This window comes from the organism of the source record quoted next, unplaced genomic scaffold (assembly GCF_019419815.1).
Source record: "Pyrus x bretschneideri cultivar Hongxiangsu unplaced genomic scaffold, Pyrus_bretschneideri_v1 Contig2, whole genome shotgun sequence".
Classification (NCBI taxonomy): Eukaryota; Viridiplantae; Streptophyta; class Magnoliopsida; order Rosales; family Rosaceae; genus Pyrus; species Pyrus x bretschneideri.
Genome location: NW_025999501.1, coordinates 3944404 through 4004647, shown reverse-complemented (window position 1 = coordinate 4004647; position 60244 = coordinate 3944404). Strand labels below are relative to the sequence as shown.

General features: G+C 37.3%; 5 protein-coding genes across 9 annotated transcripts; all 5 read right to left on the bottom strand.

Moving 5' to 3' along the window:
- Positions 1-2636: 2636 nt before the first annotated feature.
- LOC125476710 (disease resistance protein RML1A-like) lies at positions 2637-4402 on the bottom strand. Its single transcript, XM_048583109.1, has 3 exons — positions 4143-4402; positions 3770-4060; positions 2637-3634 (listed from the first exon to the last, which is right to left on the bottom strand). The coding sequence occupies exons 1-3, from the start codon at positions 4239-4241 to the stop codon at positions 2654-2656; spliced, it is 1371 nt and encodes a 456-aa protein (XP_048439066.1). The 5' UTR covers positions 4242-4402; the 3' UTR covers positions 2637-2653.
- LOC125476691 (disease resistance protein RPV1-like) lies at positions 4303-10127 on the bottom strand. Its single transcript, XM_048583028.1, has 4 exons — positions 9869-10127; positions 5395-5908; positions 4415-5250; positions 4303-4325 (listed from the first exon to the last, which is right to left on the bottom strand). Exons 2-4 carry the CDS (start codon positions 5883-5885, stop codon positions 4303-4305), a joined length of 1350 nt encoding a protein of 449 aa, XP_048438985.1. The 5' UTR covers positions 5886-5908; positions 9869-10127.
- Positions 10128-15916: 5789 nt separating this feature from the next.
- On the bottom strand, positions 15917-22319 carry LOC125476708 (disease resistance protein RPV1-like). 2 transcript variants are annotated; one of them, XM_048583107.1, is made up of 7 exons: positions 22016-22319; positions 20059-20469; positions 18769-19873; positions 18387-18683; positions 17374-18270; positions 16481-17259; positions 15917-16354 (listed from the first exon to the last, which is right to left on the bottom strand). In XM_048583107.1, exons 2-6 carry the CDS (start codon positions 20253-20255, stop codon positions 16618-16620), a joined length of 3138 nt encoding a protein of 1045 aa, XP_048439064.1. In that variant the 5' UTR covers positions 20256-20469; positions 22016-22319; the 3' UTR covers positions 15917-16354; positions 16481-16617. The 2 variants fall into 2 exon arrangements, with proteins under 2 accessions (XP_048439064.1, XP_048439063.1); XM_048583106.1 differs by having other exon boundaries at positions 15919-16354; positions 20059-20561.
- A 10942-nt stretch (positions 22320-33261) lies between these two features.
- Positions 33262-33743, bottom strand: LOC125476690 (TMV resistance protein N-like). Its single transcript, XM_048583027.1, has 2 exons — positions 33704-33743; positions 33262-33605 (listed from the first exon to the last, which is right to left on the bottom strand). The coding sequence occupies exons 1-2, from the start codon at positions 33741-33743 to the stop codon at positions 33262-33264; spliced, it is 384 nt and encodes a 127-aa protein (XP_048438984.1).
- Positions 33744-37083: 3340 nt separating this feature from the next.
- LOC103962254 (disease resistance protein RPV1) lies at positions 37084-42725 on the bottom strand. Of its 4 annotated transcripts, none has more exons than XM_048583102.1 (6): positions 42377-42725; positions 40763-41276; positions 39471-40572; positions 39104-39385; positions 38081-38977; positions 37084-37966 (listed from the first exon to the last, which is right to left on the bottom strand). In XM_048583102.1, the coding sequence occupies exons 2-6, from the start codon at positions 41251-41253 to the stop codon at positions 37262-37264; spliced, it is 3477 nt and encodes a 1158-aa protein (XP_048439059.1). In that variant the 5' UTR covers positions 41254-41276; positions 42377-42725; the 3' UTR covers positions 37084-37261. The 4 variants fall into 4 exon arrangements, with proteins under 4 accessions (XP_048439059.1, XP_048439060.1, XP_048439062.1 ...); XM_048583103.1 differs by having other exon boundaries at positions 42388-42725; XM_048583105.1 differs by having other exon boundaries at positions 39104-39382; positions 42377-42724.
- Between the last annotated feature and the right edge of the window lie 17519 nt (positions 42726-60244).

The window sequence follows — 60244 nt, the reverse complement described above, 5'->3', positions numbered from 1 at the left end:
CCAAGACTGAACCGTTAATCTCAGTCACTCACATGGCCTTATAACAACCCCCAACTTTTCAGAAGTCCCAAACCATGAGCAATTGATTCTCAAAGATTGCTTCAATTGGTCGAGGTTCATGACTCCAAGTAACTTTCAATGGGATTGGCTTGCCCGAAGGCATGTCACTTGAATAGCTTGAGTGTTTCATATTCACTCAGTTTTTTAATCTCAAATACTGGATAAATATCATGAACCTTTTATGTCTTGTTGTTACGGTAACTTTACTTCCCGGGTGAAAACACTATCGCATTCCAAGAATTGCATTGAATTGATCCAAATGGTTCACATCATCAAGAACTATAAGAACTCTATTGCAACCTACAGCATGCTTGATCTTGATTAGTCCTTCATGTTTGCTTATTTTCTTTACTTTCACCCTTTGGATATCGGAAAAAAGATTTATTCGCAAGCAAACCAAACCATGAGGTTGTTCTGAAGTTGCTGAATATCTGCAAGAAAGCTGCCGTTTCCTTAAAATTTTGCAAGGTTCGTCTTATTAGCAGCTTTGGCAATGGTGGTTTTACCAATTCCACCCATCCCATAGATAACCGCTGCAACAACATCACCCGAATCATTTTCTAACCATCTGTTTATTCCGTGCACACAATTATCGATTCCAACAGCACAGGGAGCAACATTTACTGCCACGCGATCCAGCTTACTTCCAACCTCTTGAACAATATCTTAGATAAACTGCCACTCATACCTACAACATATGGTCATTAGACATCAAATCATATGAAGACTACGTAATTTTTATCTAAAGAAAAGAGTAATCGATGATTGACATGAGTGAGAAACGTAATTGATGATTGACATGAGTAAGAAACCTCATAATGCAGGTAGATTATATACAAGACATTGAAAAATTGAGTCTTCTAAAAAATATTGCTGCAAAGGTACACGAAAGATAGTATAAAGTTATAAACCCAAAATCCGTCAACTCCATATGGCTTTACTATCATCAACCTAATAAACAAGTATTGTTTTTTGTCAACAAACTATATTATCTATTCTAAAGGAAAGAGGGGTGGCCTTAGCCTCCAATGAGCTAACAATAATGTGCCTAATAAACGAGTTATAAAAGGTCATATATAGATAATACTTTCTAATTAAAGAAAATGTTCTGCGAAATTACCGATCTTCTAGAACCATCCCTCCCAGATTTGCAACATCAGCAAGCGCTCTTCTCCACCTTGTCCATCTCGTCCTTGAAGCCTAGATTGCACGGACACTCCCAAACCTCGAAGTGTCTGACACTCTGACATGCCGACACGCCCTGCACACGGTTTGAACACGGTCAACAGTTTTGACACTGTAAAGACGGCCGATGCTTTTTTGTGAATATAAAAGACATAGTTAGACAGCACACTGATGGCTAGGGAATAAATGGACCCAGACTGACACATAGTTAACGCGCAGAGGTCCCTCGCACCAGCTGTAAGTCGTGAAAAAATTAAGAAAAGCATGCCTTTGCTGGGAGTCAAACCTGAGCTGCTCCCAACATTTTAAAAGTTCAGGGGCATGCTAAATTTTCCCTTTTTTCAAGTTAAACAGCTTTTTGGTTCACATGCATATCTCAAATGAGTGATCTAGACCACCAGACATACTACAGACACCAAATTATATCACGTTAAGTGGGAATTAAAGTTAGGATTATTGTCTGAAAGGGTAGTACTGAGTACTACATGCATCAACTACACGAGTTCGTAGAGCTTTCCCCTCCTTTTCTTTAATATATTCATTCAATTAACAAATCAAAGCAATAAACAAAGAGCAACAAATCCAACAAAGCCATGAGTTTATATTCAGAAGGATATAACAAGAAAGAACAAAAAGACGACACTCACCAAGATAATTGATGTTGGAAAAAGAACCAAGGAGGTTTCTCTTCATTTTCTCCAAAATAGGTGAGTAGAAGTAGATGGGGGAATCTGATGGACATGCTCTAAGTTTCAAATTATTTTCAATGCTCCTTGGGCCTTATATAAGTATGAAGATGATGCTCTGGCTCAAACGAAAATTCAATATGTGCTGGATTCTCCTGTCTCTTTCGGAATTGAGTCTGATGAGTACGGTGCCTATGATTACTGAGAAAGTATTTTCCTGTCCACATTTGCTACTCTGATGCTGACATTGACACATCTCCAGCAACAACATTATTCTGGCTAGAAGGAGGTCTTTCCTGCTCGTACACAAGCTGGATTCCGAACTCCTTTATCCAAAAATCATGCATCTCCACCGAAACACGTATTTGGTCCCCATACTCCAATTCATTGTTTCCAATTTGAAAATGGCTTAGCCATAACATATCTTCCTTCTCAGTTGGAAAACCTACTGTGACTGGGGAATAGGTCCACATAAGACCCTTGGTCTGATTACTGACTTTAATCAAATGTTGAGCATTAACAAGATAGTCATCAACTGCCAAGCCCGGTTCTATTGCATATAAAACACATACATTCAAGCCTTGGATTTTGAGATTAGGATGTGAAGATGCAATAGCCGACAACGCTGATCCATATATTGTGGTGAAGCCAAATCCATCTGGAATCTTGCTTCCAGGAAGGAAAATGCTATATACGCCACATTCATATCCCACAATTCAAATTTAATTATTCAAACAGTTAGACCCAACTAGTTCATAGATATAATAATTAGAACAACTATACACGAGAGAGGAGACAGAGAGAAAGACCTGGACAGGAACCTTCCTGGCCGTACTGGTCAAGTAGTTGATCATTTCAACATCAGTGCTTGTTATGGATTTCAAATTGAACGGGCCCATATATCTTCTCATTTCTATGTCAGCGCTTCTCGACGGTTTTATATTCAACAAGCTTTCAACTTCAACTAATTGCTCGCAACCCCAAAACAGTGATTCTAATGATCTGAACAACGGTAAATTTGTTAATCTTTTCAATGATGTACAATATTTTGCTTCCAACCTCTTCAACCTTGGGGGCAGCTCTGGAAGCATTTCGAGGTTTATGGATTTATCTAACAAAAGAGTCTCGAGCATAATGAGACTCTTCATGTTTTGTGGTAGGCACAAAATTGAGTTACCAATTAGATTCAAATATTTCAAGGAATATAGTGTACATAAATCATTGGGAACCTCTGACACGTTGCAGTAAGACAGACTTAAGCTTCCCAAACAACGTGGTAAACTTGCCAGTGAGAAACTGGTTGATTGAAGAGTCTTTCTTGGCCATGCCCACATCCACCAAGACCAGATTGGTGTCCATGATATAGTTGACAACAGTCTAAATTTATTCATATCCCTTGATGTAGTGTGTATGTAAATAACCATGGCACTGTCATGAAGCACAAGCTTTGAGCAACCAGTAAGAATAAGTTCCTCAAGAGACCTCATCATGTTCATTCTTTTTGGAAGCTGCATAAGACTTTTGCAGTCTTTTAGATTCAAGAAAACAAGTTTCCCCAAGTTTGCAATGGATTCATCAACATCAACCAAATTAATGCAGTCCTTAAGAATTAGTTTCTCAAGGTTAGGGAGTCCGGACAAGTCAAATGTTGTCCAAAGGCCATGTGAATGACTGAGATTAAGAATTTTCAATCTTGTAAGAAACTGTATCAAAGAGATGTCATTAGTTGCTATGAATACAGAGTCTAATTTGACTGAAATTTATTTTTATTTGTGTGTATTGAGTGAGAGAGAGAGAGAAAGAGAGAAAGAGAGAGAGCGAGAGAGATTAGAACATACCCTGGTTCCTTTCCAAACACGTTGCAGACTGCTCTTCCGTAAGTCAAGAGCAACTAGATTTTCCAAACAAAAATTTGCAGGTATTGATTTTAAAGACAATCCTTTCCAAGACAACCATATTAATTTTTTTGGAAAATTTTCATAGCTTCCACTCAACTTTACATTATCAAGCAGAAGTAGTTCAAGATTGAGCATCTCTGTGAATGCCCTTGTTTCGAAACCTACCTCATTTACCGAAGATGAATCTGTTGGGAGAAAGTGGAGCATGAGGCCCTTGATGGTTCTCGTACCCTGCTAACAAATAAGAAGATTTGATAAGTTACCATGCTGAACACCATTGCAAATATATACACATAAAATTCATGTTTCTTACCATTAATTTTGTCAAAACGTTAAATGCATCTTTTTGCCACAGTCTAGTGCGTTTTCCAGGGTCCTCAGGTGATTCTTCATGAATTATTGCCCTTCCCATGTCTTGAAGTAATTGATGCACGATTAACTTGTTGTGGACATTAATTTCCACAAGGCATCTATCAACCAGATGTTGAAGTCCAACCTCTGTGGCAAAATCACATTCGTCAAGGATTGTAGTTGTAAAATCCTTGTCCTTCCCTACGAAGAAACAGGCTATGTGGAGGAACAAACGTTTATCATGATCTTGTAAGGAATGAAAACTTACGCCAAGAATCTTTTGAATTTTTCCCTCAGTAATCACGTCTAGGTTGTGTAATGCATTTTTCCATACATCTACTATTTTTCCAAATAGAGAAGATCCCAGAACTTGAAGAGCTAATGGAACCCCTCCACAATGTTCTACTACAGGTCTTGAAAGCTCCATGTAACCTTCTTGAGGATGGGCTTGTCCAAAGGCATACCAACTGAAAAGCTTAAGTGATTGATGCTCAGGTAATCCTTCAACCTTAAACCTTACACAAACTTCAGCCCTTAACAAATGTTCATGTCTAGCTGTTATGATAATTTTACTTCCAGGATGGAGCCAGTCCCGCATTCCAAGAATCACATTGAACTGTTCCAAGTTCTCAACATCATCAAGAACAATAAGAACTCTTTTGCAACGTACAACCCGTTTGATCTTTACTATACCTTCATCATGGCTGTATATGTTGTTCATTTTCCTCTTTTGGATATCTGAAAGAAGGTTCCTTTGCAAGTGAACAAAACCATTGGCTTGTTTGGAAGTTTCCCTAATATCTGAAAGAAAACTGCTAGATTGAAATTTAGAGAAGTTCTGGTTATAAGCAATTTTAGCAATGGTGGTCTTGCCTATTCCACCCATTCCATGGATGACAGCTACTCCAACATCATTTGAGCCATCTTCAAGCCAGGTGTTCAGGCTTTCGACATAATAATCTCTTCCAATTACATAGGGATCAACTCTTAATCTCCTATTCCACATGTTCATGTAGTCCAGTTTATTTCCAACAGCTTCAACAATATCTTGGATAAACTGCGATTCGTACCTATATGTTATTGATATAAAAATATATCAGACGAAAAGAAAACAAACGAGCAAGTTATTTATTTAATTTTTTTTATTTAAAAAAAAGAAAAGCTAAAACTTTCACAAGCTTGACACTAGCATCTGATCTACTTGACTGAATTACCGTTCTCCTAAAACCATCCCTCCCAGGTCTGTTACTTCTCTAAGAGCTCGTCTCCACTCCTCCACCTTGTCTATATTGTCCTTGAAGCGCTCTTCATGTCTGGTAAATGAGTCTGCAAAACTGCCTGTCTGTTTCCTGACATCTGATGGTTCCACATCATAGAAAACCGGCACAACCTTGTGTCCATCTGTTTTTGTACGTTCCATGATGATAGCAAGTTCATTCAGGCACCACGTGGAAGAGGCGTAGTCCGTGGAGAAAACAATGACTGATACTCGTGACTCTTGTATTGCTGTCTGTAGCTCCTGTTCGATGTTTGCTCCTCCCTCAATTTCATCATCATCTCTAAAAGTGTGGATTCCTGCCAACTCCAAAGCCCTGTAGAGGTGATCTGCAAAACCCGTGCGTGTATCTGCACCTCTGAAACTTAAGAATGCATCATATGTGCACCGGTAAGAGGACGAAGAAGCATTCTGCTGCTCGGTGCTCATCGTAGCTATTGAATAGAGTCCATCTGTTGCAGTGAATGCATGAACAAGAGTTATTATATACAAATTGGAATGCAAATTGAGAATATATTCTCCAGCTACCAAACACATCTGATTTAACACTGAGATGCAAATCATATTACGTGTCTAATTTTGGAAGTATGTAAGAAATGATAAACAGAATAATAGTGCAAGAGACACCAGTTATTGGTTAACAAGTCACAATGCAAATTCTTATTTGTTGTAAAATGTGAACAGAAAACACGTTGAAACATTGCCACAAAATTTGGGATTTAAAAAATTGATGCAAAAACTAATAAGTTGATGTCTCTAGTAATACCCAGGAAAACAAAAAAAATTGGTGTTTCTAGTAAGTATGCTAACTTGTATTAAGAATGAAAGTCTGATTGGAGATGGAATTTTTCATATTACTATAGTCTAAATTGGGGAAGAATTGGCACTATACTTTTGCTGCATTTCATTTTATTTACGAAACTGCCACTCTTCTGAAAACAATTAAAGTGGCAGGGTTTATGGATTTGGACTGGTAGTGGGCTGTGGCTTAAGTTTGAAGGCGTTGGTACGTAAAAAGCTAATGACACGTTATGTGTAACCCTAAAAGAAATTCATATCAAAACTTTATACAAAACTATATTTTATCAATTTTTAATAAATTAATTATTAAAATAATGACTCATATTTATTTTAAGAAGAAAAAAAGAAAAGGACTGGATCTTTTTTCATGAATGGATTTAGTTCACGTTTCTTAAAAAAAAAAAAAAAAAATATAGTCTTACAAAACAATTTCAATGAATTTAGAGACCCATATTTATATTCTTTAAATTTATATAACATATTGAGTTAAAAATTAAGAAAAGATCACAGATAAAGTTAAAGCGTTTAATCAAAATTCAGAGAACTTGAATAAAAAACTAAAACCTGACTAATGTTTAATTATAAAATGTAGCGCTTGAATCTAATTATGTCAATAAGGGATTAATAACTGATATAACAAAAATATAGTTAGAGGGGTATTATTGTAATTGGAATATATGGCTATATAAGGGATTGTATAGCTAGTATTTCATTAAGTTCATTTGTATACATTTTATCCATTTAATCAATACAATCTCTCTAGTTTTCTCTTTATTATCTTCCTCTTTCTCTGTACCAACTTTATCTTTTGCAATGTAGTTAACATGGTATCAGAGCCACCAGCTCACGCCATGGATTCTGGTGGTTTCTCTTCTTCGTAGTAGTTTACAATTTTCTTTTCCCCTAGTTTAGTTTCTCTTCAAATTTCTATTAGATTTTCGGTGCTTCCGCAATTGTTCTTGAGTTGTTTTTTGTCCGATTGTTGGGATCGCGATTGTTGCCAAGTCTTGAAATAATTCTCTCTTCTTGGAGAGTTCAATGAGCGCGTTTTCACGAAGTTGGGGGTTGCTGAGTTCGAGTACCAACTGCTCCGCCGACGCCATGTTTGGGCTGGGATCCGTTGGCACTGGGGTTAGAACCGATCAGGCCTCCAAACGGTGCTCTCATCTCCACAAACTAGCAGAGACTCACCATTTCACAACAGGAAGTTGTCAAAGCTCTCAGCTTTTTGTAATTGCTTTCTCACAGTTCGCTCTCAGTTTTTTTGTAAAGAGAGAGGAGAGAGAGAGAGGGATAGTGAAGAAGACAAGTAAGTTGCCATTGGAGACAACAAAGATGAAATCTTGAAGAATGGAAGTGGGTCAAGATTGAAGTTCTTATCAGGTTCTTGATTTCTGGTTTTCACAATGCATATAAACTGTTTGATTAAATGTTTCAGTAAGAGAATGTTCACTATGTTGTTCATCTTTCTTGTGAATCTTCTCTGGGATCAGTATTTGTGATATTTGGGGTATTTGGATTCAAGAATATTGGTCATTGCTGGATTGTGCAATGTGTATGGTGTCCAGTTCTTTCTCTCTCACTGATATGCTGCAATTTTATTGGATTTGATTTTTCTGCAAATCTTGATATGTTTGGTGAAATGGGCGGTGACACATTGTTAGTAGAATGCTGGCCATTGACTTCATCATGAAACTTAGGTGGTGACTGAAGGCTAGTAGAACACTGGAATTTAGCGTCATCATGAAACTCATAAGTTGCAGTTTTTTTTTTATTTTTTATAGAATGCTGCATGTTGACTTCATCATAAAACTGGGGTGAAGGGTCAGAAGGTGGTCTAGGACTGGTAACTGCAGCATCGCTTGGGGTTCGTGCGAGTAGGATTGCTGGTGGTATCTTTAGGGTGTTCATTGTAGAATTACTCAACAAATTTTGCAGTATCCAATTCTTGTCTCTCTACTTCACTAATTTTCTGCAACTCTATTAGGAGTTTTGTGCAGTAATTTTCCCTTATCTCAGCCTATAATGTCGAGTCTAACCAGCTCAGTTGTTAGCATGAATCTACAGTAAGTCCGGTTATTCGATGAAGTTAGAAGAAGTTGTTAACGGTAAATCCCATGAAAGGTAATCTCGTGTTTTGAGTAGGTAAATCCCACAAAGGGTAATCCTACATGGATGTTGATTTTCAGTTGTTGAAATTGTGAAGGCCGATGCCATTGTTCAAAGGTGTTTTTTTTTTTGGTAAAATCCACAAAGGGCGATCCCGTGGTGCTATAGTTAAGGCCGATGCCACACTATAGTTTGTTAATTTTCTGTTTTTTGTAAATATTAAAGGCCGAAGCCAAGTTGAATGAGATTGTTGACGGTAAATCCCACGAAGGGTAAACCCGCAAGAAATTGTTATAACCGGCATGAGGGTGTGCTACAACTCCTTAAAGAAGGAAATTCTTTGTGAAGATCCTGTGAGAGGCAGAGGAATATTGGTTTTTTGGATGGAGAGATTGTATCTGCATAATGTTTGTTTGAAAGGATGATACAGGGTTCAGTTTGGCACCATTTGGTTATGTACATTTTTGTGGTTTAAAATGCCTTCAAGCTAGCTGTGCAAATTTCTATTTGGTTTGCAGTAGCTACAAAGTTGTAGAAATTAGTTTGAGCGGATGAAACTCTTTGGGAAGATTTGGTGATATGGTTCGAGTATTTGGCGTTGTAGTTGAAAAAAGGGGTTAAACCAGATGATAAGCTATGTGGGTGATTACTCTATGTCATATCGTTGTGTGAAGAAACTGGGGATGAAGACAAGGTGCTTTCTTGTTTGCAGCATGCTAATCCAAAAGTTAGTAACTCTAGTCAAAGTGCCACATATGCAATGGACATGCGTTTGGATTTAGTAACTCTAGTCAAAGTGTCATTCTCCTTGGTAGATTTAGTTTCTTGGAGTGCCATTCTCCAAGTATTCAGTGAGTTCTTGGTTGCATTCATGGGAAATTCAAGATGCACGTCACCAGTTTGCAGCAAATCAAAGGTTCCAAAAAGGGTCCAGTCACAGTGCCTTAGTGTCAATAACTCCAGATCAGTCTCAAATACCTGGCTAGCTCAAACTTCACTTGGATACTCCAAGTTTAGTTTGAGGGGGGAGTAATAACTGATATAACAGAAATATAGTTAGAGGGGTATTATTGTAATTGGAATATAGCGGGATTGTATAGCTAGTATTTCATTAAGTTCATTTGTATACATTTTATCCATTTAATCAATACATTCTCTCTAGTTTTCTCTTTATTATCTTCCTCTTCCTCTGTACCAACTTTATCTTTTGCAATGTAGTTAACAGGGATGATATGTGGTGGTTATTGGATAAGTTTATGATTTTTTTCATAAACAAAAGAGAATGACCCACTGCCTAAGAGGAATTTTTCAGTGTAACGTGCTTTAATTGTGAGCTAGAGACTCAAAACAAATTTCATAAGACAATATTAAAAAGAAAAATAAAGATAATAAAGCAAGAGGATCCAAAGCCAATGCATTGACTCATCGGCCATGAAGATTTCAATTGAAAGCAAATAATACAAGCAGAGGTATGATTTCACAAGAGGGGAGCTTGGAGGTACCTCGCAGACACCAGAGTTGTGTATTGTAAGATGCCGAAAGCTGTTGGATGAAAGTCCCAACTAGTTTCTTCAAAAAGACACTTTGAAATGGACGATTTCACAAATCGAATTTCGCTAACTCGCAAACTCAAGTTGATAAGTATGGTTCCTCTCCACCATGCTTAAACTTCCAAGGATCTGAATGGGCTTCGGTCTTAAGAGTTGATGAAGAAGAAGATGTGGGAGATGATCATGCTACCAGAGAAGCTCAAGAAGGACTAGTCTTTTGCTTTCTCTTTTTACTTTTTTTGGGGTAAACGAGGGTCGGGAAGCCCAAACAAACCAACATTTACATGAGATATTTACTGATAAAAGTCAGCAGACAATTATACATGGCTTTTCCAAAAAGTAGGTAAGGTACATGTATAATTCGCGTTTTCCACGAAAATTGAGTAATCATTTTTTCATTCACAAAAGAGTCACTATAGAGCGACTATAATGCAAAATCTAAAGATTCAATCATAAATTTCTCTAGCCCTACGGTGTAATAATATCTTCTCCATTTATAGAAAAGAATGTTTTAGATTTGATTTTCCGTATCAAATTATAGCATGTGACTTAGCTCAAATCCTACTCTTACAATATCATTTAAAAAGATAATTAATAAAGGGAAGTATTATTGATACTCTAAAAATCACATTCTACATTCTTTACAAGTATATTTTTCTTTCTAAATATAGAAAGTTTCAAATGTAAAATGAGAAATTTAGAATACCAATAACAATTCCCTTAAAAAAAGATAAATTAGTTATTATAATAATTAAATTAAAAGACAATTCATTTATTAATTTTCAATGGACTTGTAAAGAGTTCATCCGACACCACGTCTCTATGGTGTCACATCCCGGCCCAGGCCCCCACTACATCCCGGGCCTGCTCCACCACCGTAGCACGATATTGTCTGCTTTGGGCCCCGACCACACCCTCACGGTTTTGTTTCTATAAACTATTCGAGTTTTTCAGCGTGGGGTTACTACCTTTGATAATGGAAATGATTTTGAAAATCTTTGTTTTGACCACTCACACTTTCTATTTTTTCACCCCTCCAGGTTCTACTAATATGGCTCCGTATCGACGAGAACATGTGGCACTCCCAGTTATGGTGGCATATATTGATGGTATAATTATTATCTTTGTTCACTGTACTTGTTTTATGCTCTGTATCATGTGTGAAATGGGTCCATACCCACTCACCGCGTAGTTGTGTATATAGGCACTTTTAGGTTTAAATTTATTCGCACTTTACACATCATCACATTCTATGGCTTCGTCACCTTCCGGATGTCGCCCAGCACAGCTCGATTTAGAATCCTAGTGGACTTTCCGAGACGGGTGTAGAGCGGGCCCGAGATGTGGTGGGGACCCGGACCAGGATGTGACATATGGCCTTTCTTCCTTAAGGAGACAAATCAATTATTAATTTTCAATGAACTTGTAACTCAAAGTTGATAAAAGCCTGCGGAGGCCCCCTCTCCGACACCAATTGTTTAAAAAAGAAATGATTCAGTTCAGATTTGAACACAGGCAAATTCAAAACAAGTAGTAAGATTGAAAAATCCTCTTCGTTAATAAGAATTAGCAAAATTGTCTTGTTGGGGGCAACAATTATAGGGATCGGTAAAAAAGAAAAAGAAAAAGAGGGAAAAAGGAAAAGAGAAAGGAGAAAAAGTGGCGGTATGTTTGAGGCCCACACGGAAAAGAAAAAATTGGAATTTGGTTGAGCTTTCGGCCCACACCGGGAAAGGGCAAAAAGAAATGGGCTGTTTGATTTTGTTTGAAGTCCTTGAGGCCCACACGAGTTGGCCTGTATAGGAATTTTGCGACTGTTACGTAAGTATTGGGACTTGTGACCATTTGAGTGATAATATTCTTTTTGTCCGTCCGTTACTGCAATTGGAATATGAAAATTTCGTTCGTTTAGTGATGGGGAGCATTCATATGCTTTCTTTCCATACCCTCATGCATGTTTGAAACAAAATCAGTTTGCCAATTCGCAAGTCAAGTCAAGTTCAGCCTAGCCAAGCTTGCTTGCTTGTCCACGTAGCGAAGCCTGCATCGACATTTTCTTGTTGGCAAACTCAAGTCGTGTACCACCATGAGTTTGACGGGGGTTTTGGAAAATTAGTTATTTAATTATTTGAGTTTGCTTGTTAATTTAAGATTTGGGCTTAGCTCATTCAAATTAGGGTTTCTTAGGTTTTGTTCTCTATAAATATAGCTTATAATTCAGTATGATAATAAGTTGATTAAAATGTAGTCTTTAAGTGTAGCCGTCTTGGCAATCCTATTTCTTTGTTTTTTCGTTAATCAAATAATATTCGTAATTTATAATCTGTTTGTTCGTATGTTTGTTATGCGTACCTGATATTCTATTGTGGTGAGCATCACCATCATTTGAGGGTGGTGAGCAAAATTGCCCAAACTTAACCCTAGTGTATGCTACCAACACAAATTCAGCTTGACACGTGTCCTCTCACATAACTCTAATTAACTTTCATTATTAATATTTTTATGTCATAGCAATTCCAAAATCTAACCATCCCATTCCATCTCGCTCTTCCTCACTCCTCTCTCTCTCTCCAGTCTCCTCTCTGTTATTTGAAAAATATTGCTAATCCAAGATTCCAGATCATCTAAATTGGGGTGGATGCACAGATGTGAAGGGGTGAATGAATAGATGAGAAGCGACCCCAACCCACCTCACCCAACCCAAATTATCTAACATTTGGACAAATCTCACACCGGGGTGAGGAAGTTGACGACCGTTGGATTTCTATTTAATTTTTTATTATTTAATTTTAGTGTTTTAATTAATTAATTAATTTATTTTTTCAACAGACGATATTATCTATATTAAGAAGGTTAAGTGACGAGAATCGAGCATAAGACATCTTTCATTTATAAGTAAAGATGAATATCACTAAACCCTAGTATTAAGTAGCTTTTAATTTATTTTTAAGAAATAAAAAAATAGTATTTAATCAGAAAGTAGCTACGGTCATGTGATAAAGAAAGATTGGAGCAAAAACATAAGAAAAAAATAAAGAAAGATTGGAGCAAAAACAAAAAATTAAGAAGAAACGGGAAAATAAACAACGGGAAGATCTGCCCGTCTGATTGTTAACAGTTAAGTTGGATTAAACTCCTTTATTCACCGACCACATTGTTTATCCGCTGAAGGAGCTCAGATAGGAACCAATATGGAGCTCAGATATGAAATCCACATCAAGTATTTGAAGAAGATCGAGTTAAGAGGATTCAATTATTCAAACAAAATACGTATATAGTATATACTATACAAAGAGAAACAGAAAATAAGACTCACAAAAGAAAACAAACCATGATCTTTTCTTCAACGCTCGATGATCTGCACCGCAAATGGATAGTGCCCAAATCTACACTTCTTTCGAATAGACGCAATCAATAATCATCGCCTTCTTTATCTTTTTTTTTTTCTCTTGTAAAATCTTACCCTTTCGGATGGCAAAACACAAGTTACACAACAATATTCATCGTCCTCCTGAGGAAACTCTATGTGCTTAAGTAAGTAATGATTATTAAAAAAGCAGCCCTCTGGATGGTATGAAAAATCAAGATGAGCCGGGTTCTTCCGGTTCTTTCTGAAATATGAACTGAGGATGATGAGTATGGTCTAGACTGTGATTACACACAAAGCATTTGCCTTTCCATATTTGATACATTGATGCTGACACATCTCCAGCACTCACATTTTGCAGTCGTAGATTCAGGAAAACAAGTTTCTCAAGGTATCCAATGGAGTCATCTACCTCGACCTAATTTAAGCAATATTTGAGAATCGATTGTTCAAGGTTAGGGACTTCTGACAAGTTAGGGGTTGTCATCAGGCCATGTGAGTGACTGAGATTAAGGATTTTCTGTCTTGGAAGACACCGTTTCAAGGAGAAGTAATTAGTTCCTGGCGTTTCTAACGAAAATCGAATGCTCTTGTGAATAATCTTAAAGGATAAGTAAAAAAGCTATATATTGAGAATCATTACTCTCTTCTAGTTGTCTGCTATGTCATTCGCTATTGGTAGAAAACGATTGTGTATACGACGATTCTTCTCTGTTATTGTTTGCTTAGAGAGCCTTGTGCTTTTGTTTCCCCTCTGTGCAATACCTGCCACATAGCTCTGAAATGTTTTACACCTTATTGTCTTGTAGTTTCAAAAAAGTCATGTGCCCGAGTGGTCTGTGATGCCATGGAGGTTGCTGGGGTAGATATTTCTTCCCGCTGCACTCCTTTTTACATTGTCCCAAGATTAGAATTAGGAATGTATAGCGCGCGCAGGTTAGGCTTATACAAATTTTGTAAGAGAAGAGGTTGACATTAAGGAAGGGTAAACTAGGTAAGGGCGGCGTAAAATTGTTTGCCCTTGATTTGTTTAACTAGAAATTACAGGATGATCTCTTCCAATTTTGTCTCTACTAATTGGTCAAACACAGAGCAGCTAAAAGCTGCAAGATTTAGGGCTGGTTTGGTATTGCTGTGCTTTGAAAAAAAGTTGTTGTGAGAATAAATAACAAATTTTTACAAGAGAAGCTTACCTGGAGAAACCTGGAGAACGAGAAAACAAGTTCGCTAGTTTTTGGAACGAGAGAACGAGAGAGATTGCTCTGGTTCGGGTTATGCGAGAGAGCTCTGAAAGGTGAAGTGCGTGCGAGAGAGCTCTGGAAAGGTGAGAGCGTAGGTGAAGGGAAAGGAGGGCAGTTTTGGGTTATTCATATTTCATTAAACGTGTACACTGTTCACCCGTGTGTGGGTGAAAATAAGCTGCTTTTGGAAGCTGCTATTTGCAGCTTCTTGTCATCTCCTGGTTTGGGCTTTTTTTCACCCTCAACTTTGAAACAAAGCTGCTTTTCAAAGTTTACCAAACATCAAAAATTTTCATAGCTTTTTTTCATAGTAGCTTTTTTTTTAATCACCTCAATCCCAAACAGGCCCTCAGAGTGTTGGAAATTTGTTTTAGAATAGGATCTCACAAAGATTATCATTCCATTTTTGTTCCCTGTCTTTGCTACTTGTAACTTAAAACAATATGAAATCAAATGCAATTAACAAATTACTATAGCTTGTATTGTGACATTTAAAATTTTTGTTCATTAGTCCTTGCGTGGCCCAATTACATACCGACACACGTGATTAGGTGGATCACTTTCTCATTTTTAAATTTCTTTTCTTAGAGTTTCATTTCTTAGAGTTTCATTTCACATGTAAATTCCTTGGTGAACAAATGTTTAGAGGAGAAAAACTTCCTTACATTAAAGATGACATTCTGGCAGTATCTCAAGTCAATCATGCATGCCATGCGGAGACATTTCTGTAGTTTATCCAAGCATGGTGGTGCATGATTGATTTGGGATACCATGGTTAGTGCATTCCCATTGTATGAAGGGGAGATGCTCAAAACCTCAAAACACAATAATGGTGGAAATTCATATCATTTCTACGTTGAATGTTGAGAACTTGACTCAACAGGGAAAGGAAAATCTGACTGTGGCATGTAACTAGATTATGGCAGAAGTGAGACTTAAAGCAACCATATCAGACTCTTTAAAGGGAAACCTACCTAGTCTCCTCTATCTAAATCCATTAGACCTCTATAAATTAATAGCCTTGAGACCACAATTTTTTTTTAATTAATTTAGCAAAATATTAAATAATTGATAAATTAATAAGTTATTAATTTAGTTTCTCATTTTACGAACTAACAATTTTATTGTTTAACCAAGTAAAATTTTGAATCTACTTATTTTCTAAGATTGTACATGGTTCTACTATGGAGCCCGTTTCCCGAAAAGAAGTTCTCAAAGCGGTGATGACATTGAATAATTTTTTGTTGCAATATGAAAAAAACCACATCAGAACTTCTTGTCATGTTAAGAAAAAGATAAGATCCAAGGTATCAATTTCAAGAAAAAAAACAAACAATCATTGAGTCATATTTTAAGAAGGCCTCATTGTCGAATCATAAGCACAATGTATCAGGAAATTATTAATTCACATATTATTCAGGATCTATATGAATTTTCTATAATGTATTATCTTATGAATTTAGCGAATTATTAATTTTATATAATGTATCAGGAAATACACGTTTTCAATATCTTATTGATCGCGCGCTTTCTAATCCGAATGCATAATAATAGAATAAGAAAAGTTTGCTCATATAAATGTGTCCAAATAGAAGTTACCCCAAATACTACGTCGCAGGAACTCAAGATTCGTTTGTAAGGAGTAGGCTTTGGAGGGAAACTAATTGCAGGATTTTCAGAAATACATGTTGTCCCACTGCTGTTACGCTGAAGTTGGTTTTGCTCTATAGGGGTTTTCAAACATCATCTGCTAACTCATGAGGACTGTTCCGGTTGTTTCCTTGATTGGTCTTATGACCTTGTTGTTCTGAGTTCGTAGAGCTTTCCCTCCTTTTGTTTAATATATTCATTCAATTAACAAATCAAAGACAATAAGCAAAGAGCAACAAATCCAACAAAGCCATGAGTATATATTCAGAAATAGATAACAAGAAAGAATAAAGGGACGATACTCACCAAGAAAACTGATGCTGATGTTTCTTTCCAACCATAAATGAATGATGCTGGATAAAGAACTGAGGAGGTTTCTCTTTATTTTAGCCAAAATGGGTGAGGAGAAGCAGATGCGGAATCTGCTGGATATGCTCTAAGTTTCACAACAGTTTCGAATGGTCCTCGGGCCTTGAATAATTTATGAAATAGACGCTCTGGCCCAAATGAAAATTCAATATGTTCTGGATTCTCCTGTCTCTTTCGGAATTGAGCTTGATGAGTACGGTGCCCATGATTACTGAGAAAGTATTTTCCTGTCCACATTTGGTACTCTGATGCTGATAGTGACACATCTCCAGCAACAACATTATTCTGGCTAGAAGAGGTCTTTCCGGCTCGTACACAAGCTGGATTCCGAATTCCTTTACCCGGACAAAATCATGCATCTCCACTGAAACACGTAATTCGTCCCCATACTCCAATTCGTTGTTTCCAAATCGAAAATGGCTTAGCCATAACATATCTTCCTTCTCAGTAGGCAAACCTACTGTGAGTGGGGAATAGGTCCACATAAGACCCTTGGTCTGATTACTGACTTTAATCAAATGCTGAACAGTAAGACGATATTCCAAGCCTGGTTCTTGTGCATATAACACACATGAATTCAAGCCTCGGATTTTGAGAATAGGATGTGAAGGTACAATAACTGACAGCACAGATCTATATATTATTGTGAAGCCAAATCCATCTGGAATCTTGCTTCCATGAAAGAAAATGCTATATATGCCACATTCATAGAGTACCTGTTTCATCAAGAATCTACAATTCAAATTTAACTATTCAAACAGTTAGGCCGAACTAGTTCATAGATATAATAATTAGAACAACCATACATGAGAGAGGAGACAGAGAAAGACCTGGACAGGAGCCTTCCTGGTTGTACTGGTCAAGTAGTTGATCATTTCGACATCAGTGCTTGCTATGGATTTCAAATTGAACAGGCCCATATATCTTGTCATTTCTATGTCAGCGCTTCTCACCGGTTTTATATTCAACAAGCTTTCAACTTCAACTAAATGCTCACAACCCCAAAAAAGTGATTCCAATGATCTGAACAAGTTTGGTAAATTTGTTAATCTTTTCAATGAAGTACAATATTTTGCTTCTAACCTCTTCAACCTTGGTGGGAGCTCTGGAAGAATTTCAAGGTTTGTGCAATTATCTAACAAAAGAGTCTCGAGCATAATAAGACTCTTCATTTTTTGTGGTAGGCACAAAATTGGATTACCAATTAGATTCAAATACTTCAATGAAGATAGTGTACACAGATCATTGGGAACCTCTGACACGTTGCAGTAAGACAGACTTAAGCTTCCCAAACAACGTGGTAAACTTGCCAGTGAGAAATTGGTTGATTGAAGAGTCTTTCTTGGCCATGCCCACATCCACCAAGACCAGATTGGTGTCCATGATATAGTTGACAACAGTCTAAATTTATTCATATCCCTTGATGTAGTGTGTATGTAAATAACCATGGCACTGTCATGAAGCACAAGCTTTGAGCAACCAGTAAGAATAAGTTTCTCAAGAGACCTCATCATGTTCATGCTTTTTGGAAGCTTCACAAGACTTTTGCAGCCTTTTAGATTCAAGAAAACAAGTTTCCCCAAGTTTCCAATGGATTCATCAACATCAACCAAATTAATGCAGTCCTTAAGAATTAGTTTCTCAAGGTTAAGGAGTCCAGACAAGTCAGATGTTGTCCTAAGGCCATGTGAATGACTGAGATTAAGAATTTTCAATCTTGTAAGAAGCTGTATCAAATATAAGTCATTAGTTGCTATGAATGCACAGTTTAGTTTCACTGATTTTTTTTTTTTGTTTGTTTGTGTGTGTAATGAGAGAGAGAGCAAGAGAGATTAGAATATACCTTGGTTCCGTTCCAAACATGTTGCAGACTGCTCTTCCGTAAGTCAAGAACAACTAGATTTTCCATACAAAAATTGGCTGGTATTGATTTTAAAGAGAATCCTCGCCAAGACAGCCATATTAAATTTTTTGGAAAATCTTCATAGCTTCCACTTAACTTTACATTATCAAGCAGAAGTAGTTCAAGATTGAGCATCTCTGTAAATGCCTTTGTCTCGAAACCTACCTCATTTAATACCGGAGATGACTCTATTGAGGGAAAGTTGAGCATGAGGCCCTTGATAGTTCTCGTACCCTGCTAACAAATAAGAGCATTGGATAAGTTACTAGTCACATGCAGAACACCATTGCAAATACATGCAAATAAAGATCATGTTTCTTACAGTTAATTTTCTCAAAACGTTAATTGCATCTTTATCCCACAATATAGTGCGTTCTCCAGGATCCTCAGGTGATTTGTCACGAATTATTGCCCTTCCCATGTCTTGAAGCAATTGATGCATGGTTAACTTGCTGTGGGCATCAATTTCCACAAGGCATCTATCAACTAGATGTTGAAGTCCAACCTCTGTTACAAAATCACATTTGTCAAGGATTGTAGTTGCGAAATCCTTATCCTTTCCTACGAAGAAACAGGCTATATGGAGGAATAAACGTCTATCATGATCTTGTAAAGATTCAAAACTTTTGCAAAGAATCTTTTTAATTTTTCCCTCAGTAATCACGTCTAAAACATCTAAGTTGCGTACTGCATTTTCCCATACATTTGCTGTTTTTTCAAATAGAGAAGATCCCAGAACTTGAAGAGCTAATGGAACCCCTCCACAATGTTTTACTAAGGTTCTTGAATGCTCCATGTAACCTTCCTGAGGATGGGGTTGTCCGAAGGCATGCCAACTGAAAAGCATAAGAGATTGATGCGCATGTAATCCTTCAACCTTAAACCTTACACAAACTTCATGAGCCTTTAACAAATGTTCATGTCTAGTTGTTATGATAATTTTACTTCCAGGATGGAACCAGTCTTGCATTCCAAGAATTGCATTGAACTGTTCCGAGTTCTCTACATCATCAAGAACAATAAGAACTCTTTTGCAATGTACAGCCCGTTTGATACCTTCATCAAGGCTGTATATTTTTTCCATTTTCCCCTTTTGGATATCTGAAAGAAGCTTCCTTTGCAAGTGAACAAAACCATTGGCTTGTTTGGAAGTTTCCCAAATATCTGAAAGAAAGCTGCTAGCTTGAAATTTATAGGAGTTCTGGTTATAAACAGTTTTAGCAATGGTGGTCTTGCCTATTCCACCCATTCCATAGATGACAGATACTCCAACATCATTTGATCCATCTTCCAGCCACATGTTTAGTCTTTTCACATGATAATCTCTTCCAATCACATTGGGCTCAACTCTTAATCTCCTATTCGTCATGTAGTCCAGCTTATTTCCAATCTCTTCAACAATATCTTGGATAAACTGCGACTCGTACCTATATGTTATTGATATCAAAATATACAAGGCACGATAAGTTCTTTCTTTTCAGACCAAAAGAAAAAAAACACGAGCATGTTAATTATTTACAAAAAAAATTAAAAAAAAAAGATAAAACTTTCACAAGCTTGATACTAGATTCTGATCTACTTGACTGAATAAAAGAGGGGAATGAAAAATTACTGTTCTCCATAAACCATCCCTCCCAAGTCTGCAACATCTCTAAGAGCTCGCTTCCACTCCTCCACCTTGTCCTTGAAGCGCTCTTCATGTTTAGTAAACGATTCTGCAAAACTGCCCATCTGCTTCCTGACATCTGATGGTTCCACATCATAGAAAACTGGGATAACCATGTGTCCATCTGTTCTTTTACGTTCCATGATGATAGCAAGTTCATTCAGGCACCACCTGGAAGAGGCGTAGTCCTTGGAGAAAACAATGATTGATACTCGTGACTCTTGTATTGCTGTCCGTAGCTCCTGTTCAATGTTTTCTCCTCTCTCAATTTCATTATCGTCCCTAAAAGTGTGGATTCCTGCCCACTCCAAAGCACTGTAGAGGTGATCTGTAAAGCCCTTGCGTGTATCTGTGCCTCTGAAACTCAAGAATGCATCATATGTGCACCGGTAAGAGGACGAAGAAGCATTCTGCTGCTCGGTGCGCATTGCAGATATTTAATAGTCTATCTGTAGCAGTGAATGCATGAAGAAGAGTTATTATATACAAATTGGAATGCAAATTGAGAATATATTCTCCAGCTACCAAACATATCTGATTTTACACTGAGATGCAAATGATATTACAGGTCTAATTTGGGAAATATGTAGGAAATGATAAACCTAATAATAGTACAAGAGACACCAGTTATTGATTACCAAGTCACAAGGCAAATTCTTATTAGTTGTAAAATGTGAATAGAAAACGCATTGAAACATTGGCACGCATTTGGGATCTCAAAAAGTTGATGCAAAAACTTATAAGTTGGTGTATCAACTCTCAAGTAGTACTCAGAAGAAAGGAAAAAAAAAAAAACAAATTGGTGTCTAGTAAGAATAAATTCGTCATATTGTCATGCAAGAATATTACTGGTTATTTTATTTCTTTTTTTTTTTTTTTTTTTTTGTGTGGTAGAAATGGACTATACTTTTGTTAGACATGTACATGTAACTTGACTCTAGTATGCTTACTTGTATTAGGAATGAAGGTTTGATACGAGATGGAACTTTTCAAATCCCCTCTAAGTCTTAGGGAGGAGCTCATTTAGGACTCTTAACCACCAAGTAATTTAGGAGGTGTTTTGATCTAGATGCTCGGTTTTTTAATTTCTTAGACCAAATATCTAAGTTTTTATTTCAATATATTGTTAATTTATATCTTTTTATTTGAATATATTTTAAAAGAATAAAAAACAATAAAAGTTCTATAAAAACAAAAAAAGTTGAATTGTTTAACAAAAAAAAAAAAAGTTAAACTGTGGGTGCAAAAAAAAGGAAAAAAAAAAAAATCAAACGTGATATTTTAAAAGTACCAACGTACTTTAAAATTCTAAACGATATTACATATAGATATATATCAATGCTTTTATTTACTAAATGTAATGTGTCATAATTTGGTACTTTATTGGTATGCTATGTAATTCAAATTTGTGTACAAATTAGTTTTGGTACGTTATGTAATTTTTATTTAAATACAAAGAAAACTATAGGTACATTTATATTATCATAAATTTGATATGTAAAAAGCTAACAACACATTATGGGTAATCCCAAAAGAAATTCATATTAAAACTTTATACAAAAATATATATTCTATCAATTTTTAATAAATTAATTATTAATATAATGACTCATATTTATTTTAAGAAGAAAAAAACGAAAAGGACTAGATCTTTTTTCATGAAATGGATTTAGTTCACGTTTCTGAAAAGAAAAAAAAAATTTGAAGTCTTACAAAATAATTTCCATGAATTTAAAGACTTTAGATCTTAGTTTTAATAGGAAAATATTAAAAAGAAAAATAAAGATAAGAAAGCAAGAGGATCCAAAGTCAATGCATTTGATTCATCGGCCATGAAGATTTCAATTGAAAGCTAATAATACAAGCAGATCTATGTTTTCACAAGAGGGGAGCTTGGAGGTACCTCGCACACACCAGAGTTGTGTATTGTAAAATGCCGAAAAACGTTGGATGAAAGTCCCAACTAGTTTCTTCAAAAAGACAATGTGAAATGGACGATTTGACAAATCAAATTTTGCTCACTCACAACCTTAAGTTGATAACTATAGTTCCTCTCCACCATGCTTAAATTTTCAAGGATCTGAATGGGCGTTGGTCTTAAGAGTTGATGAAGAAGAGGAGGTGGGAGATGCTACCAGAGCAGCTGAAGAAGAAGGACGAATCTTTTGTTTTCTCTTTTCTTTTTCTTTTTGGTAAACGAGGGTGAGGAAAAGATGGGGAAAAAGAAAAGGAAAAAAGATAGAAAAAGAAAAAGAAAAAGAAGAAAAAGTGGTGGTATGTTTGTGGTCCACACGGAAATTAAACATTGGAAATTGGTCAAGGTTTTGGCCCACACGGGCAAAAGGCCAAAAGAAATGGGCGGTTTGTGTTATATGAGAGCAACTCGACTTCTAAAATAATGCGTCAGCATCCAACTTATTTAATCCACTCGATGAATATTAATAGATCGAATGCATTTTCACCACTACAAAATGCATTGGTATCCAGCTCATTTAAAATATTATTAAGTTTTTTATAAAATAATAAATAAAAAAATTGTTTTAATTTCGGATAGGAATTTTAACTAATCACGTCATGTCACGTGTTATTATTATAATAAAATTACATAAACTCATCAAATAAGCTTAAAAAAAACACACTAAATAAAATTACATAAACTCATCAAATAAACTTAAAAAAACAGACTAAATAAACTAAGAAATTTATTGTTCCACCACAAGATCCTTTTAATTATCTTAACCTTGTTGCAATCCTCATTGGTGCTAAATCAAGTCACTTTAACAGGTACAGTGCTAGTATGGCTCTTGCAATGAAGTGTACCGCTCAGCGATCAATTGATTGTAACGTCTATCCCGTTCCAATGGCTCGTGTTGCATGGGATCTTCGGTGCCGTCATGAGCACAATAGATACGTGTTCTTGAGTTGTTCATTGTATCCGGCTCGTATTCGTTGACGGCATTATAATCATACTCATCTTCCACAGTCATGTTATGGAGAATGATACACGTCATCATGATGGATCGAAGTGTCTCGACATCAAACATTCCTGCAGCTGACTTGACAATCGCCCAACAAGCTTGCAAGATACCAAAACAACATTCCACATCCTTCCTACACCTCTCTTGACATGTTGCAAAGTGTTTTTCTTTTTCACTTTGTGGATGTGGGACTGTTTTGACAAACATTGTCTACCTTGGGTAAATGTCGTCTACAAGGTAGTATAGTTGTTTGTATGTATGGCCATTGACTGAATATGTGACTCTGGGTGCTTGTCCTTGTAGCAATTCATCGAACACCGGAGATTGGGCAATGACATTTATGTCATTCTGAGCTCCTGGTGCACCAAAAAATGCATGCCAAATCCATGTATCAAATGAAGTCACCGCTTCCAGCTCTTTTTCTATTGCCATACGCTCATTGCCACACACTTAGACAGTTTTTCCAAGTCCAGTGCATGCAGTCGATGCTTCCAATCATACGAGGGAAGCCTCGCATCTCACCCTTCCTCAGTCGCCTTCGTAGATTCATAGGCATCGATTTCTGGAGGTACTCGTTCGTATAGATGGCTTCGATTGCAGAGCAAAACCGCATCAGGGACTCCAAAATAGTTGATTTTCCCATCCTCGTTATCTCATCTACTTGATCTGCAAATGCTCCATATGCAAGCATCCGTAATGCAACAGTAATTTTTTGCTCAGGAAGAAAACCTAGAACATGAAAAGCATCCTTTTTTTGCACAATGTATTGATCATGGTTGCAAATAACACTCATGATTTTGTCGAACAAACTTCGTTGCATTCTAAAATGACATCTAAAAACATGATCAGGGAATACACAGTTGGGGATAAAATGACATCCAACAAACTTCGTGCTTGTTTCAAGCCGTGGTCTTAGTTTCTAAGGGAGTATGTTTGTATAAAAAGCATCATTTCTGGGGAGTTCATTTATATCACATACATCCTTTGTGGGGAGTTGGTTCACTTACTTGTGCTTATTTGTTGCTACACTTTGCTTGGGTGTACTCATTTGATGTATTACTATTTGTTATCCATTCTGCTTTTGACCATCCTTGCATTGTGTATTTGCTGCAAAATTGGATATTTTCAATCTGGTACCGCCACTTAGTTTGTAGACTTCTAAGTTTATGAGGAAGTTTGGATCTAGGAGAGTGCTAATTATGGGGGTGTTCAACTTTTTTATAGGCAAACTTGACCTATTTTGGCTTTGTTGTATTTGAATTTCTCTGCTATTGAACTTTGTTTGTGCTAATCTCGGGTCAGTTTTGGGTTGGGTGACTATATCTCTAACAAGAAGTTCTATTATGAGGAGTTATAGCTTATAGGGGAGCGTAGTTTGTGAGTGTAGGTTTTTAGGAGAGCACATTTTAGGAGGGAGTTTAATTTCTTTTGCTACATTATATATTGAGAATCATTACTCTCTTCTAGTTGTCTGCTATGTCATTCGCTATTGGTAGAAAACAATTATGTATACGACGATTCTTCTCTGTTATTGTTTGCTTAGAGAGCCTTGTGCTTTTGTTTCCCCTCTGTGCAATAACTGCCACATAGCTCTGAAATGTTTTACATCTTATTGTCTTGTAGTTTCAAAAAAGTCATGTGCCCGAGTGTTCTGTGATGCCATGGAGGTTGCTGGGATAGATATTTCTTCCCGCTGCACTCCTTTTACATTGTCCCAAGATTAGAATTAGGAATTTATAGCGCGCGCAGGTTAGGCTTATACAAATTTTGTAAGACAAGAGGTTGACATTAAGGAAGGGTAAACTAGGTAAGGGCGGCGTAAAATTGTTTGCCCTTGATTTGTTTAACTAGAAATTACAGGATGATCTCTTCCAATTTTGTCTCTACTAATTGGTCATACACAGAGCAGCTAAAAGCTGCAAGATTCAGAGTGTTGGAAATTTGTTTTAGAATAGGATCTGACAAAGGTTATCATTCCATTTTTGTTCCCCGAGTTCACTGCTTGTAACTTAAAACAATATGAAATCAAATGCAGTTAACAAATTACAGTAGCTTGTATTGTGACATTTAAAATTTTTGTTCATTGGCATACCGACACACGTGATTAGGTGGATCACTTTCTCATTTTTAAATTTCTTTTCTTAGAGTTTCATTTCCCATGTAAATTCCTTGGTGAACAAATGTTTAGAGGAGAAAAACTTACCTACAACAAAGATGACATTCTGACAGTATCTCAAGTCAATCATGCATGCCATGCAGGGACATTTCTGTAATTTAACCAAGCATAGTAGTGCATGATTGATTTGGGATATCATAGTAAATGCATTCCCATTGTATGAAAGGGAGATGCTCAAAACCTCAAAACACAATAATGGTGGAAATTCATATCATTTCTACGTTGAATGTTGAGGACTTGACTCAACAGGGAAAGGAAAATCTGACTGTGGCATGTAAAGGGGGGGGGGGGGGGGGGAGGGGGGAGTGGGGGGAGGATTCCAGGACCCCAAAAAATTGGATATTTTCGGATGTGCATTTTAAAAAAAAAAACTAAAGCTCCTCATTATAAAAATGGGTAATTTAGACATTTCATCTTACCAATATGCTTTATATATTGTTGTTCGTGTCTATATTTCCATTTCGGCCAAGCACTTTTGAAATTATAGGATAATGGCCAATTTCCCAAAAAACTATGAAGGATATACCCTTTCATCTCAAGTTACAACCCTTAGCATCTCCTCAATATTATTTCCTAAAACTGATACGTTGGTTTAGAATCACCTTATAGGCTTATACTGACCCTCTACAATTAGACCTTTATAAATTAACAGCCTTGAGACCGCAAAAAATTTATTAATTTAGCAAAATATTAAATAATTGATAAATTAATATGTTAATAATTTAGTTTCTCATTTTATGAACTAACAATTTTATTGTTAAACCAAGTAATCCACTTATTTTTTTGAAAAATAGATTGTACATAGTTCTACTATGGAGCCCATTTTCCGAAAAGAAGTTCTCAAATCGGTGATTGATAAGATCCAAGGTATCAATCTCAAGAAAAATCAAACAATGATTGAGTCAAATTTTAGGAAGGTCTCATTGTCGAATCATAAGCATAATCTATCAGGAAATTATTAATTTACATATTATGTGGGATCCATATGAGTTTTCTATAACGTATTTTCTTATGAATTTAGCTAATTATTAATTTTATATAATGTATTAGGAAGTACACGTTTTCAATATCTTATTGATCGTGCGCTTTCTGTCACATTCCGACCCAGTGAGGATAACTTCTTGGACCCGCTCCACTCCATAGCACGATAATGTCCGCTTTGGGCTTACCATTCCCTCACGGTTTTGTTTTTGGGAACTCACGAGCAACTTCCCAGTGGGTCACCCATCATGGGATTGCTCTAGCCTTCTTTTCGCTTAACTTGTCGAAGCCAGTGAGCTCCCAAAAAGCCTCGTGTTAGGTAGGGATGAGAATATACATATAAGGATCACTCCCCTGGGTGATGTGGGATGTCACAATCCACCTCCCTTAGGGGCCCGACGTCCTCGTCGGCACACATGCGACCAGGGTTAGGTTCTGATACCAAATTGTCACATCCCGGCCCGGGGCGGATCACTTTCAGGACCCGCTCCACTACCATAGCACGATTTTGTCAGCTTTGGGCTTACCATTCCCTCACGGTTTTGTTTTTGAGAACTCACGAGCAACTTCCCAGTGGGTCACCCATCATGGGATTGTTCTAGCCCCCTTCTCGCTTAACTTTGAAGTTCCTACGGAACACGAAGCCAGTGAGCTCCCAAAAAGCCTCGTGCTTGGTAGGGATGGGAATATACATATAAGGATCACTCCCCTGGGCGATGTGAGATGTCACACTTTCTAATCCAAATGCATAATATTAGAAAAGTTTGCTAATATAAATGTGTCCAAATAGAAGTTAGCCCAAATACTACGTTGCAGGAACTCAAGATTCGTTTGTAAGGAGTAGGCTTTGGAGGGAAACAAAGAGTGTATTCAATTAGGATGTTGAGAGAATTTAATTATTTTAATGAATTTAGGAGTATTCAATCAGAATTTTCAATGATTCTCTAAAATTCAAGGTGTATTCAATTAGAATTTTAAATAGTTTATTAAAATCCTTGAAAATCCAGGTGTATTCAATTAGGATTTTAAAGAAGTTTATAATATTCCAAATGTATTCAATTAGAAATTGATTTTAAAGAATTTGAGAAAGTTGAGGAATTAGAGGGAATTGGAGAGATTTCGTAGTGTATTTTAAGCATTCACAAATCTCACATCTTCCCATGAGATTTTGAGGGAATTGAATCAAAATTTTAAATGGAATCTCTACAAATCAATTAAACTCCATAAAAATCTATGAATTTATAAATTCATTAGAGTCTCTCAAATTCTCAATTGAATTGTAGGATATTCAAATGCTCCTAGTCGTTACAAAGCAGTTGCGTTGGTTCAAAAATTGGGAATGAAAAAAGAGTTCTTGAAAATGACACCAGAAAAACGCTCAGAATGGATAAAATACAATATGGAGTGAATGCGGTTATTTTAGATTTGTTTACATCTTGGAGTATTTACTTTTGTTTGATAACATGTTGACTTTGGTTTGGTTATTTCAAATTTGATCCTGGAGTATCTAATTTGTTTGATAATACGTTGACTTTGGTTTAAATGATAGAAGAAGTAGTTTGTTTATTTGCCTAAGGTATTTCCCATTCCATTGGTCTTCTTAACATGGAATATTAATGTCATGGTTTGTATAAAGTTTCCGTTATTTCCTGAGTTCTTATTTTTCTGTATTTCGAAATAGTACGAAGAGTTTCATAGCTGTAAAACTTGCACTTGATATTGCAAGGTGTGGTACTAGTTTGAATTGGCTTTGATTTTCTCGTTATGTATTTCCTTGGCTAACAAATAAAGAGAGACTATACTAAATGAATGCTCAACCATTAAAAGCTACGATGTTGAACTGTTGGTTGCTTGATTTGTGTTGTGAAAGCAAAATCATGTATTGTACTTTGATATTTCCCCACTACTTATCTTTTGATATCTTGCAGAGGAATGAGTTATTTGCATGAGAAGTAGTTTGTTTCTTTACCTTTCTCTCTATTATGTTCTAATGGATATAGTTTTGTTTTTTTAGGTGATTCTTTATATAATGTTTGAAAACATGTCTGAAGAGGAAATGGAAAGAAAAGATGAAGAATATCATAAAGCCATTAAGTTACTATTGATGGCAGTACAAGCAATAGTTCAAGTGCTAAATGCGTTAATGGTTATTATACATGATGATCATATTGAACGTCCATTGACTCGACGACCTATTAGTAGAACTGGATACAATTATATTAACACCTGGGGAGCAGCGATATAACCTCGAACTTCACATGACGTAAGTTGCTTAATGTGTGTATGAAATTACATGGCACGATGACAACTAATGTGGAAGTAGGGCCAAATTGGGTCAAGGTTGTATATCTGTATAGACTTGTTGTCGGTCTGTTATTCTTCATGCATTGTTGCATTTGTTTCCAATCAACTTAAGCTTTTAAGGACAATTGGATATCAACATGGTTGAACGCTGGATAAATCTTTTTGCTTTGAGTAGTTATGTTTATATAAAATTGTTGGGCTTTTTTTCAAAAACTTTGATAGTTAGTTTATTTTGACATTAATCGATTGGGTTTCTTTTTCACTTTGATAGCTAGTTGAAAACATTGCATGTGAACTTGGTATTGTGATTTGTATTAGTAGGATGAAAATTTTGGCTCATAATGAGAAGGAAATTGTTGATCAAATTCTCTGCAATTCTCTAACCCCATATATAGAATTCTTTCACAATTCATGTGAATTCTCTGGAAGTTATAATTAATTCACTCAAAATCTCTGAGAATTCATTTTTTTTTTCTCTCAAACTATCTCAAATTCTATAGATTTAAATTCCTTGAAACTCTCTAAGAATCCTAATTGAATACACCCCCGAAGTCCCACTGCTGTTACGCTCAAGTTGGTTTTGCTCTATAGGGTTTTTCAAACCTCTTCTGCTAACTCATGAGGACTGTTCCGGTTTTGTTTCCTTGATTGGTCTTATGACCTTGTTGTTCTGAGTTCATAGAGCTTTCCCCTCTTTTTGTTTAATATATTCCATTCAATTAACAAATCAAACACAATAAGCAAAGAGCAACAAATCCAACAAAGCCACGAGTATACATTGAGAAAGAGATAACAAGAAAGAATAAAGGGACGATACTCACCAAGAAAACTGATGCTGATCCTTCCTTCCAACCATAAATGAATGATGCTGAATAAAGAACCGAGGAGGTTTCTCTTTATTTTAGCCAAAATGGGTGAGGAAAAGCAGATAGGGAATCTGCTGGAGGTGCTCTAAGTTTCACAATAGTTTCCAATGGTTCTCGGACCTTAAATAATTTATGAAATAGACGCTCTGGCCCAAATGAAAATTCAATGTGTGCTGGATTCTCCTGTCTCTTTCGGAATTGAGCTTGATGAGTACGGTGCCCATGATTACTGAGAAAGTATTTTCCTGTCCACATTTGGTACTCTGATGCTGACAGTGACACATCTCCAGCAACAACATTATTCTGGCTAGAAGGTCTTTCCGGCTCGTACACAAGCTGGATTCCGAATTCCTTTATCCGGACAAAATTATGCATCTCCACTGAAACACGTAATATGTCCCCATACTCCAATTCGTTGTTTCCAAATCCAAAATGGCTTAAGCCATAACATATCTTCCTTCTCAGTAGGCAAACCTACTGTGAATGGGGAATAGGTCCACATAAGACCCTTGGTCTGATTACTGACTTTAATCAAATGCTGAACAGTAAGACGATATTCCAAGCCTGGTTCTCTTGCATATAACACACATGAATTCAAGCCTCGGATTTTGAGAATAGGATGTGAAGGTACAATAACAGATAACACATATCTATATATTGTTGTGAAGCAAAATCCATCTGGAATCTTGCTTTCATGAAAGAAAATGCTGTATATGCCACATTCACAGAGTACCTGTTTCATCAAGAATCTAAAATTCAAAATTAACTATTCAAACAGTTAGGCCCAACTAGTTCATAGATATAATAATTACAACAACCATACATGCGAGAGGAGACAGAGAAAGACTTGGACAGGAGCCTTCCTGGTTGTACCGGTCAAGTAGTTGATCATTTCGACATCAGTGCTTGCTATGGATTTCAATTGAACAGGCCCATATATCTTGTCATTTCTATGTCAGCGCTTCTTAGCGGTTTTATATTCAACAAGCTTTCAACTTCAACTAAATGCTCACAACCCCAAAAAAGTGATTCCAAGGATCTGAACAAGTTTCGTAAATTTGTTAATTTTTTCAACGATGTACAATATTTTGCTTCTAACCTCTTCAACCTTGGTGGGAGCTCTGGAAGCATTTCGAGGTTTGTGCAATTATCTAACAAAAGAGTCTCGAGCATAATAAGACTCTTCATTTTTTGTGGTAGGCACAAAATTGGGTTAGCAATTAGATTCAAATACTTCAACGAAGATAGTGTACATAGATCATTCATGTAACATCCCACATCGTCCAGGGAAGTGATCCTTAAATGTATATTCCCATCCCTACTTAGCACATGGCCTTTTGGGAGCTCACTGGTTTCGGGTTCCATGGGAACTCCGAAGTTAAGCGAGTAGCGCGCGAGAGCATTTCCAGGATGCGTGACCCATCGGGAAATTCTTGTGTGAGTTCCCAGAAACAAAACTGTGAGGGCGTGGTCGGGGCCCAAAGCGGACAATATCGTGCTTCGGTGGTGGAGCGGGCCCGGGAAGTGGTCCCACCCGAACCGGGATGTGACAATTCAGAACCTCTGACACGTTGCAGTAAGACAAAGTTAAGCTTCCCAAAAAACGTGGTAAACTTGCCAGTGAGAAACTGGTTGATTGAAGAGTCTTTCTCGGCCATGCCCACATCCACCAATACCTGATAGGTGTCGATGATAAAGTTGATAACAGTCTAAGTTTATTCATATCCCTAGATGTAGCGTGTAAATCAATAACCGTGGCACTGTCATGAGGACCAAGCTTTGAGTAACCAGTAAGAATAAGTTCCTCAAGAGACCTCAACATGTTCATTCTTTTTGGAAGCTTCATAAAACTTTTGCAGTCTTTTAGATTCAAGAAAAAGAGTTTCCCCAAGTTTCCAATGGATTCATCAACATCAACCAAATTAATGCAATCCTTAAGAATTAGTTTCTCAAGGTTAGGGAGTCCGGACAAGTCAGATGTTGTCCTAAGGTCGTGTGAATGACTGAGATTAAGAATTTCAATCTTGTACGAATCTGTATAAAATAGAAGTCATTAGTTGCTATGAATACACTGTTTAATTTCACTCAAATTTATATTTGTTTGCATGTTTTGAGAGAGAGAGAGAGAGAGAGAGAGATTAGATGATACCTTGGTTCCGTTCCAAACATGTTGCAGGCTGCTGTTCCGTAAGTCAAGAACAACTAGATTTTCCATACAAAAATTAGCTGGTATTGATTTTAAAGAGAATCCTCGCCAATACAACCATATTAATTTTTTTGGAAAATCTTCATAGCTTCCACTTAACTTTACATTATCAAGCAGAAGTAGTTCAAGATTGAGCATCTTTGTAAATGACTTTGTTTCAAATGTTGAGGGACAGTGGAGCATGAGGCCCTTAATACTTCTCGTACCCTGCCACCAACTAAGAGCATTGGATAAGTTACTAGTCACATGTAGAACACCAATGCAAATAAATACAGTTAAAGATCATGTTTCTTACCGTTAAATTTCTCAAAACGTCGCTTGCTTCTTTTTTATGCCACAGTCTAGTGCGTTTTCCAGGGTCCTCAGGTGATTCGTCACGAATTATTGCCCTTTCCATGTTTTCAAGCAACTGATGCATGGTTAACTTGTTGCGGGCATTAATTTCCTCAAGGCATCTATCAACTAGCTGTTGAAGTCCAACTTCTGTTGCAAAATCCTTGTGTTTTCCTATGAAGAAACAGGCTATATGGAGGAATAAACGTTTATCATGATCTTGTAAAGAATCAAAACTTATGCATAGAATCTTTTGAATTTTACGTCTAAGGTGGGTACTGCATTTTCCTTTAACTTGCGTACTACATTTTCCCGTACATTTGCTGTTTTTCCAAATAGAGAAGATCCCAGAACTTGAAGAGCTAATGGAACCCCTCCACAACATTTTACTAGGTGTCTTGAATGCTCCATGTAACCTTCTTGAGGATGGGGTTGTTTGAAGGCATGCAAACTGAAAAGCTTAAGTGATTGATGCACAAGCAATCCTTCAACCTTAAACCTTACACAAACTTCATGAGCCTTTAACAAATGTTGATGTCTAGTTGTTATGATAATTTTACTTCCAGGATGGAACCGGTCTCGCATTCCAAGAATTTCATTGAACTGTTCTGAGTTCTCCACATCATCAAGAACAATAAGAACTCTTTTGCAACATACAACCCGTTCGATCTTTTTTATTCCTTCATCAAGGCTGTATATTTTTTCCATTTTCCTCTTTTGGATATCTGAAAGAAGGTTCCTTTGCAAGTGAACAAAACCATTGGCTTGTTTGGAAGTTTCCCTAATATCTGAAAGAAAGCTGCTAGCTTGAAATTTAGAGAAGTTTTGGTTATAAGCAATTTTAGCAATGGTGGTCTTGCCTATTCCACCCATTCCATGGATGACAGCTACTCCAATATCATTTGATCCATCTTCCAGCCACATGTTTAGGCTTTCCACATAATAACCTCTTCCAATCAAATAGGGATCAACTCTTAATCTCCTATTCCTCATGTAGTCCAGTTTATTTCCAATCGCTTCGACAATATCTTGGATAAACTGTGACTTGTACCTATATGTTATTGATATAAAAAAATATGAGGCACAATAAGTTATTTCTTTTCAGACCAAAAGAAAAAACATGAGCAAGTTATTTATTTTTTATTTTTATTTTTTAAAGAAAAGCTAAAACTTTCACAAGCTTGGGACTAGCATCTGATTTACTTGACTGAATATAGGAGGGAATGAAAAATTACCGTTCTCCTAAAACCATCCCTCCCAGGTCTGCAACATTTCTAAGAGCTCGTCTCCACTCCTCCACCTTGTCTATCTCGTCCTTGAAGCGCTCTTCATGTCTAGTAAATGATTCTGCAAAACTGCCTTCCTGACATCTGATGGTTCCACATCATAGAAAACCGGGATAACCATGTGTCCATCTCTTCTTTTACGTTCCATGATGATAGCAAGTTCATTCAGGCACCACCTGGAAGAGGCGTAGTCCTTGGAGAAAACTATGACTGATACTCGTGACTCTTGTATTGCTGTCTGTAGCCCCCATTCAATGTTTGTTCCTCTCTCAATTTCATCATCATCATCTCTAAAAGTGTGGATTCCTGCCAACTCCAAAGCACTGTAGAGGTGATCTGTAAAGCCCTTGCGTGTATCTGCGCCTCTGAAACTCAAGAATGCATCATATGTGCACCGGTAAGAGGACGAAGAAGCTTATTCTAAGGCTGCTGCCGTTTCAATATGATTCATTAAGACTTACCATCGTCAACAATTTGTCTCTTTCTCTCAAAATGATTCATGTCTACCCTACAATTAAATGGACATTAGAATAACCAATGTGTGTGAACTGCATGTTGATGCTGTTTCTTATGGAAATAGAGCTTTTTTTTTTTTTTTTTTGGCAACCACATCTTTTGTAAACAAGAACATTCAGCTTCATTCTGTTAATTGTACAATGTCTTTTCATATCAGCCTTGTTGAAAGTATATAAAAACCAAGTTGTTTATCTTACCGACCCCATTCACTCATCTATCCCTTTGTTCATTCAGGTTAAATGTGTCTTATTCATGTAGTTAAGGCTGATGCATTCAAGTCTCGCAGCAAAAGGCAGGCATATTTTCTAGTTTATACTACTACGAAAAAAAATTGCAAATTTTGTAAGGTGCTTATAACTCAAGTAATGTTAATTAAAAGCGTTTAACCTACACGAATCAAGAAAAAGAAAATTGTAAACTCCATTGTTGGAAAAATTTCTCCTTGAACTTTAATTTTAGTTGATTTATCCTGGACTTTTATAAATAGCCAATTTTCCCCGGGAGTTGGATTTTGAAAATCTTCATCCAATTTTTCAACCATTTTGGTCATGCAGACAACACATGGCAACTGCATAAGGGCAAAAAGATAATTTTGTTTTGTTAAATTGGATGTAAAGCTATTACTTTGCAGCTGCTAATTGGACGACCATGACTGGTTTAAAAGAAAAGTGCACAAATTGAGCATGAAATGAACATTACCTTGAGTCATATTCTCTCATCCTTTCTTGTTTGTTGTCACAGTGAATATAACTTAAAATTTGAGAATGAAAGGAACATTTGTTTGAGTCCTTGTCACGCCTGGACCCGAACTCGGTGGAAAAAATAATCCGTGCCCGATACACAAGTAAAATTAAATAAAACAAAAATAAATGAAATGGGGTGAAAAATAAATCTCTCTTTTTTGATAATAAATTCTTAGGATCTCACAATTCATCATTCTTAAAATAAGTCTCATCCTCGAGATTTACTTTAAACACTGAATTACTTGACAAGTCCAGATTCTTCACCTTTGATCAGACTCTAATTTCCAAGTCAATTCATGGTTGTATGTAGAGTTAGGATTCATGTAATTTGACAAGTTGATTTCGAAATCTTAAGCGGCTGATTACGTGTGTTCATATCTAGTACTTAGTCGAACACACATAAACTCCCAAGAAAATTGTGGGTATCTTTGTACAAGTTTATTAGCATACTATCTTGTACTTCTTATTCCATAAATCAATCAACATTCCACTAAAATACAAAGTTCTAAGTAGCCAGGCTCTGGTTCCTTTAAAGCTAATATTCAAATGACACCACAGGTTGTCCAAGGTTGTCTAATACATATGTTTTGACACCATTTTGTTACGTCCTGGATTTCGAGTCGGTGCAAAAATTAACTTTGACATCCCACATCGCTCAGGGGAGTGATCCTTAAATGTATATTCTCATATCTACTTAGCACGAGGCCTTTTGGGAGCTCACTGGCTTCGGGTTCCGTAGGAACTCCGAAGTTAAGCGAGAAGGGGGCTAGAGCAATCCCATGATGTGTGACCCAATGGGAAGTTGCTCGTGAGTTCCCAAAAACAAAACCGTGAGGGAATGGTAAGCCCAAAGCTGACAATATCGTGCTACGGTGGTGGAGCGGGTACGGGAAGTGATTCGTCTTGGGCCGGGATGTGACAATTTGGTATCAGAGCCTAACCCTGGCCGCGTGTGTGCCGACAAGGACGTCGGGCCCCTAAGGGGGGTGGATTGTGACATCCCACTTCGGGCAGGGGAGTGATCCTTAAATGTATATTAAATGTATATTCTCATCCCTACCTAGCACGAGGCATTTTGGGAGCTCACTGGCTTCGGGTTCTGTAGGAACTCCGATGTCAAGCGAGAAGAGGGGCTAGAGCAATCCCATGATGGGTGACCCACTGGGAAGTTGCTCATGAGTTCCCACAAACAAAACCGTGAGGGAATGGTAAACCCAAAGCGGACAATATCGTGCTACGGTGGTGGAGTGGGCCTAGAAAATGATCCGTCCCGGACCGGGATGTGACATTAACCCTGCATACGATGCTCAAGTAAAATTACATAAAAACAAAAATAAATGAAACGGAGTGGAAAATAAATTTTCTTCTTTGACAATAAATTCTTAAGATCTCACACTGTCCTCTACTCTCCTTCTTTTTTATTTTGGCCACGGTAAAATAATAAGTTTTTTGTGGTGAACAAATCTTTTACAGATTCGCTGATTGTTTCTACGGGCTATTATCACTTGAATGCGATCGGTTCTGTCATGACACAACTTCAATTCACGGTGGCAGTCATGATTTAGGCTTATGGATTAATTTAGGATTTTAGTTATTTCAGTTTATTCTAGATTTTGTCATTTTGAAGTTATTTGTGCGTTTTTTGTCTGTTTTAGTTTTTTCGAATCTGATTGCTTTTGCAATCCTTATGAAATTAGTGTCATGTACACGTTTTTAATAATTTGTTGATTGCGGGATTTCAAAACTGAAGGCATAAAAGAATAAGAAAAGGTTGCTAATATGAATGGATTTGGGTTGTAAGAAAAGTTTACAGTAATACATTATGACTTACAAAATTAACATTTTCTGGTACTCGGTAAGGGTTCTTGAATACCTCAGGTCCCTCGTTAGGTCGTGCCCATAGTTAACGCGCACTAAATGGACCCAGACTGGCACATGGTTAATGCGCAGAGGTCCCTCGCACCAGCTGTAAGTGGTGCAAAAATTAAGAAAGCATGATCTAGACCACCAGACATACTACAGGCACCAACTATCTATACGGTAGTTGTTTGTTCGTTGTAGATCAATGAGGTTTCTAGTGAGCATAAACATAAAAAAACCAATTATAGCACCTTAATTGGGATTTAAAGTTGGAATATATAATTTTGGGCCACTAGGATTATTGTCTGAAGGAGTAGTACTATAGTAGAAAAGGGCAGAAAAAGAACTATAGGATTTAAGTTTTGCAGACATTCCCTGAAAATATAGAAAAAGGGAGTTTGTGCACCAATACCAGCTATAAAAGGACCAAGCCATAACAGATGAGAAATACGACTCAAGTCCAGCATAATTATTCTAACATAGCTGGCTCTTTTTAGGTACTTGAATATTTCTCAACTGTTACAGTCCGTTTACGGTTATTGCTTCTGTCAACATGGTAGCTAAAACAATAGTTTAGGCAATGCAGGTACCAAGATTCGTTTGTAAGGAGTAGGCTTTGGGGGGGAACTAACTGTTATATTTTCAGAAACATGTGTTGCCCCTCTGCTGTTACGCTCAGATTGGTTTTGCTCTATAGGGGTTTTAAAACTTCATCTGCAAACTCATGAGGAATGTTCCGGTTTTGTTTCCTTGATTGGTCTTTATGACAATAAGCAAAAAGCAACAAATCCAACAAAGCCACGAGTATATATTCAGAACGAGAGAACAACAACATACAAAAAGACGGTACTCACCAAGGAAAATGACTGATGTTGGACAAAGAATTGAGAATGTTTCTCTTCATTTTCGCCAAAACAGGTGGCGAGAAGCAGATAGGGAATCTGCTAGACATCCTCTCACAATATTTTCTAATGGTCCTTGGGCCTTGAATAAGTTATGAACCTGATGCTCTGGCCCAAATGAAAATTCATTATGTGCTGGATTCTCCTGTCTCATTCGGAATTGAGCCTGATGAGTACGGTGCCTATGATTACTGAGAAAGTATTTTCCTGTCCACATTTGGTACTCTGATGTTGACATTGACACATCTCCAGCAACAACATTATTCTGGCTACAAGGAGACCTTTCCTGCTCGTACACAAGCTGGATTCCGAACTCCTTTATCTGAAAATCATGCATCTCCACCGAAACACGTATTTCGTCCCCATACTCCAATTCATTGTTTCCAAATCGAAAATGGCTTAGCCATAGCATATCTTCTTTCTCAGTTGGAAAACCTACTGTGACTGGAGAATACGTCCACATAAGACCCTTGGTCTGATTACTGACCTTAATCAAATGCATAGCACTAACAAGATAGTCATCAATAACCAAGCCTGGTTCTCTTGCATATAAAACACATGAATTCAAGCCTCGGATTTTTGGATTAGGATGTGAAGGTGCAATAACTGACAGCACAGATCTGTATCTTGTTGTGAAGCTAAATCCATCTGGAGTCTTGCTTCCATGAAAGAAAATGCTATATATGCCACATTCATAGAGTACCTGTTTCATCAAGAATGTACGATTCAAATTCAAGTATTCAAACAGTTAGGCCCAACTAGTTCATAGATATAATAATTAGAACAACCATACATGAGAGAGGAGATAGAGAAAGACCTGGACAGGAGCCATCCTGGTTGTACCGGTCAAATAGTTGATCATTTCGACATCAGTGCTTGCTATGGATTTCAAATTGAACAGGCCCATATATCTTGTCATTTCTATGTCAGCGCTTCTCAGCGGTTTTATATTCAACAAGCTTTCAACTTCAACTAAATGCTCACAACCCCAAAAAAGTGATTCCAATGATCTGAATAAGTTTGGTAAATTTGTTAATCTTTTCAACGATGTACAATATTTTGCTTCTAACCTCTTCAACCTTGGTGGGAGCTCTGGAAGAATTTCGAGGTTTGTGCAATTATCTAACAAAAGAGTCTCGAGCACAATAAGACTCTTTATTTGTTGTGGTAGGCACAAAATTGGATTACCAATTAGATTCAAATGCTTCAACGAAGATAGTGTACACAGATCATTGGGCACCTCTGACACGTTGCAGTAAGACAAACTTAAGCTTCCCAAAAAACGGGGTAAACTTGCCAGAGAGAAACTCGTTAATTGAAGAGTCTTTCCCGGCCATGCCGACATCCACCAATACCTGATTGGTGTCCATGATATAATTGATAATAGTCTAAGTTTATTCATATCCCTAGATGTAGAATGTAAATGATCCACCATGGCACCGTCATGAAGAACAAGCTTTGAGCAACCAGTAAGAATAAGTTCCTCAAGAGAGCTCAACATGTTCATTCTTTTTGGAAGCTTCTTAAGACTTTTGCAGTCTTTTAGATTCAAGAAAATAAGCTTCCCCAAGTTTCCAATGGATTCATCAACATCAATCAAATTAATGCAATCCTTAAGAATTAGTTTCTCAAGGTTAGGGAGTCCGGACAAGTCAGATGTTGTCCTAAGGCCATGCGAATGACTGAGATTAAGAATTTTCAATCTTGTAAGAAACTGTGTCAAAGAGAAGTCATTAGTTGCAATGAATACACAGTTAAATTTCACTAGAAAATTATTTTTAATTGTGTGTATTTTGAGAGAGAGAGAGAGAGAGAGAGAGAGAGAGAGATTAGAACATACCCTGGTTCCTTTCCAAATATGTTGCAGACTGCTCTTCCGTAAGTCAAGAACAACTAGATTTTCCAAACAAAAATTGGCTGGTATTGATTTTAAAGAGAATCCTAGCCAAGATAGCCATATTAAATTTTTTGGAAAATCTTCATAGCTTCCACTCAACTTTACATTATCAAGCAGAAGTAGTTCAAGATTGAGCATCTCTGCAAATGCCTTCGTTTTTAATACCGGAGATGACTCTGTTAAGGGAAAGTTGAGCATGAGGCCCTTGATAGTTCTCGTACCCTGCTAACAAATAAGAGCATTGGATAAGTTACTAGTCACATGCAGAATACCATTGCAAATATATACAGATAAAGATCATGTTTCCTACCGTTAATTTTGTCAAAACGTTAAATGCATCTTTATGCCACAGTCTACTGCGTCTTCCAGGGTCCTCAGGTGATTCTTCACGAATTATTGCCCTTCCCATGTCTTGAAGTAATTGATGCATCATTAACTTGTTGTGGACATTAATTTCCACAAGACATCTGTCAACCAGATGTTGAAGTCCAACCTCTGTGGAAAAATCACATTCGTCAAGGATTGTAGTTGTAAAATCCTTGTCCTTTCCCACGAAGAAACAAGCTATATGTAGGAATAAACGTTTATCATGATCTTGTAAAGAATCAAAACTTATGCCAAGAATCTTTCGAATTTTCCCCTCAGAAATCAAGTCTAAGTTGTGTAATGCATTTTTCCAAAAATCAATTGTTTTTCCATATAGAGAAGATCCCAGAACTTGAAGAGCTAATGGAACCCCTCCACAATGTTCTACTATGGGTCTTGAAAGCTCCATGTAACCTTCTTGAGGATGGGGTTGTCCAAAGGCATGCCAACTGAAAATCTTAAGTGATTCATACTCATGCAATCCTTCAACCTTAAACCTTACAACTTCATGAGCCTTTAACAAATGTTCATGCCTAGTTGTTATTATAATTTTACTTCCAGGATGGAACCAGTCTCGCATTCCAAGAATTGCATTGAACTGTTCCAAGTTCTCCACATCATCAAGAACAATAAGAACTCTTTTGCAACATACAACCCGTTTGATCTTTACTATACCTTCATCAAGGCTGTATATTTTTTCCATTTTCCTCTTTTGGATATCTGAAAGAAGGTTCCTTTGCAAGTGAACAAAACCATTGGCTTGTTTGGAAGTTTCCCTAATATCTGAAAGAAAGCTGCTAGCTTGAAATTTAGAGAAGTTCTGGTTATAAGCAATTTTAGCAATGGTGGTCTTGCCTATTCCACCCATTCCATGGATGACAGCTACTCCAACGTCATTTGATCCATCTTCCAGCCACATGTTTAGGCTTTCCACATAGTAACCTCGTCCAATCACATGGGGATCAACTCTTAATCTCCTATTCGTCATGTAGTCCAGTTTATTTCCAATCATTTCAACAATATCTTGGATAAACTGCGACTCGTACCTATATGTTATTGATATCAAAATATATGAGGCACAATACGTTCTTTCTTTTCAGACCAAAAGAAAAAACACAAGCAAGTTATTTTTTATTTATTTATTTTTTTTCAAAAAAACAAAAAGCTAAAATTTTCACAAGCTTGAGACTAGCATCTGATCTACTTGACTGAATATAGGAGAGAATGAAAAATTACCGGTCTCTTAAAACCATCCCTCCCAAGTCTGCAACATCTCTAAGAGCTTGCCTCCACTCTTCCACCTTGTCCATCTCGTCCTTGAATCGCTTTTCATGTCTAGTAAATGATTCTGCAAAACTGCCCATCTGCTTCCTGACATCTGATGGTTCCACATCATAGAAAACTGGCACAATCATGTGTCCATCTGTTCTTTTACGTTCCATGATGATAGCAAGTTCATTCAGGCACCACCTGGAAGAGGCGTAGTCCTTGGAGAAAACAATGACTGAAACTCGTGACTCTTGTATTGCTGTCTGTAGCTCCTGTTCAATGTTGGCTCCTCTCTCAATTTCATCATCGTCTCTAAAAGTGTGGATTCCTGCCAACTCCAAAGTCTTGTAGAGGTGATCTGTAAAGCCCTTGCGTGTATCTGTGCCTCTGAAACTCAAGAAAGCATCATATGTGCATCGGTAAGAGGACGAAGAAGCATTCTGTTGCTCGGTGCTCATTGCAACTATTTAATAGAGTCTATCTGCAGGAGTGAATGCATGAAGAAGAGTTATTATATACAAATTGGAATGCAAATTGAGAATATATTTTCCAGGTACCAAACATATCTGATTTTACACTGAGATGCAAATGATATTACAGGTCTAATTTTGGAAATATGTAGGAAATGATAAACATAATAATAGTCTAATTTTGGTCTAACTTGGCTCTAGTATGCTTACTTGTATTAGGAATGAAGGTCTGATTCGAGATGTAATTTTTCAAATCCTCTCTAAGTTTTGGGGAGGAGCTCATTTAGGACTCTGAACCACCAAATAATTTAGGAGGTATTTTGATCTAGATGCTCGGTTTTTTAATTTCTTAGCCTAAATATCTAAGGTTTTTTTTTTTTTTTTTTTTTTTTTTTTGAAAAAATTATATCATCTACACTAGGGAGTGGATAAGCCTTATAATGGGCTAGCAATAATGTGATTCAAATTCGAATTTGGTGAAAATCGAATTTAAGACATCTCACGTACAAACTATATCATCTACACTAGGGAGTGGGATAAGCTTCACAATGGGCTAGCAATAATGTGATTCAAATTCGAATTTAAGACATCTCACGTACAAATGAAGAAGAATACCATTAGATCATAATACTAGTAATTAATTTTAATACGGTACAGTCTTTTTCCCTTCCTTCGGTACAGTCTTTTTACCTGACAAAATTTTTATTGAGGTGGTACAGTCTTTTTCCCTTGGTACGGTACGGTACAGTCTTTTTTCCTGACAAAATTTTTATTGAGGTGGTACAGTCTTTTTCCCTTGGTACGGTACGGTACAGTCTTTTTCCTGACAAAATTTTTATTGAGACCCGGCATCTTTTTGTACATATTTCAATCTTTAATGAATATTATACTAAAAAAAAAAAAAATATGAAAAAAAGACTTCAGATCTTAGTTTTAATCGGAATATATTAAAAAGAAAATTAAAGATAAGAAAGCAAGAGGATCTCCGCCATGAAGATTTCAATTCAAAACGAATAACACAAGCAGTTGACCAAAAGGGGAAAAAGGAAAAGAAAAAAAGAAGGTTATACAAGCAGATCTATGTTTTCACAACAGGAGAGCTTGAAGGTACCTTGCACACACCAGAGTTGTGTATTGTAAGATGTCGAAAGCCGTGAGTTTTCTTCCTGCCGGCAAGCTGGTTGAGGGAAGTCCCAACTAGTTTCTTCAAAAAGACACTGTGAAATGGACGATTTCACAAATCGAATTTTGCTAACTCGCAACCTCAAGTTGATAATTATAGTTCCTCTCCACCATGCTCAAATTTCTAAGGATCTGAATGCGCGACAGTCTTAAGAGTTGATGACGAAGAGGAGGTAGGAGATGATCATGCTACCAGAGAAGCTCAAGAAGGACAAGAGCTTTCTGTTTTCTCTTTTCCCTTTTTTGGGTAAATGAGGGTGGGTACGCCCAAACAAACCAATAAAATTCAGCCGACAATAATACATAGCTTTTTCAAAAATATGTAAATTCGTGTTTTACTCGAAAATCATTTTTTTTTTTTTTATACTCATAGCCTCATAGGTCATACACGAAAATTCAGTAATCATTTTTTTTATACTTATTAGGTCACACACGAAAATTCAGTAATCATTTTTCTATACTCATAGGTCACACATGAATATTCAGTAATCATTTGTTTTTTTTATATACTCATGGGTCATACTCACAAAATTGTGACTATAATGCAACGCTAATGATTCAATTATAAATTTCTCTAGCCTTATAGTTTAATAATATTTTTCTATACTTGTAAGTAGAAGGATTTAAATTCGATTCTAGTTTGATGCCAAATTATGGTGTGTGACGTAGCCCAGATCCCATGCCTGCAATATCATTGTATAAAAAAAATAATTAAAAAAAGAAGACAATTCAATTTCTAAATTTTAAGGGGAAGAGGATCCGGTCTGGATCTCTCCCATCAAAGACCTAGGATTAAGTGATACGGGCTGTTGAAATTTAATCCAACAGCTACAAACAAGAGGACCTCTAAAAATTATAATAAATATAGCCGTTGGATCAAATTTCAATGGTCCAAATCACTTGATCATGGACCTTTGATGGGAGAGATTTGACCAAATCCTCTTCCATTTTAAAGGACTTGTAAAGAGTTCAGCAGTATCCTTGCTCTGCCCGACAGTACGTCTCTATGGCATTTCTTCCTTAGAGAGACAATTCAATTATTGATTTTCAAGGGACATGTAACTCAAAGTTGGTAAAAGCATGCTGATCCCCCTCTCCCGACATCAATTGTTTAAAATAGAAATGATTCAACTTAGATTTGAATACAGGCAAATTAATCTGCATGAAACAAAGTAAAACTGGAAAATCCTCTTCACTAATAAGAATTAACAAAATTGACATTTTGGGGGCAACAGTTACTGTGATAGCTTGTCCTGAAATTTATTTCGATAGCGTGAGATGACGATTTTGCCCTTGAACGTTGTGTGGTTGTGTGTGTAAATGGGCTAAGCTTTTGGACCAATCTATTTTTCTTCCTAACTTTTTGGACTTAATTGGAAGTAAGATTTTGTTGATTTTGTTGGGTTGCCAACTGGACCACACTCACACACACACACCCCCTTAACCCATGTACTTTCTCTCTCCTCCCTTTCGAATTTTCTGCAAATTCCGTACAGTTGTACGGACAAACCTTGAACCAATCATTTCATACATGGATCAAAGCTTTGAAGGTTGGTTTTGGACTCCTAGCAAGCCCAGGAACTCATCCATACCCTTGGTTGGACGTGAAGCCTTCAAAAACCCGAGAACCAAGAATTCCCGATTTGGTGCATTGTTCATGCAAACATGATCATGAAGTTTTTCAGGGAGTTTTAAGGTTCCAGGAAGTTTTAGGACATCTTCACGAAGCTCGGAGAAGAATTTTGAAGTGTTTTGGACGTCGAGAAGCTCGAGTTCATCGAGTTGCAGAGTTTGTCGAAGTGTTCGAGGTTTTCTCGATGAGATTCTGTTTGTTTTCGGGCTCCAAAGTGGTAAGATCATGTTCTCCTAGTTGAAAGCTTCATTTTGTGAAAAGTTCAAGAATTTTGGTGTTGAAATGAGTGAGTTATCAAGCTTTGAAGTTTTTCAAGTTTCCGGTGACACAGACGGCGGCCAGCGGCGGAGTCCGGTGATCCACCAGAGAAGAAATAAGAATATTCCGTCAACTTTAACGGAATATTCCTAACGGCGATTAACGGCGTCAGGTATGTTTAACAGAATATTCCTAACGACATTTAAGTTTCCGTTAGAGTTGGCCGCGCGTGGGGGCGCATCTGGCAGTGCCCTTACCAGCGTGTGGGTGGTCCAAAAATTATTTTAAAATATGGCGATGTTTGTAGTGTTAAGTAGATCACGTTGGTATATTCAAACACCCCATTTGAGCAATGTATGAGAAGTTATTAGCTAGTTTCTTTTATGTGCTTTAAATTAACGTTTATATAGTTGTTTTGCATATAGGTGAGACCTATCCTCAGGACGAGCGCAGTCAATCGAGGCTTGGGGGCTACGACCTTTCCACATACCAGTGAGTGGGCTTTTGGTTTCTGTAGATACCTATATACTTGAGATTTTTCCCATAAAATCGATTTAAATGAAATTATGTTTGAAATGCCATGCCTATTGATTTATGCTTAGACTATGAATTTGTATGATATATGCATATTGTGTTTTGACATGGTGGACGCTCAGGTAAGTACCAGGTGAGTCATAGATTGTTTATGTGAATTGATGATTATGTGAGATGTGTTGAAAGCTCATAAACCTGCACCCCAGCGTTAGTGCTCCCACCCGTGGTTAGGGCACAGTTCTTCACGTGATGTTCACCTCCCGCACCATATGCTCATCTTGGATCCAAGTTAGGTGCACAGTCCTATCGTACAAACCATTATAGGTGGTTCCGACTCGTAGGTGACCCGTGATTATTTGCATAGTCTTCACGTGATTGTAGGTCTTAAGCGTATTTATTTACACCCAGTCCTGTCGTACAGACCACTTTAGGTGGTTCCAACTCGTGTGCAGGTATATTTGTTGAGATGTGGATTTGAGCCATACAGGTCACGTTAGGTGACTCCGGCTAGATGGATGAGCTCTAGATTTAGTCGTACAGGTCACGTTAGGTGACTCTGGCTGACATATCATTTGCATTGATTTATATCACCTGGCTTACATATTTTTATGCTGAGATATTCAACATGGCATATTTGTGAATTTTGTTATTCTAAGTATGGTTGTGGTCTAGATATGTATTCTATTTTCTAGGAAATTATACAGGTTTTACGGCGAGGGGTTACTATCTTTGGTAATTGAAATGGTTTTGAAAATCTTTGTTTTTGCCCATTTACACTTTCTGTTTTGCGCCTCTCCAGGTTCTAGTTAGGAGTGCTTTTGGTGGCTTGCGAGGAATCCACGGCAGCTCTGATAGATTATCACCATTATAGGATTACCTTTGGTGTTGTATAATTAGTATTCGTCATTTTGGACTGCACTTAGGCAACTTATGCTCTGGTTGTGAATTCACACTTATTTCATCTTGCACCTTATCTTATCTAGTGCTCTATTTAGTTTGGTTTTTATTTATTGGCATTTCTTATATTATTATTGCTTCTGCACTGTGCACATGGCTACGTCACCCTCACATGACGGCCAGCACACCTTGATTTCGGTCGGGGTGTGTCAATTTGGTATCAAAGCCTAGGTTTGGCAGTCCTGCATATTTTGTGAATATTCGAATTATTTTGGTGTCTTCTATCAGAACTTTGCCGCCTCGTAGAGAGCCACGTCGTTTAGCTGAGCCTAGTTTCCCCGACATAGCTCAGTTGGGGGAAGCTATATCTCATGCGATTCAGTCTTCGCTTCGCCCTCTTCAGAGGACTCCCCTGGAGACTATGTATAACTTAAAGTTTGATAAGTTTAAGGGTCATGAAGGACATAAAGGGGCAGAGCGGTGGCTCAAGCATCTTGAAAAGACTTTCCGAGTGATGCAAAGTCAAGGGAATCTTCCTTCTGAAAGGTGGGTCGAAGTGACTACATGGTTCTTAGGTCAAGAACCGGCATCCTGGTGGGAACATGAGGTTTATCAGTTGACCCTAGAGGAAATTACGGACTGGGAAATGTTTAAATGGTTGTTTCAGAAAAGGTTTATTCCCCCTGAGTATATTGATCGCAAGAAGCAATAATGTACTCAATTGAGATAGGGGAAGATGATGGCGAATGAGTATTATAGGAGATTCATTGACTTGTCTCATTATCATCCGGATGTTGCTGCTAATCCGGTTGAGAATGCTCCGTCGTTTCATATTAGGTACTAAGAAGAAGTGGCGCTTTATGGTGACCACTACTCCTTGTGCATCTTACCAGGAGTTCTATGAGATTTTGTTGAGGATTGAAGATTCAGAGAATATGACGGCAATCAGAAGAAAGATGATAAAGATAAAGGTCAATCATCTTAAGAACCTCCCAAAACTCAGAGCTTTAAGCGAAGTTGAGCTAGTTCCAGTTCCTCTAGCGGGGGTTTTAGTGCCACTGGTCAAGGAAGAGGTGGTGGATTTTCTAGGGGTCCTAGATTCCGGAGACAAGGGGATACTAGTAGAGGAAGGGCTCCGCTGTGTCGCAGATGTAACAATAGGCATTTTGAAGAGTGTAGGCGAGGCAGCAATGGATGTTTTACTTGGGGGCAGATGGGACATAGAGCTATAAATTATCCTCAGAACTAGTAGAGGCCCCAGTAGCCTTCCTTGCCACCACCAACACCGATCCAGCAAGTTCCAGGTCTGGTAGTTATGGTCAGATGGGTCGTGATGGTGCTTACCATTATCAAGGTGACACTGTTCCTTATGTTTCAGGGTAGTATCAGTATTCCCATGATCCTTATTATCAAAGTGGGTATCCTTAGTATTTTAGAGGTTATACGCCGTATCCTCTCATTCCAACTGGGGGATCTCAGTAGTACCAGGGAAGACAGCCCTAGCAAGAAGAGATTGCTTCCAGTAGTGCAGGATCTTCGAGGCAATCTGGTCAACTAAGTCAAGGCCGTGGTGTGCAGGGGTGAAATAATCAAGCTAGTAGAGGTCGTGAGGGATGACAACAAGCACATGGACGTGTTAACAATATATCTCTACAAGATGCTCAGAATCATCCAGACTTGATCATGGGTACGTTAAACATTCTTGGTCACTTTGTTAGAGTTTTAATTGATTGTGGTGCCATGCATTCTGTCATTTCTCATACATTTGCTCAAGTGACGCGACTTCATCCTACACCTCTAGGGTATCATTTAGAGTTTGTTATGCCTAGAGGGGAGAGATGTTATTTTGATTGTGTATATCCAGGATGTCCAGTGATGGTGGAGGATATAGTTATGCCAGCTAACCTTATCCCGTTAGATATTGTTGATTTTGATGTGATTTTGGGCATATATTGGTTGGATTATAATCGTGCCAATATAGATTGCTACGGAAAAACAGTTCCTTTCCATCATCCTAGATTACCTGTGGTTACTTTTATGGGTGAGCAGAGTGGGGTGAAGCATGGCGTTATTTATGTTATGAGAGCAAAAAGGTTATTATCAAAAGGTTGCCAAGGATATTTAGCTCATGTGGTGTTAAATGATGTTCCTCCTAGTAGTGTGGAGGATGTAAAAGTAGTCAGGCATTTTCCTGATGTATTCCCTGATTATTTACCTAGATTGCCGCCAGACCGAGATGTGAAGTTCACTATTGATTTGCTTCCAGGTACGGATCCTATATCTTTGACTCCTTATCGAATGGTTCATGCTGAATTGAGGGAATTGAAAATTCAGTTGTAGGAATTAGTTGATAAAGGTTTTATTCGGCCTAGTACTTCACCCTGAGGGGCTCCAATGTTATTTGTGAGGAAGAAAGACGAGACTTTGAGGCTATGCATTAATTATAGGCAATTGAATCGGGTAACAATTAAAAACCGTTATCCATTGCCGTGTATAGATGATTTATTTGATCAGTTTCGAGCCGCCTGCATATTTTCTAAGATTGATTTGAGGTCTGGTTACTATCAGTTGAAGATTAAAAGTGAGGATGTTCCTAAGATAGCTTTTAGGAGTCGATATGGTCATTATGAGTTTCTTGTGATGCCATTCGGATTAACTAATGTACCTGCAACTTTTATGGATTTGATGAATCGAGTATTTCAGCCATATTTAGATAGGTTTGTCATTGTCTTTATTGACGATATTCTGGTATACTCTAAGTCTAAATCAGAGCATGTTCGACATCTCACTTTGGTGTTGAAGAGATTGAGATAACACCAATTGTATGCTAAATTTAGCAAATGCCAAGTTTGGTTAGATCAAGTGGCATTTTTGGGACATGTTATATCCGCCCAAGGTATTCTGGTGGATCTTCAAAAAGTAGCAGCCGTTGAGAATTAGGAGCAGCCACGAACTGTCACGGAGGTACGGAGTTTCCTTGGTTTAGTAGGTTATTATCGATGGTTTGTTAAAGTTTTTCAGTTATTGCTTTACCACTAACGAGGTTGACAAGGAAAGATGTTAAATTTGAGTGGGATGATATTTGTGAGCGGAGCTTCTAGCAGTTGAAGTATTGTCTCACTCATACACCTGTTTCGGCGCTCCCAGATGGTAGCGGTAATTTCGAGATCTATAGTGATGCTTCTTTGAATGGTTTGGGATGTGTGTTGATGCAACATGGTAAGGTGATTGCTTATGCTTCCCGACAATTAAAACCTCATGAGATGAATTACCCTACTTATGATTTGGAATTAGCAGTCATTATCTTTGCTTTGAAGATTTGGAGACATTATCTTTGTGTTGAAAAATGTAAGATTTAAACGGATCATAAAAGTCTTCAATATCTTTTTACATAGAAGGATCTTAATCTTTAGCAGTGGAGGTGGATTGAGTTGCTAAGTGATTATGATTGCACGATTGAGTATCACCCTGGTCGTGCAAATGTGGTGGCTGATGCACTTAGTAGGAAGACCCCAGTTAGACTTAATGCTTTATACGCTAGTTATATCCCTCTTCTTGCAGATTTGAGGTCCACTGAAGTGAGTTTAGGGGTAGAAGATCGAGAAGAAGCTTTACTTATTAATTTCCAAGTTAGACCAATTTTAATTGATCATGTAATGATGAAGAAATCCAAGAGTTAATTGAAGCAAGAAGTCAGAGGAAAAAGAAAGATCTCAGAATTCGGGAGACTGATGTCATGCTTATGCAGGAGAACAGAATGTACGTGCCGAATAATGCAGAATTAAAGAAGGAAATCTTGGATGAAGTGCACTGTTCAGCTTATGTGATGCATCTTGGAGGTACTAAAATGTATCATACCATTTGACCATTTTATTATTAGCCGGGTATGAAAAGAGAAATTGCTGAGTATGTGAGTAGGTGTGCCATTTGTTATGATGAAAGGTATAAGCCTTTTAGGTTGATGTAGTCGCTTCCTGTTCCACAGTGGAAATGGGAAAATATTACTATGGATTTTGTGTACAAGCTTCCTCGTACACATAATGGTTATGATGGCATTTGGGTGATAGTTAATCGGCTTATTAAGTCAGCATATTTTATTCCAGTGAGGGAGAAGTATTTTTTAAGTCCGATTAGCTGAATTATTTATATCGAAGATTATGAAGTATCAAGGAATTCTAGTTAGTATTGTCTTGGATTGTGATCCTAGAATTACTTCTAAGTTCTGGGTAGCATTCCAGGAAGCTCTTGGTTCGAGATTACTTTATAGTACAACATATCATCCTTAGACAAATGGATAATCAGAGAGACTATTCAGATATTAGAGGATATGTTGAGATCTTCAATTTTACAGTTTGGTGACGCTTGGCATAAGACATTAGATTTGATGGAATTTACCTATAACAATAGTTTTCATTCAAGTATTGGTATGACACCATTTGAGGCACTTTATGGCATGTCTTGTCGTACACCTTTGTGTTGGTCTGAGGTTGGCGAGAGGGTTTTGGAGGTCCCTGAGATAGTGGAGGAGACTACTCAGAATATTCAGGTGATTAAGTCTAACCTGAAAGCGACCCAGGATCGACAGAAGAGCTTAGCAGATGAACATGACACTGACAGGGTGTATAAAGTGGGTGATTGGGTATTTTTAAAGCTTTCACCATGGAGAAATGTGGTACATCGGACCATATATGATCACTGAGAGAGTTGGTGAAGTTGCTTACAGGCTTGGGTTGCCTCCAAAGTTGCCTAAAGTGCAAGATGTGTTCCATGTTTCCATGCTTCGTCATTATGTTTCATATCCGTCGCATGTGATACCTCCTATCAAGATTTTTCTTATGATGAGGAGCCAGTGACTATTCTGGATTGGAAAGATAAGGTTCCGAGAAATAAGAAATCACTCGGTGGAAAAGGCTACTTGAAAGATAAAGGAGCGTATGAAAAAGATGTATCCACAATTGTTTTATGATTACTAATGGTTTGTATTTGTTGTGTGAATTTCGGGATGAAATTTTCTTAAGGGGGTAGGTTGTGACAGCCTGTCTAGAAATTTATTTCAATAGTGTGAGATGACGATTTTGCCCTTGAACATTGTGTGGTTGTGTGTGTAAATGGGCTAAGCCTTTGGACCAATCTATTTTTCTTCCTAACGTTTTGGACTTAATTGGAAGTAAGATTCTGTTGATTTTGTTTGGTTGCCAACTGGACCACACTCACACACATACACCCTCAACCCGTGTACCTTCTCTCTCATCCCTTTCGAATTTTCTGCAAATTACGTACAGCTGTACGGACAAACCTTGGACCAATCATTTCATGCACGGATCGAAGCTTTGAAGGTTGATTTTGGACTCCTAGCAAGCCCAGGAACTCATCCATACCCTTGGTTGGACATGAAGCCTTAAAAAACCCGAGAACCAAGAATTCCCGATTTGGTGCACTGTTCATGCAAACACTATCGTGAAGTTTTTCAGGGAGTTTCAAGGTTCTAGGAAGCTTTAGGACATCTTCACGAAGCTCGAAGAAGAATTTTGAAGTGTTTTGGACGTCGAGAAGCTCGAGTTCATCGAGTTGCAGAGGTTGTCGAAGTGTTCGAGGTTTTCCCAGCGAGATTCTATTTTGTTTTCAGGCTCCAAAGTGGTAAGATCATGTTCTCCTAGTTGAGAGCTTTATTTTGGTGAAAAGTTCATGAATTTTGGTGTTGCAATGAGTGAGTTATCAAGCTTTGAAATTGTTCCAGTTTCCGATGACACAGACGGCGGCCGGCGGCGAAGTGCGGCGATCCACCAGAGAAGAAATAAGAATATTCTGTCAACTTTAATGGAATATTCCTAACGGCGATTAACGGCAGTCATGGTATGTTTAATGGAATATTCCTAACAGCATTAAGTTTCCGTCAGGGTTGGCCGCGCATAGGGGCGCGTCTAGCCGTGCCCTTATTGGCGCGTAGGTGGTCCAAAAATTATTTTAAAAATATGGGGATGTTTGTCGTGTTGAGTAGATCACGTTGATATATTCAAACACCTCATTTGAGTAATGTATGAGAAGTTATTAGCTAGTTTCGTTTATGTGCATTAAATTAATGTTTACATAGTTATTTCGTATATAGGTGAGACCTATCCTCAGGATGAGCGCAGTCAATCGAGGTTTGGGGGCTACGACCCTTCCACATACCAGTGAGTGGGCTTTTGGTTTTCTATATATACCTATATACTTGAGATTTTTCCCAGAAAATCAATTTAAATGAAATTATGTTTGAAATGCCATGCCTATTGATTTATGCTTAGACTATGAATTTTTATGATATATGCATCATGTGTTTTGACTGTGGTGGACACTCAGGTAAGTACCAGGTGAGTTGTAGATTGTTTATGTGAATTGATGATTATGTGAGATGTGTTGAGAGCTCATAAACCTGCACGCCGGTGTTAGTGCTCCCGCCTGTGGTTAGGGCACAATCCTTCATGTGATGTTTAACTCCCGCACCATACGCTCATCTTGGATCCAGGTGCACAGTCCTATCATACAGACTACTATAGGTGGTTTCGACTCGTAGGTGACCTGCTATTATTCGCAGAGTCTTCACGTGATTATAGCACTTGAACGTATTTATTTACGCCTAGTCATGTCGTACAGACCACTTTAGGTGGTTTTGACTCGTGTGCAGGTATATTTGTTGAGATGTGGATTTGAGCTATACAGGTCACGTTAGGTGACTCCGGCTAGATGGACGATCTCTAGATTCAGCTGTACAGGTCACGTTAGGTGACTTCGGCTGACATATCATTTGCATTGATTTATATCACCTAGCTTACATATTTTTATGCTGAGATATTTGACATGTCAGATTTGTGAATTTTGTTATTCTGAGCATGGTTGTGGTATAGATATGTATTCTATTTTATGGGAAATTATACAGGTTTTACAGCTAGGGGTTATTATCTTTGGTAATTCAAATGGTTTTGAAAAACTTTGTTTTTGCCCACTCACACTTTCCATTTTGCGCCCATCTAGGTTTTAGTTAGGAGTGCTTTTGGTGGCTTGCGAGGAATCCACAGTAGCTCTGACAGATTATCATTATTGTAGGATTACCTTTAGTGTTGCATAATTAGTATTCGTCCTACTGGGCTGCACTTAGGCCACTTATGCTCTGGTTGTGAATTCACACTTATTTCATCTTGCAACTTATCTTATCTAGTGCTCTATTTAGTTTGGTTTTTATTTATTTGCATTTCTTATATTATTATTGCTTCCGCATTGTGCACATGGCTACGTCACCCTAAGTGACGGCCAACACGCCTTGATTTCGGTCGGGATGTGTCAGTTACAGAAGATGAGCATTTTTTTTCTTGGGAGTATTTTTGCTCATCATCCTTAAGTGATGATGATGATTCTCACTCTATTTATTATCGTTAGATGAGTTTAAATTTTGAGATATATATAGTTGATGTTGGAAAATTAGTTATTTAATTATCTGGTTTGCTTATTAGTTTATGTTTTGGGTCTAGCCCATCCGTATTAGGGTTTCTTAAGTTTTGCTCTCTATAAATACAACTTATAGTTTAGTATGAATAATAAGTCAGTCACAATGTAGTGTTACTGTCTCGCCAATATTGTTTCTTTGATTTTTAATTCATCAAATAATATTCGTAGTTTGTAATATGTTTGTTCATTGTTTGTTATGCGCAAGTTTGATCCTTCAGGATTTAATTTGCTCTTGTCCCGTATCAGTTTGTTGTCGTATTCCATAGTTTTATTGTTCAAGTTTGTCAAAATTGTTGTTATTCGTTGTAGTCCCCCCCCCCCCAACCAAAAAAAAGCAGCATTGTTCATTCTTGTTCCAAACTCCGGCATCTAACTTGCATGTGACCCACATGCCGCATCATTTCCGCATCTGCATCCATCTGCACCATCATGACCACTATTCTAAAAATCCCCGTCTAGCGTTGTCTAGGCCCTGCCTAGGCGCTAGGCAGCTGGCCACTACCCCAATTAATGCCTAGGCGTTTGAAAATTAAGAAAGGGTGCCTAAACTTGCTGAGGCACCCACCTATCCCGTCCAGACCACCCGTTTAGGTTGCGACTCACTTCGACAAAATATATAACTTTCATTTTGTATTTTATTTTTTCAATAAATTGTAAGAGACTTGCTGAATAGTTAAATGAACACATTATATGCTTGTTTTCCATGTTTTCATTATGTTCCAGTACTTCATAATATATATGTTATTCTATTTTATAGTTTATGATGAAATTATATATATTTTAAGTATAAATAGATACTTATTTACATGAAATACAATAGATTTAGGGCTCGTTTGGATGTGTTTTTAAATGACCGCTTTTAGAGAAAATGTTTTTGAATTCCAAAAACACTTTAAGTGTTTTCTACAAGAAACACCAGTTATGTGCTTCTTCCAGGAAGCACTTTAAGCGATTTTCCAGGATTTATTAGTATTTTTACTAAGGATTGTTTCTAACAATATTTTCACCAAAAGCGCTTACAATCATTTTAAAAGCACATCCAAACGCGCTCTTACTTAAATCCGCATAGTCCGCCTAGGTGCCCGCCTAGACCCCGCTTAGTTGCCTAGGCACTAAGCCATAGCTCGTCGCCAGACTAGCACCTAGCGTCTTTTAGAACCTCGGTCATGACCAATGGTGAAGCCATAAATTATTTAAGAGATGGTCGAATTTTAAAAGGGTAAAAGGTCTCGGAAAAATATAGATAACCATTTGAGGTCTAAGTCCATGGTCTGCAGTAAGATTAGATAATACTTATTCAACTAAGTGACCTCACTTGAGAACTATCCAAAATATTCGAATGAGGATTTTTATTAACTGGAATATTCGAATGAGGATTTTGACTACTCGAAATATTCAAATGAGTATTTGGACTAACCGGAATATTATAAGGAGGATTTAACTGTGTCTTATAGTATAGTTCCATTACGTAATTGTATAGTGGGCAGAGTTTTAAAAGACGCCATGTGCTAGCTGGATGGTGTGATGTGCCCTAATGCCTAGTGCCTAAGAAGAGCCTAGGTAAACTGAACGAATTTAAGTAATTTATTATATATCATATAACTAAATGTTATTTATTATATAACATAAATTATATAAAATATTAATTATATGTAAAATATATTAAAATTGATAGATTTTCCTTAATATTTTGGTCAATTATAGTATGAGATAAAAGTTCAAGTGACTTCATAATGAATTTTAAGGGATAACTCTGTCAAACATGTGGCCTAAAAAATATTGGCAAAGGAGAACACAATAAAAGAACGCAACTTAATTGGACAATAACTAAAAGTGCAAGTTAACTTGAATAAACAACAATTGAAAACAAAAACAAAATGGTGAAAGTTAAGAGGTCTGGGAATAGGAGAAAGAGAAACTCTCTCCTCTTCTTTCTGATGTCTTCTTAGTTGAAGCCAAATCTGCACATATTACAGATTCAGTATTCTCGGTTTCAAAAACAAAAACAAAACTTTGATTTGGAATTACAAAATACCCTAACTGAAAAAATATTTGCACGTTGTGCAGTAGCAACGACAAATTCAAGCATTTTCTGTGCAGGGTTAGAGGGTGAATCCTCATTTTTCATGGGGATTTTGAACAATTGAAGGGGCGACCACCCCTTTTTGTTTGGGTAGTCCTACCCACACATCCATTTTTACTTCTTACACACCTCTCTCAATTTTGGGCAGTCGAATCGAATGAATTGAAGAAGGTTAATGACGTAAAATTAACAAAGGTGTTTGATAGGTAAAAGTGAGTGTGTGAATTACACTATCCTTTTATTTTAGTGTAGCTTTGCCCATGGTCGTGACGACCTACCTGCACTTTGACCCATACCCACCACACCATCAGATGAACCTATTGAATCGTATCTCCCGACCCACAATCTACTGCACCCGCATGACCTCGTCTGATCATATTTGCATTTGTTACTTTTGGATTTGGCGCAGCCCATTCGAATTAGCGTTTTTTAGGTTTTTCTCTCCATAAATCATGGTTCTAAAAAACGATAGGAGCTAATCAGGTGACAGGTTGGGGCCTAGCGCCTAGGTGTCTAGGTAGGAGCCTAGACAGTCTAGGTGGATTTGTATTTTTTTTTATGAATAAATTTATTATATAACATATTAACATATAAATAAGCATATATTTATACTTAAAAAAACCATACTTGTAGAGAAAACTTTGAAAAAATAAAATGTAAATTAAAAAAATACAAAAACAAATATTTATTATAAAGAATAGTGGGTTTAGTTTTATAGCAAAATGGACCTAACTTGAAAGAAAAACCATTTTTTCAATAAAACCATCTTGATTCCTTCTCCACAACTTTCTCCAAGGCCAGTCCCGACTCCCAATCTACCATCATTTGGTTAGTGGAATAATGGCTCTAGCATTTATGACTTTCTTTTCCTCCTTTTTCTTCCGACTCTCTTGCTCTCTCTCTCTCTTTTCTCTGCAACACATCTCCTTTTCTCTGCAACATATCTCCTTTTCTCTGCAGCAAAAATCCATCATCTTCTCAATCTACTTGAGGTGTGTCGTGAATTCTTGTTTTCTTCTTCAGTTTTTCTTAATATTAGTGGTTTTATCAATTGATGTTGGGTGCATGAGTGCGAGTGAGGATTTAGGTTATGGGTGGTGGATCATACGGATGTGAGGCAAAATTTGCAGCGAGATTGGGAGTTGCATCTAGCACCGCCTAGACCACTTGAGCACCTAGGCGGCCGCCTAAATCCTCCCCGCTTTACCTAAAAGTCTTAGCCTAAATAGAGGTCGGAGCTTCACTCGATTTTTAGAACACTATTATTACTATTCTAAAAATCCCTGCCTAGCGCCACCTAGGCGCTAGGTAGCTGGTCACTGCCCTGATTAATGCCTAGGCATTTGAAAATTAAGAACGGGCGCCTAGACTTGCTAAGGCCCACCTAGCCCGCCCAAACCCGCCTAGACACCTGCCTAGGTTGCAACTCACTTAGATAGAAAATCGATAATTTTCCTTTTGCATTTTATTATTTCCAATAAATTTTAAGAGACTTATTGAACACTTAAATAAACACACATTATATGTTTGCTCCCTATGCTTTCATTATGTTCCAATACTTCATAATATCTATGTCATTCTATTTTCTAGTTTATGATGAAATTATATATATTTTAAATATAAACAGAACAGACACTTATTTACACAAAATACAATATATTTGCTTAAATCCACCTAGGCGCCTGTCTAGGTTCTGCCTACCCGCCAGCCGCCCAACTAGTGCTTAATGTCTTTTAGAACCTTGACTGTTATAAATATAGCTTATTGTTTTGTATGGATAATAAGTCGGTCACAATGTAGTAAGAGTATTTGTCTCAGCAATCCTGTTTCTTTGTTTTTCCGTTAATTAAATATTATTTGTAGTTTGTAATCCCTTTATTCGTATGTTTGTTTTGTGTACTCTGATGTTCTACTGTGGATAGAAACAAATTTTAAAATTTAAAATTATCCAACGGTGATAAATTGGGTGGTGAACATCACCGTCACAGGAGGGTTGTGAGCAAAAATTCCCCAAACTTAATCCTAATGTATGCTACCCACACACCTTCAACTTGACGTATGTCCTCTCACATAACTCTAGTTAACTTTTACCATTAATAATATTTTTATGTCATAGCAATTCCAAAATCTAACTTTCCTTTCTCACACACACACACACACTCTCTCTCTCTCTCTCTCTCTCTCTCTCTCTCTCTCTCCAATCTTCTCTTTGTTATTTGAAAAATATTGTTAATCCAAGATCCCAGATCATCTAAGCTTTCCCACTCTCTCTTGCTCTCTCTCTCTCTCTCTCTCTCTCTCCAATCTTCTCTTTGTTATTTGAAAAATATTGTTAATCCAAGATCCCAGATCATCTAAGGGCTAGTTTGGAATTACTGTGCTTTAAAAAAAAAAACAATTTCTGATTTATTTTAAAAATAATCAACTGCAAAATAAAGTAGTTAAGCATTTGATAAACTATATTTTTAAAAGTGTTGTGGTTATGGAAAGCAGTGTAAAAGCGTTTGACAAAATTTAACATAAAAGTGATATATATGTATATAATAAAAAAAATGGACATGATAGTGTGGGCGACGATGACAATGGCAGCCAGGGCAATGGTTGTGATGGTAGTGGTGGTGATGGCAATAAAGGGGTGTGGTGATTGGGTTGCAGAGGTAACAATAGTGGTAGGAGCGGTGACAATTGTGATGGTGGAGGTTGTTGTGGCAGTGTTGGTGGTTCTGGTTATGGTGGCGGCGATGGCGTGATTGTGGTGTGGTGTGTTGTGTTGCCAACAATGATGATGACAATGGCAATAGTGATGTAAGAGGTTAGGGTTTGTAGTGGTAGGTGGTTGCGGTTGTGATCATTTTGTTTTCTAAGATAAAATGTGTCTAGAAAGATGAAAAAAATGACATTTTTTTGAAATTAATGAACGTATTATAGGAATTAAAAATATTTGTTAAAGACACAACTCTGCTTTTTATTAAAATAATTTTTAAATGCAACATACAAACTGCTTTTAAAAGCTGCCGTCTAGAGGATATTGCTTTTAAAATAAGCGGAATATTTTATTTTTTTCAAACATTTTTTTACGGCTTAACTTTAAAATGAAGCATTTTTTTGGTAAAAAAAAAAAAAAAAAAAAAAACCAAACTGTACCTAAATTGGGGTGGATGCAGAGATGTGAAGGGGTGAATGAATAGATGAGAAGCGACCACACCCCACCCCACCCCACCTCTCCCCACCCACATTATCTAACCTTTGGACAAATCTCACACCACTTAATTCAAATCGATCGCGTTTCGGGTAAAAGTTTCATCTGGGAGTTGCGGGGGAGTTTAATCTTCTTATTTTTGTTTGATTTCTACGGCTCTACAGGGTGAAGAGAGATAGGTGGATCGTGGAGACACATGGGGGGTGCTGGCCGCTGGCGAGTTGAGATGGTCGGGGATGGGTGGGGTTGTTGTTGAGGTGGTCGGCAGCACAGCGGGGGGTTGGTGTTTGTCGGGATTGGGTGGGGAGGAAGTTGATGGCCGCAGATCTGCTATCCCCTTTTATCTTTCTATGTCTCGCTTATTAATATTTTAACACATGTCCTTTAACTTAACTAAGAAATAAGTTAAGTTTTTTATTTATTTTTATTTAATATTCAATGCGTCCAATTGAGCACAAAACGAAAGTAACCCAACGAGAAATTTTTCGATGTTCCAGGTACACACCTCTTAGCATGATAGATGATGTTCTCCACGAGTTAGACTTTGACACCTGACCTCTCTTCTTTTTCAACCATAGAATGTGGCACTTTGGTTAAATCATTACTAATAAGTGCTTCACAACTTTTTATGCTTGTAAACACCTACTATAAGATTGATCCAATAGCTTATAGGTTAATCTAATCCAATGACTAATTGACTGTTCATCACTCTTCTTCTTGGGCTAGTATGGTGAACCTCAATTATTTTGTACGGTAGAAATTCCAGCCAGTACCCAGCAGAACTCGAATTCACAAAACGGATCTCTAAAGAAAAATATTATCTGTAACCTTAGATTCTAGTATGAGGTTTAGGATTTGGAGATTTGTTTTGCCCAAACATGGCGGCGTCCTTGTCGCTGGTAGGCTAAAATACAACACCACAACTTCCTACAGAAACTATGGATATGAAAATTATGCCTATTAGCTTCATACTCATTTGCTTCAATGTTTTCTTTCTTCTTTTGCTTAGTCACTTTGTATCTCACTTTTGGTAAGGACCGAATTCGTAATTGTTGTTTGATACACAGCAAAAACAAAAGCCAAACTTGTAGACTGGTGAATCCTGCAATTTTAGTCTTTGGAAGAACCAAAAAGCAATCCATAATTTTTATCTGTTTTTCTTAAGATTGTCCTTCTGCAAAAGAAATAGGATTTGAATTCATAATCATCGAAACTCGGGAGAGAAAGAGAGCGAGAATGTAAGATAGTGGCAAAGTATTGTTCGTATAGGATTTAAAAGCATATACCTATAAGAGGAAACTCTAGTTAATAAATGACACAGATGTTATTTTTATCAAATGTGAAAAAATAGACCACAAGTGTCAAATTCTTATGGGCTGGGAACAGCAGCTCAGCTAATGTTATCGGAACCCCAAAAAATTCTCCAACCCAACAATCGTGAACCCATCGAGACCCAGATTCTCATTCCTCATCACAGTTATACATCTTCAATGAATCATGTGAGGAGCCTTATGAGAGTAACACCAGATCATAGAATTCCAATGACCAAGTCTCTCTCAGTCATATTATCAAACACCTTCTGCACTCTCAATCAACCCATCTCCCCCATAAAATATCAATCGCATTTCCCTTCCTCTTTCTTTCTGTTTCCGCTTCAACCGAATTCGATTTTTCGCCGTCTTCGTTTTCACTCTATTAACTCCGCATATCA

Excerpts from the sequence above, each read along its gene's own strand:
- LOC125476708 (XM_048583106.1), bottom strand. The coding sequence starts at position 20,540 with ATGCGCACCGAGCAGCAGAATGCTTCTTCGTCCTCTTACCGGTGCACA. Across the intron at positions 18,684-18,768 it reads ACGTTTTGAGAAAATTAACT|CAGGGTACGAGAACTATCAA; the intron begins GTAAGAAACATG and ends CTTATTTGTTAG. Across the intron at positions 18,271-18,386 it reads ATGTTTGGAACGGAACCAAG|CTTCTTACAAGATTGAAAAT; the intron begins GTATATTCTAAT and ends TATTTGATACAG.
- LOC125476690 (XM_048583027.1), bottom strand. The coding sequence starts at position 33,743 with ATGAATCATTTTGAGAGAAAGAGACAAATTGTTGACGATG. Across the intron at positions 33,606-33,703 it reads GAGACAAATTGTTGACGATG|GCGCAGATACACGCAAGGGC; the intron begins GTAAGTCTTAAT and ends TGAGTTTCAGAG.
- LOC103962254 (XM_048583102.1), bottom strand. The coding sequence starts at position 41,253 with ATGAGCACCGAGCAACAGAATGCTTCTTCGTCCTCTTACCGATGCACA. Across the intron at positions 40,573-40,762 it reads GGGATGGTTTTAAGAGACCG|GTACGAGTCGCAGTTTATCC; the intron begins GTAATTTTTCAT and ends AATAACATATAG. Across the intron at positions 39,386-39,470 it reads ACGTTTTGACAAAATTAACG|CAGGGTACGAGAACTATCAA; the intron begins GTAGGAAACATG and ends CTTATTTGTTAG.
- LOC125476691 (XM_048583028.1), bottom strand. The coding sequence starts at position 5,885 with ATGAGCACCGAGCAGCAGAATGCTTCTTCGTCCTCTTACCGGTGCACA. Across the intron at positions 5,251-5,394 it reads GGGATGGTTTTAGGAGAACG|GTACGAATCGCAGTTTATCC; the intron begins GTAATTCAGTCA and ends AATAACATATAG. Across the intron at positions 4,326-4,414 it reads CTTACAAGATCATGATAAAC|GTTGGACTTCAACATCTGGT; the intron begins GTTTGTTCCTCC and ends TTTGCCACAGAG.
- LOC125476710 (XM_048583109.1), bottom strand. The coding sequence starts at position 4,241 with ATGGGAAGGGCAATAATTCATGAAGAATCACCTGAGGACCCTGGAAAA. Across the intron at positions 4,061-4,142 it reads ACGTTTTGACAAAATTAATG|GGTACGAGAACCATCAAGGG; the intron begins GTAAGAAACATG and ends ATTTGTTAGCAG. Across the intron at positions 3,635-3,769 it reads GTGTTTGGAAAGGAACCAGG|TTTCTTACAAGATTGAAAAT; the intron begins GTATGTTCTAAT and ends TCTTTGATACAG.